General features: G+C 35.4%; 2 protein-coding genes and 1 pseudogene across 3 annotated transcripts; all 3 read left to right on the top strand.

Moving 5' to 3' along the window:
* The first annotated feature begins 13,931 nt into the window (after positions 1 to 13,931).
* LOC149539308 (putative pentatricopeptide repeat-containing protein At3g13770, mitochondrial pseudogene) lies at positions 13,932 to 15,879 on the top strand (annotated as a pseudogene). The gene has a single exon (XR_016356219.1). The product of XR_016356219.1 is annotated as a putative pentatricopeptide repeat-containing protein At3g13770, mitochondrial pseudogene (transcript).
* A 1,267-nt stretch (positions 15,880 to 17,146) lies between these two features.
* On the top strand, positions 17,147 to 23,429 carry LOC149539307 (uncharacterized). The gene is made up of 7 exons (XM_089800617.1): positions 17,147 to 17,274; positions 17,454 to 17,536; positions 17,754 to 17,905; positions 18,000 to 18,076; positions 18,416 to 18,473; positions 22,731 to 22,866; positions 23,091 to 23,429. The coding sequence occupies exons 3-6, from the start codon at positions 17,872 to 17,874 to the stop codon at positions 22,826 to 22,828; spliced, it is 267 nt and encodes an 88-aa protein (XP_089656743.1). The 5' UTR covers positions 17,147 to 17,274; positions 17,454 to 17,536; positions 17,754 to 17,871; the 3' UTR covers positions 22,829 to 22,866; positions 23,091 to 23,429.
* An 11,901-nt stretch (positions 23,430 to 35,330) lies between these two features.
* On the top strand, positions 35,331 to 40,149 carry LOC149539306 (uncharacterized). The gene is made up of 2 exons (XM_089800616.1): positions 35,331 to 39,353; positions 39,531 to 40,149. The coding sequence occupies exon 1, from the start codon at positions 37,201 to 37,203 to the stop codon at positions 38,371 to 38,373; it is 1,173 nt and encodes a 390-aa protein (XP_089656742.1). The 5' UTR covers positions 35,331 to 37,200; the 3' UTR covers positions 38,374 to 39,353; positions 39,531 to 40,149.
* The last annotated feature ends 31,940 nt before the right edge of the window (positions 40,150 to 72,089 follow it).

Here is a 72,089-nt window from a genome sequence, read left to right as displayed (position 1 = left end):
AACATGGTCAATTTAATATTCTGAATAACTTCATAGTCTTTTTCTTTTTTATCATTGCAACAAGATGCTAAATTTCACAACTATTGAATCCCTAGGTATGCAAAATTTATCTTTTAACTCTAATTTCAACTTTAACCATTACATTCTTACATTACAAGCATTTCTACCATTCAATTTCTATTAAAGCAATGCCAATAGCTTAAAACATGAATAGAATCATTAAATGCATCAATTAGGTCATAATATGCAGAGGTAATTGCAGATCATCAAAATGCAGATATCTAAATGACATAACCCTACAGTCTCAAAAGTGTATAAATACATAGGATTAAAATCACCGTAATGCAATTATCTCATTGGTACTATGACGGATCGGGTGAAGCCTCACATGTCCTATCACCTTGGGTGCAGTATGCAAGTGGAAGGAAAAAAAGTTTATAAGTTTTTTTTATTGTTATGAAGTTGATCCTTATTAGCACTCCATTCACTTTAGCTTTAAACATCAACCCCAACCCTTTTGCATTAACTATTTCCTCCTAGGTGCCAACTTATAGTTTGGGACTTGACAAAGTTTGATAGCTTAGTCAAGATCTTTTGACACAGGGTGACATCACCCTAGTACCCCACTCCATAAGATTTGTAGACCTTAGGCGTGCCATGAAAAGGAATTGAAGTTGTTTTAAGTCTATTTTCACCCCTACTTTACTAAGCTTAGGTCATCACCTTTTTGGAGATAGGCCTGTGCATGTTTCCTTAAGTCTTGGTCTGCGCAGCACTTTGGGGTTTATGAAATCTGCTTCCCCATGTACTTGGACGCTGAGCTAGCGCTTAGGAAAGCACATGGGTATGGGGGGGTCGATGTGACATGTGGGAGGGGGGATAGAGTAGGAGTTAAGGGTTAGTATAGGTGTTAGTATAGGTTAGTGTTAGGTTAGTGTAGGTGTTAGTAAATGTGTTATGTAGTTAGATGTTATTGAATTTAGATAGTTTTAGATTTAAGTTATAATGTTAGTTACATCTTTAGGTTAGTTGTTTAGTTATTTTAAAGTTTTTGTTTAAAAAGTTGTTATTAATTATGTTTGTTTAATAGTTATTTGTTTAAAAGTTATTGTTTTAAATTTTAATATATATATTTAGTAGATTGATTTAAGTTAGTAAGGTAGTACTAATGTAATCTAGTTTAGATTTTGATTTCTTCAACTTTCGTTATTTTATTAATGTCATTGTTATCTTAGGAAAGTTCTTAAAATTTTAAATGTATTTATTTTTTAGTATTAATTAGTTTTAATTTAAAAGTTAATTGGTTATTTAAATTAAGTTTAAATGTAGATTTTATTTGTTTAGATATTTCAACTAATTTTAAAAACTCAAATTTATTTAATTTGTTATTTAAATAATTTTCACATATTGTTGTAAGTTAATGTAATAACATAACTTTTGTCGATATCAACTTAATAACGAGAGTAACAATTTAACAATGTAGAGAACCTATACTTAAACTGTGATCACAACCTTATCGAACTTAGAGCATTTTAATTATAATTTTAAAAAAAATTGTGTGTTTTTGCCTCGTAGTTTGGGCATGACAAGAACATTTGGTGGTCTCCCTTATTTTCCATTCAGGGTACTCCCCTCGCCAAGACTCAAGGTGCCAGTGCTTTGTGTTTTTTCAAACATGACATCAGGACTCCTAAGGACCTCTTTTCAAGGATCACCATGAGTTTCAAGTCTTGGGAAGATATGCAAGTACAATACCACCTTATCCATTTAGATTGGTAAACTTTTGACCTTCTTCTCTCTTCCATCCTTGTGCACTTAGTTCATAAAGTGGGGATTCAATCTGTTTGACCTTGGTGGCATGATTGGAAGTGGTATCCTGCCACTCCATTTTCTAATTACAAGCCAAATTTGGGATACAGATGGCTTTCGCCCCATCTTTCAATGGTGGACACGCTCAACCAAAGGAGGCATTTGCAATCTTCTCTTTCTCAATGGAGAAAATGCTTTGATACCATTTGGAATGCTATAACTAAACCCAAGATTGCTCATTTTGCTTGGTACCTGGCCTTTCAAGGTCTTCCCCTGGGGCCTCAGCTCAAACACATTAGGGTTCCTGATCCCAGATGCCCCTTTTGTGGACAACCTGAGTCTTTCTTGCATATCTTCTAGTTTTGTAAGCATGCTCAAAATTATTAGCACTGGATTCATGATTTTTTCAAGCCATTCAGGCCTAAACCCTTTTCTTGGCACATGATCTTGTTGGGTGATTCCCCCAAAATTCCTTGAAAGTTTACCCAGATTTGGCATACCTTTAAGATGGAAATTTTGTTTTCTCTATGAAAATATAGGAATGTTGTTCTTTTCACACATAGTTTTTTGGATGTTAACATTGATATGTACATTAATGCATGCATTTGTAATAATGTAATTATGCAAATTCAGGTGCATGCTAAGAAAGTTTCCCTTGAGGTAGCTCACCTATAGGAGTTGATGAACCACTAAGGCAATGCTCCCTACACTATTGTTAGAGTTCCTCTTGATGCCTCGACAAATACCTCGACACCTCATGGCTGCTATCCTCAACGCCATTCCTCTGGCTGCTACTCGCACACCCTGCACTCCAGGCTTCCCACTATCACTCTCCCAGTGGTGGTGATGGTGGATGGAGGTGTTTCTCAGCTTCCCCACCTCATGGTGGCTCTGGTTGGTCCCCGACTCCTCCACCTGGTACTCGTTGGGCACATTCTGGGAAGTGGCCTTGCATGGACTTGGCAATTTCTCCTGCGCAACCAAATGTTAAAGATGCAGAGGTTGCAACTAATCCTCTAGTTACTACTACTATTGATGATGGCTGGACTATTCCCAGTCTACCCCCTAATCCCAGAGATGATTGGGGTTTTCATGATAAAGATGATCCACCACCCTCGGCTGGCACTGCTCTGGCAACTTGAGGTTGCTTTATATGTTTTTTTGATGAATAGTTTATGTTTTCGGCTATGGCCATGTTTTTAGTTCAACTTTGGCCATGTGAGCTCATTCGCGGGGTGATCTTGTATCCCTCGGCCCCTTTTTTATGAATTGTATTCTTAGTATATTTTTTAATAGAAAAGGACTATTCATTAAAAAAAAATGGCTCAGACAAAACTCAGAGACACATATATGCATAACTTCTCCTTTGTATTAATTTTTCTTGGAAATTGTACATTAATGATATGAAACTAAAAATATAACTCAAGACATGATAAAACCTGTCATTCAAGATTCATTATATTCTTAGATTTGCAAAACTGAATACATCACACAATTGACACAAAACTTGGACTGACTGTAATTAGCATAATACTAAAAATTCTACAAGACTCGAACCATCACTCCACATCTTGGAAATCCTTTATAGGACGGATTGAAACAAGCTTCAAATGGGAGGGCACATGTAAAAAACTAATTTGAAAATAAATATAAAGATATTTTTATATTGTTACATTACAAAACATTCTTTGTATTCAGACAAAATTGGGGAAATAGTTCTATAACTGGCAGGTGGCACTTTTTGTAGTTGTCTTTAACATGATTTTGTTTGTACTTTTAACAACCTATCACTTTCTTTTCCTTTCCTCTTTATTTGGTCTCTTCTACCTTTAATTGTGTCTACAATTGCTTAATCATTGTCCCTAGATGGTAGAGCCTTCATCTTTGCTATAACTTCCTAGATAGCTACATCAATGTCCACATCAAGCCAGGTGGCATCCTGGATTCCATTTAATTCTTCAAGGCATTTATTCCACTTGGCATCAATTATAGCCTTAACCTTTGTGGTTATCTTTCCCATCTTTGACTCCAGCTTATATAATACATCAATTAAACCATATACTACTACAACATTTGCTTCACCATTGTAGTAGGCCAAAAACCTAGAGTGATTTAGAATGTCATCAAAAGAGGATGACCATTCTATCCATTCCCTAACCCCTCCATCATTATCCAAAATGCTAGATATAAAATTGGGTGTTCTTATGGCTATCAATTTCATCTTATTTTGGATCAATTGCTTCTTGCCCACAAAGAAGTCATTCAAATCTTTTACCTTATTAATCATTTTTCTGACAAAAATTATCATTACCATTGGCAATTCCTTCTTATGTGTTAGCATAGGCACAAGATTATCAAAAAATTGAGTATAAGGGCCCCAAGTAGTGAACAAAGGAGATAACAAGGCAATTGCCTTAGAATACATATTTTGCCCCTTGAAGAACAATTTAGTTGCTATGCACATTCTATGAAACAACCTTCAACGAGTTTATCTTGTGGATCAACAAATTTTTGATGGTTCTAATTTCAATCTCTTTGCTAGACTTCAAATCTTTTTCATCAACAACCATAGCTTGGCTTGTGACATCCTTTATTTTATGTGCACATCCTTCTATCTATATGTCCTTGTCTTCAATTTTTGTAGCAAATCTGACAATATTTTTTATTGCTACTATCTCATTTTCTAATTTGAGATTTTTTTGCTCCAAGACATAAGTCTTCTTCATTTCTTCCTCATAGTGCCTCCTGGTTTGGATATACCTCTCACAGGCTCTTTCTAGTTGTGCCTCTAGGACATCAATCCTGTTCTTTCCCAACAACGTTGTTGAAGTTTACAATGCATAAATTTGGCTACTGGAGGTAGAATACACATTCTAATATATAGCATTCCCCTTAAGGGACTCTTTGATCTCCATTAGAGTGGGTTGTTGATGCTCTGGAGCTAGACTCCATATTGCCATGGTTTGGGCATCAATGTTATACCCAAAGCCTCTTAACTCTCCCTTTCGATTCTCATCTTGAAAAGATATTGTTCTTTCTTGTCTCCTCATCTAATCTGGCAAGAATGAAGAACTAATATCCCATCCTAAGAAGACAATCATTCCACTCCTCTATATCAGCTGCTTGGCTTCTTCCACATTGAGGGTTTTGCTAGAAGGATCATACTCTTATAGCTTTTTTAATAATTCGACAACTATCTCATTAGAGTCACTTGGTTTCATCTATAAGGATAATTCATTTTGTTTCAGCTTAAAAAAAAAACTTTTGAATTCTTCAAATTTGATGAAATTTTAATCATTCATGAATTCAGTGGCCTCAATGATTCTGTCATCAATCATTTGAGCCTGTAGCTCTTATTTTTTAGCTGTTTACCCATCCTTAGTGGCTTGAGCTATCAGATAATTTCTCCTTACATTATCAAGATATTTTCCTTTAGTAAGGCTTTATGTTGGGCCTTTTGTGGAATTTCCACCATTTTTTGCTTCTTGCTCCTTTGTTGAGCCCACTCTGAACTTTTAGCCTGATCATCTTCATCATCACTAACCTCTAATGTCTTTATTAGAAGACTCAGGATCAACCTTCCTTCTTATTTCTTCAGGTACTTTTGCTGATATTTCATCAAATTTTTGGACACACTTGTCTAGCCTAGACCAGTAGTCTTCTTCAGGATAGAATCCCTTAAAGGATGGATCTACCTTTTTCATTTCCTACTCAAAACTTAGGACATCTTTGTATCTAATCATCCTTTCTAAGCACACATTTTCATCCAATTGATCAGCAATGATATCCTCCTCCCATAAACATTTTGTTGGAGGTAAATTGTATCTCCTCATTTTCTTTAAAGCTTACTAACTACATTGCAGGGGTCATATGTTCTTGCTTTGGGAACTTAAAACTTCTTAGGAAAGGATTAGTTTCCTCTATGACATTGTTTCCTATAACCAAATCTCCCACCTTGGTAAATCTACACAAAAATGTTCCCTTCTTGAAAATTTTCCTAAGTATTCTCTTTTTAATAAGATTAATTGTTATAAAGCCTCTACAAACCCTAGCCTCTCTGGGACATATTTTGGCAGAATGTGAGGTGGCTGAGGGCATCCATAAATTTTGATGACAATATATTCCTCAAATAGAAAAACACTTCCCCAATCATGCCCTAATTGTTTCCCCACATCAAAACACATATTGGGCTTAAACACCTTTCTAACACTTCTAGGTACCCTCTCATTGACAACTCCTATCATTTTTAATACAAGGTGCACAAAGTCATTATAAAAAGAAACAATATTAGAGTATGGGTAGAATCTTTTCCATACCCTTGTCCATATTTGCACTGGTAGTCTCTCTCCCCATTCCTCTATACACTTGAAGAGGCTTTGATCAAAGATTTCTACATTTCTAAACAAGATCAAATGCATGATCAAGGAGTAATGACAAAACTTGAAATTCTCTAAATGTCCCTTCTGGGTAGCAACAATTTCATCATGAATCTTGTTGATGATATAAGTTACAAAATCATACCCAACATTTGTGTTTGGGTCTTGGATAATCAAAGCCATAACATAATGTCCACCAAGAGCATTCATGGTCCTATCTGCACCCAGGGTTTTGTTCAAACCAAATACAATGTTTTGGAAATATCTATGAAAGAACTCAAGAGGCATCAAAGCTTCCACCTCCTTTGGATTTTCCCCTTGTTATTTCTTGGACATAGGGATGTGCCTTGTCATTGCTCTACCCATGTAGAAGCTCTTCTAATTCTTAAAAATTTCATTTAATTTGTCCATGTCAAAAGGCAATGACATTGGACCTCCCAAATCAAAGGCTTCTATAAATGTTTCCTTATCCAGTGCCAAGAAGATGCTTCTATCTTTCCTATCAAATGACTTGTTGACTAGATTGTAGCATTTTATTAGCACCTTTACTAGGTTGACATCCACAAAGACCTTAGGCATAATCAACTTCCCCAAATTCTTGGTCCAATGGTTAGAAATTGGGACTTTATATGTTCTATTCTTGTAGAAGAACCAGAAGAATTCACTTCCATTCCTATCAGGAACCTCTGCATCTTTGAAAAATACATAAGGATCCTGAAAGCATGGTCATTCATAGACTATGCATTGGAAGACCCTGGTAGAATTTGCATCCATTCTTCTACAAATGAGCCAAGGCTCTTTGTTGTTGAGGTAGATCCTTCATTTTGTGCCTATGCAATAAGTTCACCTTCTTTTTGAGCCATTTCTTCAACATATTTCAACAACTCTAAGTGTGCTATGTTGGAAATTCACTAAAATTCACTCTGTAACAAGAACTTTGCTTTGAAAATTCAAACACTTATGCAACTGGTAATGAAAATTTTGTTCTTCTGAGAATTTATTTGTTTCTGCAAAAGGGAGCGTGACATTAATGGCATTAAACTGGCATGCTTGAAATCTTATCAGTCCTTAAGAAGTTGGTGACATCTTCACTTTTTTACTATTCGTACATCTAGCTCATACTTCCTTTTCTAGCTTAGACATGGTCATTTAAAATTGTTTTATGCTTTAAAACTGAAAGTTGTGATAATGCAATGACCATATATCGTTGCTTCACAGTTGTTTATCATTTCTCTTTACTTATGGCTATGATCATGTGAAATGGTCTATCTTTAATTGTTTTGCAACTTTGTCCCTTAAACCCTTAATTGTTATGTCAAGCTTGCGATGATGCACTTTCTTTTAATCACCACTTCACAACCTTATTTCCTTGTTGATCACTTTGGCTTGTGAAGCAACAATCTCTTCATTTTCACCTTTCTATTCATCACTACATTTTACTAATCGATGCAAAATGGTGATGACCGTAAAACTTGTTAGAATCTGAAAAGATTAATAACCCAGAAAACTAGTGCAAAGAGTAAATATCTAAACTATGAATGCAAATGATACAAAATCAAAATAGCATCATAGAGTTAGTCTCTAAGAGAGTAATGCAAATGCTGGAAGCAAAATAGCATTAAGAGGATGCAAATACAAGCCAGGTAGCATGCTTATATAGGCTAGGAAGAGGGAGGAGGTGACAACACCAACCAATGAGGAGCAACCATCTATCGGACTAAAGATAGCAAAGTATCTTCCCAAGATAGCTAATGGATGCTCACATGTAGGAAGGTGACACCTCACAACCATTCACCTAATAAGACATGCTTTATTAACCTAAGCGAGATTATTAAAAGTGTAGGAAAAACCTAGCAAAATAGAAAAAATAAAAAACTACACTTACACCCCCCCATAAGCGAAGCTTAGGTGGATGTAGAAATGGGTCCCGGCAACGAGGCCATGTTAGGTACCCAAGTACAATGCAAGAAGATGCAACCTTTGAAAGCGAGGAAAGAGAGAAAACCACAAGGGAAAAACCCTCCCCCAAAAAGAGGTAAGAACCTAGTGAAGAACTGAAGAAGTCTCCCACTAGGGAAATTGTCCCCTAAAATAGGAACAAGAAGTGATCATGAAGAAGCAGCATCACTGAAGCATGAAGAACCGCAAAACTCTGTCAAAATGTTGATCTGTAGAATCCCCATGGAAATAGAAGGCATGAACCATCAACCAAAGGAACCTCCATGGAAATAGAAGGCACGAACCATCAACCAAAGGAACCTCCATGGAAATAGAAGGCACGAACCATCAACCAAAGAAGCATAGAACAACAATATAACCTCCCCTTAAGGTAGGTAAGGTGACAGGCAGCTGAAAAGATGGGCCAAAAATCTCCTACAACACAGGAGCCAAACACATCGAGAGTGAGGTACAAACACAAATAAAGGCATGTGTCATCGACACTACATGAGGAATTAGAGAAAGAGGGCCTATAAGCGGCAAACAACTATCCCCCCATGGCACTTTATATAATAGTGCGAGTACAACGAATCACAATGATGAAAAGGATCCCGAATCGCAAGAGTGGCACTTTATCTCAGTGCGTTGCATAAAGATGCTTACAGTGAATATCAACAATGATAAAAAAAAATATAAGGCTGAAACAGCAGAAGGTAAAGCCCAACATGAAGCAACTGAAGCAACAAAATCGATCTCCGGAGCTGAAACAAACAGAATATCCACCAGAATGCTAAAATGCAAAAGACTGAATAAGATGTGTCTAGAACAAAATCTGGAACAACAACCAGCATCACTGGAAAGAGCATAGAAAGAGCTTTCCAACGATATAAAGAAGTCCAAAATTGGAGATCGGAAGCTCAAGATACGCCTCCCGGAGTGCAAAATAGAACATCCAGCTTTGACTGCCATAACAGGCAACCAAACTACATCAAAACTCAAAAAAACCTATACCAGCATCTCCGTCTCGGAACCAGCTTTTCAGTGCTTCTTTTAGATCAAAAAAATACCTCCGTATGCAAAAGTTATGGCCAAAAAACCACAAGTAGGTCCAAAACCAAATAGAAGGAGACTGTAAGCAAGGATGATGACACACCGTTGACGTCAGCATTTGAAGGGAAAAAATTTGACGGCCCGTCCACCATCATTGCAAAAAGAGCCACATGGCAGTGCCACATGGACACCATGTGGCAGACAGGCTGACGTGGCAGGGGCCACGTGGCACCCGTGCCACGTGTCAGGCGCGGACTGGCTGAAATGCCACGCGGTGGTGACTGTAGCTGGTGACTCAGCGGAGAGGCGGAGGTGGCTGCAGTCGGAGCGGAGGTGGCGGAACCAGGAATCGCCGCCGAAGGAGGTGGCCGCAGGGCAGCGCTGGAGTGGCCCGCGGGCGGCGCCGAGCCGCAGTGGCTCAGCGGCGGCGCTGCCGGTGGCAGCGGCCGCTGGGTGGTGCGGCAGTGGCCGCTGGGTGGCCACCTAGCTGAGCGCCCTAAAACTTTTTTTAAAAAAAAATTTCTCGCTCAGAAATCCGTACAATCCGTACGGAAATGACCTGGAAATTTTTTTGCCTCCCGGAGCTCTGTCTCCAAAATCGAAAAGTTTTATATGAATCCTGACTGCAAACGGCCTTCCAGATCCAATGGTGATGTCCGTTTGGGCCCAAAGTGCTCCGAAAATTCGCTGATCCCCTGATTTGAAGAAAAATTGCATTCAAATCTGTGACTGCCAACGGAGAGGGGTATGGCTGTAGCTTTGCATGCTTGATTCTGAAAAATATACAGCTTGCATGCAAAATCTAAAAGATACCCAGATGGTTTTTCGGGGCTGCGAACAAAACCCAGAAAGTGTTTTTTGTCAAAACTTTTCTGATTCTCAGGATCATCCAAAGATGCAAGAGAAGAGCATACTTCGTTTTTCAAAAAACTACAATAAAGTTTATTTGCCCCCCCCAAATCTCTCAAATAAGAAAACTAAAATCTACTCTTGCACATAGAAAAGCTCTGATACCATGTTAGAATCTGAAAAGATTAATAACCCAGAAAACTAGTGCAAAGAGTAAATATCTAAACTATGAATGCAAATGATACAAAATCAAAATAGCATCATAGAGTTAGTCTCTAAGAGAGTAATGCAAATGCTGGAAGCAAAATAGCATTAAGAGGATGCAAAAACAAGAGATGCAAATACAAGCCAGGTAGCATGCTTATATAGGCTAGGAAGAGGGAGGAGGTGACAACACCAACCAATGAGGAGCAACCATCTATCGGACTAAAGATAGCAAAGTATCTTCCCAAGATAGCTAATGGATGCTCACATGTAGGAAGGTGAAACCTCACAACCATTCACCTAATAAGACATGCTTTATTAACCTAAGCGAGATTATTAAAAGTGTAGGAAAAACCTAGAAAAATAGAAAAAATAAAAAACTACACTTACAAAACTAACCATCTCGCATCTTTGCGGTCCTTTAACTCTTTTCTTATTAACTTATCGCAACTTCTTCGTGGTCTATTGCTTAACATTTCTTTCACTTACAATGTTGTGATGACTCAGACATTGACCTTGTCACCCCTTCAGAACCATTAGACACAAGGCTCGTTTTAATTGTGTGATGTTGCAATCACTTTTTTGATTGGATGCTACCTTGTTTTGCGGCTTTGCGACCAAAGAACTTAATTGCCACTGGAACCTTGCGATGATGTGATAGCCTTTATCTTTAACTGTTCTAATCACTTTTCACACCTTCATGACTTAAAAAGTCTTATCTTCTTTGTCACCTACGATGTTGTGGTAATCACTTTGAAGTTTAACCGTTACCTTCCTCACAACCTTGCAACTTAAGATTTTAACCCATAATCAAACCTCACAATGGTGTGATGACCATATATCGTTGCTTCACATCCTTAACCATGGATTGAACTTAACTGCATGCGATGAAGTGACAACCCTAAATTCAACTGTTGTTGTTACCTTTTCCCACTTTGACATCGAGTCAAATTGAACCTCTTGCAATGATGCAGTGGCTTAAACTTTAACTACATGGTTTTTTGTCACTTCTTTGCAACTTAAAATGTCTTAACCACATTTCCACCTGTGATGTTGCAATAACCATTTGACTTGAACCCTTTCTTTGTTTCACAGTCTTGCAACCTTAAATTTTAACCACAACTTTAACCTTGCAAAGCCACGATCATGAGCATTTTGCTGCTTCGCCACCTTAATCAGAAGTTAGCTTATACTGCAAGCAATGTTGCGGCTGCCTAGACCTTAATTGTTGGGGTCATCTTCTGCACCTTTGCAACTTAAATTTTTTGAAGCTTGATACAAGTTGTGACCTTGTGATCAACAGGTTATTGCATCTTTGTAACCCAAACTTGAAAGTTAACCTTAACAATTGTGATATTGTGATGACTTTTATCTTGATTGCTTCATGTCTTTGCATCCTTCAAAATGGTTAGAGATCATAAAGGAGCAATGTTGCGACCAAAGCAACTTCGCAACATCACAACTTAAAACATGTTAGAGGAAAAACTTTAAAATATGAAAAATAACCAAGGGACCCAAGGATATGAAAATTTAAAGAAATAACCAAGGTTTTTCATGTATCCCTATTTATAAATGCATGTCAATTTATAATCAATTCAACAAAATATAAGACATGATTATTTTCTAGGGTTTTTTCATGAGGAATGACACATTTTTAGAAACCCTAAGCAACAAGACATACTCTCTTCTTGATTTTCACAGGATATCACAAATTTTTTTTGTTGGGTGAAAAATTAGGTCATCGAGTGCAATGTGAGAATGTTGGCTTTGTCTAGCCTAGCCAAATAGTTGGTAGGTTACGAATAATTGATAGGTCAAATAAATGTCAAGTTGTCATTGATGACAACATGACAACATATGTTCGAAAGAAATTGACATGATCGGTGACATGGTTAATCATGACGAGTAATGTAAGATAAAGTGATAGGTAACATTGACCATCAAAGAAAAAGTACTAATGGTGAAGTTTCTAGAAAGTAGAATGAAGAACACAACAATTGAAAGGCGAAAGCCAAACATGTATAGAAGAATTGAGAAGAAATCTCAATAGGGAAAACACTTTTTTGACTTATCTTGAGAATTATGTAGGTGAAGCCAATGATGACCAAAGGCAAGGATTGGAAATGTATCAAGGACATAAAGATATGTGAAGAAAGAAAGATACAAGAATGACAAGCAAGTAATTCAAATGAACGAATGAGATTAAGCGAAAAAGAAGTTAAGCAAAAGAAAGGAATACACGTGAAGGAAGGATGAGCAGTGAAGCATGTAGAGACATAGAGCGAATGATACATGTGCCAAAGAGCAAGAAAGGAATGAATATAGAGTGACGTGTGAAAACATACACATAGAGGTGATTGTAGAAGTAGAGATCAAGTAGAGGAAAGTTGAAGTGAGAGTAGAACAAAAAGGATCTGATAGGCAATTAGTGCCAAAGTCAGATCAATCAACTTATTGTTTCATAACCATTACAATGAGGGCAATCCCTTAATTGGGTGCACTTTAACATGTCTTGTTATTGTAAAATCCTTTAACAATGTGGACTCTCAGAAGGAGTTCTAAATCCTCTAAAGAGAAGTCCTAACAAATCTTATTGTACTCCTAATAGTGTACAAAGCACTCCTAACAAGATGAACCCATATAACAGGTATTTGTATGCTCTTACTGAGGAAACCTTTTAACTGTACTGAAAGGATTTGTAGGTACCATCCCCACCATGGTTTTTACCTTCTAACATGGATTTTTGTGAGACCAAAATACTATAGTTACGTGTTATGTGTTGTGGATGATTGGTGAGACTATTGTAACCTTTTATTTAATAAATAGTAATACACTTTCCACAGCCTCAATTGTGCTTTATTGATAAAAAAGAAAAAGAAAAACATAGTAGGGGATGATCCCACAACATAATGGTTGTTGTGAACTGTGTTTATACGATGGTCATGAGTTCAAAACTTTTAGGTCATTATCGATGATGGAGGAGTATCTTCAGTGGTTGGAGGAGACATACATGAAGGCATGCACACACATATGCTAAGTCAAGTCATTGCTACTGGAGTAGTCAATGCTAGCACATATGATGAAAAGTTGATGAAGGAGGTAGGGAGGACAAAGAGAAGAGGATATACGATATTAGGGAAAGTAGGAGATCATGAGTGATAAGGAGCTGAAGTCAGAGTGATTAGGAGGTAGGAGGGATTTGTAGGTAACAAGAGAGATAAGAGGAACAAGAAGGTTAAAGGAATACAAGTGACACAAAAAACAAAAATATAAGGATAGGAAGAGATAAGGGATAGAGTGATAAGTAGAATGAAGAGAAGATGGAGAGATAAAGAGAGGAGAAGATGACCAAGGAGTGATAAGTAGAATGAAGAGAAAATGGAGAGATAAGGAGAGAAGAAGAGGACCAAAGAAACAATAGGAAAAGAAAGGGAACAATTCAAAGAGGAGCACTTATATAACAAGACACAATCAGGGAAGGTTTAATGTCTCACCAACATAAAAAAATCCACTAAAATGATGAAACCCCATTAAAACCCTTATGATTTGTAGCTCCACTCAAAAGCATGCATAAACTCATATATATATAATTTAAGATAAAAATTTAATGAGTATAACCAGTAAAATAAATTATTTATATATATATTCGAACTCTCTCCTCAGATATTACCAATGTAAAATCTTTAAAGTAGTATAAGGCAAATACAAACAAAAAAAGAGTGTAAGCCACAATAATTACACTACTGCTGTGAATAACAACGCACAATTTCCATGCTGAATTGATACAATGCCGGCCATTGCGAGTGTTAATCTCAATATAAGGACACTCTGTAGAGAGGGTCGTTTGAAAGAAGCCATGCATATCTTGCTTACTGCACCAATTGCAACAGTTGATTCGTCTACCTATCTTCATCTTTTGCAGAGCTGCATTGGCAAGAATGCCCTTCCTCAGGGTAAACGAATCCATTCTCACATCAATAGCAGGGGATTGACATTTGCCACACACACGATTATACAAAATAAACTCATTGACATGTACATCAAGTGTGGAAGTTTGCTGGATGTTGACAAAGTTTTCGACCACTTAGCCGAACCAAACATCTTCTCATGGAATATGATAATTACAGCTCACAGAAGACATGGGTTTTTTCAAGAGGCATTCTCATTGTTTCGCCAAATGCAGAGAGCAGTCACCCAACCAGACCAGTTCACATTTACTGGCATCCTTCCTGCTTGTGCCAAAATGGGAGCTTTGGAACAGGGTATGGAGATTCATCGAAAAATAGTAGAAAGCAATTTTTTGTCAGACAGCGTTGTCGTGAATGCTCTGATGGACATGTATTCGAAATGCGGAAGGATACTGTATGCGCACAAATTGTTTGACAAAATGGCTGCGCGAAATGTAGTCTCATGGACTGCGATTATTGCTGGATATGCACAAAATGGATTTGTTGAGTTGGCGTTGGATGTTTTTAAGAAAATGCAATTAGCTGGTGTAAAACCAAACTTAGCAACATTTACAAGCGTCCTCCCAGCTTGTGCCAAACTTGGAGCCTTAGAACAGGGTATAAGTATCCATCAACAAATAAGTGAGCACAGGATTATCTCCGATATTGTACTTGCGAATGCCCTAATAAATATGTACGCAAAATGTGGAAGTGTATTGCAAGCGCGTGAGCTATTTGACAAAATGCCTCGTCCAGATGTGGTGTCATGGACCGGGATGATTGCAGGATATGCAATGCATGGCTATAGCAAGGATGCCGTCAAGCTCTTTGAACTAATGAAACGTTCTGGAACCAAACCAGACCATATAAGCTTTGTTTGTGTTTTATTGGCATGCATCCATGCAGGTTTAGTGGATATGGGTTGTAAATACTTTGATCAGATTAGTGACCCTTATTGCATTGTTCCTACAATAGACCATTATGCATGCATGATTGACATTCTTGGTCGTGCTGGCTGTCTTGAGGAATCCCTAAACTTCATCATCAAAATGCCAATGAAACCAGATGTGGCTGTGTGGATGTCTTTTCTTAGCACTTGTAGAGCACATAAGAATATAGGCCTGGGAGAATTTGCGACAATGTTTCTTTGTGATTTGGATCCTCAAAGTTCTGCACCTCGTGTTCTTTTGTCGAACATTTATGCCGAACTGAACAGGTGGGATGATGTTCGAAAGGTAAGGAAGTTAATGAAAGATAGAGAAATTAGTAAGAGACCTGGATGTAGTTGGATTGAAGTCCACCAAAAGGTACACGCCTTTCATGCAGGAGACAGGTCACACCCTCAGACAAGGGATATATATGCAAAGTTAGATAGTTTGTCTTGGAAAATGAAGGCAGACGGTTATATTCCAGATACAAGACCTGTATTGAATGATGTGGAAGAGGAGGATAAGGAATTCCTTGTCTGCCATCATAGTGAGAAGTTGGCAATTGCATTTGGGTTGTTAAACACGTCCCCTAGAACACCCATTAGAGTTGTCAAGAATCTTCGTGTATGTGCTGATTGCCACACTGCAATCAAGTATATCTCCAAGATTGTTGTGAGAGAAATATTTCTGCGGGATGCAAACCGTTTCCATCATTTCAAACTTGGACAATGTTCTTGTGGAGATTATTGGTGATTCTAAGAGAAGCTAATTCATAAATATATGTACCCACTACAATAAGGTCCTTGTGGGTCAGACTTGCAGCCTTAAGAAGGAATCCGGTTCAATTTCCATTTTCTACAAAATGTTGTGTTTCTGATTGTTTGAAGGACTAAACGATGTTTCTCTCTTGCTGAAATGATTACACATTCGCATGACAGTCTGATGAGGTATCTGTATTTGATAATGTCCTATTTATAATACATGGAGGGGTCATAATATAGAACTGTTATTAGGAATCTTGCACACCTCTGTACTGAAAATGGAGGAGGCTGAAGAATGGGTAAAATATGAAAGTAGTGTGCTTGAAGGGAACAGAACGCTGATCACCTAACAAAAAATGCAAGAGAAGGTCTTGTTACTCAACTAGATAAGGTGAGGTTAGCACCTTTTTGTCCAATAGATGTCAATAACTTTATGCTGCCGGTTTCTGCTAGTAAAGCCCCCATCCTGGTAGGGGTACTTTTGGGTAAGAGGACGGCCCTGCATACAGCTTGGGCTCTTCCTGGGTGCCTGGGTTTGCCATGGCTCCTCCTGTGAAGAACCCACAGCAATCCCAGACACCCAGTAAGTCTGAAGGGCTGTACCCAGGCATACTTCCATTCATTAAAAACCTCAATTTCTCTCTTCATAACTTTGTGACAGCATTTTGTACCATAAAATGCCAGCAAGCAAGCAATTACATACCATTTCAGTTGCGTTTGTGAGCTATACCTATGAACAAGGGGTTAGTAAACATTATATCAGTATTAATGAGATTGATTTCAGTTAATTTACATTATGCACAAGTAGCAGCTGTTTATTCATGTTTTGTGGAATTACTTTCCTTATGTTGTTAATGGTTAATCATTTTGCCAAATGTTTGAAAAATGAAATTGAACCAGCCTCTGCACTTGACACAGATAGTGGGAGTGGCTATCCAATTATTTGTGGTCAAATGAAATTTAACCAAATGTTGAAGTGAAAATGCAGTTGCATTTCACATTCCATGATATTGTAAGGCTGGCTCTGTGTTACGAAAGAAATCTTCCCTGAGATAAATTTGCAGCTTTTCAAAGACATCATTTTTCCTCAACATTTTGCCTAGCAATCAATTAGTTGTCCAAATCAGCATGCACAAAAGAATGGCATAGAATGACACAGAACAAAGATTCCATAGATATATGCATCTATCTTTTCCTACATATATATATATTTTACTATTAAAGGTTCGTAAAGATTTATATTTTGATGGTTAACATTTCCTTCCACAATGAATTATTTGCAGGTATCTTTGTAAGATATTCTTTCAAATCCTTCATTTTCTATTTTGCGCTCCTGTGTGGTTGTCCATCTCCATCTAGCATTTCCACACCATAGGGGAATTCAAACAATGTTTAATATACTTTTCCTCAAGTAAGCAATGTACTTCTTTTATTGTTTTGTTTGGTAATTAGGATCATCGTTTTCTTCTCTTATTCTTATTATCAATTGACATGCTTTCAAAGCTTGTAAAAGAGCTAATAAAATTGGTTGGGTCTTACACAAGGCCAATGAATATGGTACACAAAATTCTAACTTCCTTGGCTTTGTAGAGAGCACTTTCGTATAGAAGAATGTGTACAACCAAAGGAACACCAATACATTTTAACTGATGCCAAGGAGGTCGATAACCATGGTAAGTCGAATCATGGCATTCTCATTAGCTTTAATCATAGCATTGCCGTTTGGTCAATATAGAAAATTGAGATTCAATGGCATGTTGTATATATGGACAACTTAGCCTAGAACTGTTTCTTTGTTTTACAAATTTTAAAGGTGTTGCACTTTTGGTTGTATAGCTTAAAAGCACGTACCCAATGTCAATGTTTTGATTAGAATACCTTTCTGTCCAGCCTATGTGACTATAGAGAGCACCGCTATGAGTCTGATCATATTTATCTCTATTGCAACACTTCCAGATAGCAGCCTCTGTTGACCTTAAAGTTCAAATCTTGCTTATGATCATATAAAATGTCTGGACTAGCAAGTCACTCTCGCTCTCCAGGTTTGCAAATCTGTTGATTTTTTTTACTATGAGTATCTTTCCTATTATAAATTCTGCTTTTTAATTAATTTAACAATTATGAAGCATTGTGCAGGGAAAATTGTGAGTAATTTGGAAATTCAGAGGTCTCTTCTGACCTGGCGAATTGCTTTCAACATAGCAAGCTACATGGTTTATTGTTATTTATTTAATTATTTCATGCTTATCAAAAAACATTAATAGTTGTTGCATTGCAATTTTAGACTTTTAGCAACTATTGCTACACTATCTTCTTTGTACAATATTAGTATTTGACTCTTGTTCTTTTTGGTTGTTATATTTATATAATGCTCAAACAACATTGATATCCTACCAAAATGTATAATGGCTTCCTACCAGTGAATGGAAGTCAACCTTGACCTTCACTCTAAGTTGGAAAGATAATTGATTGTTGTTGTGCTACTTTTTAAATCTCAAAACAATTTGTTAAATTCTTTGCATGCTAACGTACATCTATTCCTGCTTATGCAGCTCACCTTCTACATTGGTAACATGTTGGGAAGACCTGCACACATTTACTATTCCATAGGTAGGCAATATGATTTGTCTTGCATTGTCCTCTTCATATGATTGGGATCATCTGCTTTTAAGAATCTATCAGATGCTTTGAATACTGATTTCATCTCTATTGTTTGCTCAGCTAGCTTTTTTGCATTGCAGAGGAGTTTAAAGAAACTGCACACATGTACTTTGGTCTAGGCTAGTTTCTCTTGCATTGTCCTTTTAATATTGATCTGTTTGAGGGATCATATTGTTCAGGAGGCTGGACCTATACTCTGTCCAATGCACACAAGAATGCCAACGTAGATCAACAAGCATAACGTCTTGATATATTGCTTTCACCATTGCTGTTATTTTTATTAAAAAAGGAACCTGCCAAGATGCATGACGGCAAATATTAGTTGCTAACTCTGTTTGTTAGCATTTTTTATTTTCACCATAATAAAAAATTTCAATTTGTTTGCCTCAATAAGTGGTCACAGGCAAAAAAATCTGTTTTTCTAGTATGCAATTTTCTTTTTCTCTTTTTCCTGGAAAATGATTAAATCCAGTTTTGTGAAATGTATGGTGAATTTTGTCGGGAAGAAAGCCAAATTCTGCATTGTTTAAAAGGACAGAAAATTCACTTCCAATGGTGGTAATTTTTTTCATGTTATCTCACATTCTTGTTTCTAAATAAAAATCACAGGTGACATTGAACATGGAGAACATGGTTTTAAGGGCCAGATGATTCCTAGAATGCCATGCAATAAGAGTCACGAATCAATCTAGAGGAAGATCTGTCTGCTTTACTTAAATGCTTTGACATTAATACACTCAGTTCCTTGCATTGGGGCATATCTTCAGACCATGAAGAAATTTTGATCATATATTGATTAATGATTATGATAAATTCTTTCAATATGCTTCATGATTTTCCAATTTATGCTTGCAAGATATAGTGTCAGGTATATAAATGATGTAGTTCAATGGGTTTAGATGTTGTACACATACTTTTACCTAGCCAGGCGATGTAGTTTCTCTTTCATTATCCTGTTCAATGTGATGTGACCAAAATTGTCCAGTAAGCTAGATACATAACATTTTAACCAAAACAATGTTAGAAATATTGCATTGCCTTTCTTGGTAAAAATAAATGTGTATTTTGAAAAGATTTAAGGGCCTGATACCTCCGCAATCCTTAATTGTTGATAGTTTGAGGCAGTGAGTTTCTTCATAAAACTGGATTTACAACTACTTTACAAAATGAGCAAAATTGCACATAGGTTAGCCAAAGTGAAAAGGGTCCCTAGATTAGCAGTGGACTGTCATGTGGTGGGCATAAGACTGAATAGATTGTGCATTTTTCACTCTCCAATAACAATCAGAAAGGCCATTGACATTCACTACCAATCTCAATCTCACAGCATTAAATAAAGAGGGCTAGTTGGAGGAGTAACTGCACTTTCTGCTTACTACATGGTGCCCCCTTGAAGACTTTTAAAAATAAGGTTATTAGCATACATGTCAAGTGCAGAAGTAGGCAGTCACACGGTTCAGAAAATGCAATGAACAGGCCTGCAACCCAATCAGTTCACATTTTCCAACATACTTTTTGCCTGTGCCAAAATGGGTGTTTTGGAACGGGGTATGAACTTCCATCAAAACATAAAGAATAGAGGCATTCTGTCAGATGGCATAGTTGCAACTGCCTTGGTACACATGTATGCAAAATGTATAAGCATGCAGAAGGCACCTGAACTGTTTTGCACTATTCTGTTTGAAAATTCTGCAGCTTTAAGGGATTTTCAAGAAATGTGACCTCATGGAATGTAATAATTTCAAGATACACACAAATAGACTTTCTTAGTAACGCTTTACCAAATTTCAAGAAAATGTGATTGGCTGGTGGAAAACCAGATGTTCCGACTTCCAACCTTTGCCAGCATCTTCACAGCCTCTGTGAAAAATGGTACCTTTTAAATAGGATATAAATGTCCATGAAAGAAAAACAGAAGGGAAATTTTGATTTTGTATTGTAGTTACAAGTGCCCTGACAGAAATGTATGCAAAATGTGGAGGTATACGCAAGACAAATGAACTGTTTGACAAATGCACCAAACCTAAGTTGCCGGTTCAGGTTCGGTTCCAAGTTCGAAGTTCGAGAACCAGTTCGCAAGTTCGTCAAAATTTTGGAAAGTGGTTTGGGTTCATTAGTAGAAAAACTTGTAAAATTATAAATAAATAAATAAATAAATATACACACACACATATTTATGAAGCATGAGTTAAATTAGAATGTAGCATAGTAGCATAAACACATTTAAACAACAAAAACATCATAAACAGTTAAACTTGTAATCATAGAGATCAGACCGTCATATAGTTCAATCAACTTCAACATCAAAGATTCAAAACATTTGACAAAATACCCTGTTTGGAAACATAAAATGACAATGAGAGGCCACCGGAAGCAATTCATAACAACTTTTAGGGTTGTGGACACCAAAAAGCATTTAATTTTTGCCCAAAAAAGCACTTTCCAACCGTCCGCGGGGCTTGGTTTGCTGCGGGTTTGAACTTTTCGGTGCTGGTTCGCCCAATCGAAACCACAGGGCAAAAATAGTACCCTGTTCGAACCAAGTCTGGTTCAAACTTTTCTGGGTGCGGAGGGAGGGTGAGGTACCTGTGCAACTTAGCACCAAACAAATGCTAGAATTGCAGGATATATTTAAAATGGGAATAGGTTGTGTACATCCATCAAAGCATAAATGAAAGTGGAATTTTGTAAGTAGTAGTTGTTGGAAGTGCGGTTTCCAAGCGCCACAGTTTTCACAAGAACTTATGCCCAAATATTCAATAAAGAGGAATATCTGCACAAAAATCCTCGCTGAATAATTTTGAATTTTGATAAATCTTCTTATTAGCTCATATTGTATGGATGATATTTGAAGTTTCTTGTAGGTTCCTATGGCATTCACTAAGGAGATTGAAGTATTCGAAGCTGTGAACTGCAGATACATTTAAGAGGCCTTGGAATGCATGTACATTGTTCTATTCAATATGTTCGGCAGAAATTTGAGTAGTTGCTTTCAATTCACCCACACACACACATGCATGCACGTACGAGTGTGTGTGTGTGTGTGTGCATGCGCACATGTGTGCACATACATATTTGGAAAACTTTAAACAATTATTTAATATATATGTGCATCAACATACTTATTAAGTACACAGGTAAAAACATATGCATCATATATATACAGTCTCAACATCATTGCCTATACAAAACATATTAATCATAACAGTGCAAGAACAACTACATTGTCTACGTGGGTAAAGCTGCATCCACACTACATAGCTCTTTTATTCTGTTTTTTATATTATTCATTTTCATCATGCAGATTTGCTTGAACGAGGATGAAAGAGATGTGTATGGATTCTTTTTAACACCTAGAAAGATTAGCATCTTTGTTTTGTATATATATACTACGTATCCTACGTTCTTGCCCTATAATTTCTGCAGATTATAATGTTTGTTACTTGGCAAATGAGCTAATGAGCATGTTTTTCAGTGTATGTACTGCTGAAAGTGTAATTCATTAATACACACACACACACAAAGCTTGTCAGCAGACATCACATACTACTCTTTTTTACATTGACCTTTTTCCAAAAGTTTGTACATTAGATGCATGCAATGTAAATATGTAATGGAACCTTACATTGAGACGCATTTGCTTCTTATTGTAGCAAATGCACCCTTCTTTTCTTTAGGTGTAGAAATATGAGGTACCTCTGTCTCGAATTGAACAGCTCAACGGATTTAAAATTGCAATCCTTCACAAAGGGATATAAAGTAGAAAACACTTTAGCATTCAAGCAGTTCTCAAAGCCATAGAGGATAAAACAATTGAAATAAATGATCTAAATCTAAACAACGAGACTAGTGCAAACTTAACATTCTTTGACTACTTTTTTTGTTTCGTTTTCCAAGGTTCATAGTATTAATTGAGTTCTAAAAGTGAATATGTTGATCTTGTAAAAAGTCTGTCTGTGTAGCAATTTTTTGATTATCTACCATTTGATGTTGTGGATGCATTTTACTTGTTAAAGGTATGGTGCTCGTCATGTGTGCTTGCATTTTGACAGTGCAACATCTTGCTAGCAAGATGCTTACATTAGTCATTGTCTAGATATAAGCAGATGTTGCCTTTAATTGTAAAAAATGCAAAATGTATACACAAATGTTTGCCTTGGTGAAAAGATATCTTTAATGGTTGCCTTCAAACATTTGACCAATTAGGAATGCAAGATCTTGGCGTAAATGCTGATTGCTTTGATGACGATGATGGGCTGCCCATGCTTATTGCAGCATTGCTGGACCGGTTGCAAGAACTGTAAAAGTGTACAAAATTTGGAAAAATCATTGCACAGATGCTGTAAGAACTTGTCTTTCTATCTACATTTAGATCACCTGACATTTGCTTACTCTGTTCTCTCAAAACTGCAAGTGTAGGACAAAGTAACATAATATTTTTGATTGGCTTTTCTATCTTGCAATCTTTGCAGTCCATCTGATAACATATTTTTATTGAGAAGTTTTGTTAAACAGTTCATATTATGTAATGTTAGAATTTGTACTGCCATTCTTGCTTATGTCAAGCTCGTAGCAAATCAAAGGAGGCAAGTTCGAAAGAAGCTGAGGAATCATACAAAGAACTAGTGAAGGAAATAGTGCTTTGGATGAGACTGAAGATGAGCTAACTGTTGAAGCAATTCAGAAGAGAAAACGAGACGAAGAGCACAATGCCTGTAATGAGGACATGTTCATTGGCATGCTTATCAGTCTTAAGTTGATTTGGAACTTGGTTTCCATCAGCCTTGTTTGAAACTGCTCTTCAAATGATCTGACTTGATTAGTACTTTAATAGTTGTATATTTTAGTTTGTGTTACATTTGGAACAAAGAAAAATAATCATGAATAAGCTAGATTGTTTACGAAGTCCATGTGCTGGTTTGTTGCCATTCTGTTTTCAGTTTGTGTTATTTATTTGAAATGACATTTGAATTGAAATATGCTTGCTCCTATCACCACCTCAACAATTTCAATATGTACTGCTAAAATTATTAGTGCTATTTGTAACACAAAATTTCTATTGCATAAATCTCTCTTTGGTGCATTTTCTCTATGCTGGCCGTTTTGGGCTGTGCCAGGGACTCCATCTGTAATGCAACCCTTTATTTAGTGAGCTTTGTAGAGTTGTGAGGCTTTTGTTTAGTTTAGTTTGAGGTAAAGTCTTAGTATCTTTAGAAGTAAAAAAGAACATAAACCACCCCAAGTATTGGGGTAATTATAAGGCAAACTGGACTAAGCTTCTAAAGGATTTTTAGACTTAGACTTTGGTGGTGCCTTTAGAGGAAACAAACATTTTACTGGCATTGGTGCAATTTTGCAATGATAAGGGATGTTTTGATAAAAGTGGGTCCTTTTTCTTGACTGAAAATGAGCAATTGTAGTTGGAGAACTTTCCTTGACTAAGTTGATTTTGAAGCACTTATTGGTCACACATTCAAAGGGCATGTGGTAAGTTATGTACCTTGACCTTGTTCTCCTTGAAAGATGGTTCTTTGCATGGTTAAAAATCTCGTTCTTTGCCACTTATTGGTGAGGCAAAAAAAAGTTTTCTCGGCAATTATCAGTAACTTCTTGGGAAAATATTAGGAATTTAAAAAATGACAAAAGATTAATTAAACATGTATTTTTTGCAAAATTCAATAACTAGATGCATCTAATGAGTTAGTAAATGAGTAAACAAACTAAACAATCTGATCTAGAATCTAGATATATTTAAATGCAATAAGTAACAAAATCTCATCCTCATGTGGAATGCCAATGTGGTTAGAGACTCTGAAATCTGAAGTAAACTACAAACAACAAATTGTCTTTGTAAAATGATAAGCAAATACAAATGTCAAGTACAATATGAAACTAGTCTACATCTTCCTCTTCCCCTTCCCAGTAGCTCTAGTAAAAATTATGGGAGGGGGAGAGGGTCTAGCAGCTCTAACCCTAGCAATCTTGTGATGTAGATGGTGTTGGTGTTGGGGTCGATGCTGGCACTGGCAATGACTCATCATCTGAATTCTTACTATCTCATCCTCACTGTCAATTTCCTCGCTCTCACTGCCCTCCTCTTGAATGTCATCTAGTCCCAATGCAAAACCCTCCTCCTCCATAGCTTGCCTCTCTAAATCATATATGTCATCCTCTGTGAACAATGGAGGTTGTTCTTGTGCTTACCAATCACCATAAGAATCGATGTCATCCAGATCAAGTGGTTCAATTGGTGACGACTCTACCTTTCTTATGCGTAATTTAAGGTTATATTGCACAAAGACAAGGTCATTTAGGCATTTTTGTCCAACTTGTTCCTCTTCTTTGTGTGAATGGCTTTAAATAAGCTCCAATTACGCTCAGAACTAGATGAGCTGCATGGCTGACATAAGATGTGAAAGGCAAGTTTTTTGCATAGTTGGGACATTTCCACCCTAATTTTGCCACCAAGCATCTGCAAGATTTATATTAAAGAGTTATAAAGCAAGGTGAGAACAATATTAAAGAGTTAGAAAGCAAGGTGAGAACAATTTTTTGTAGCTTAGTATTTATCTACTTATCATGCATGTAAAAGACTCCAAATTCCAAATATTGTACCTAGGGTTTGAGTGTTTTTACCTCTCTTTGCCATGTCTGAGGAGAACAACTTGCCCATTGCATTTTGATGCACTTCCAACTCAGCCACAATGAGGTCCCCCGCCTCAATGTCAAGTACCATCCTCTGCATCTATTCACTGAAGCCCTCCATGACCTCTCCATTGGGATTCCTGTACAATGGAGAGAAGTGAAGACGAGGGTTGAGAAAATAGCACGCCACATGAATGGGTTGGTGGAGCTGATTTCTCCACCTCCTATCAATAATTTCCCATACGGGCTCAAATTTTAGGTTGTTCCCCCTGTATTTATTTCTTACAGCTTCTTTGCCCCTATCCATGGCCTTATAAAAGGACCCCATTGGGGTTTGTTTCCCATCTACCAAGCGGAGAACTTTAACCAAGGGTTTCACCACCTACAATTGAAATGTAGAAAACGATCATCATTAATTAGAGAGTAGGGTTATAAATTAATAATGAAAGACTTAATTCTTGAATACAAAGAATTAAATCTTTAACTTTTGAAGTTTTCAAGTTACCTCCACAATTTTCGTAGCTAGATAAACCAGTGGCTATCAAAGACAATGCATGCAACACTTTGTCCATCAGGCTTCTTTGAATAACTTGACTCTAGCCATGGTGGACTCACAAACATTTGCCTCAAAGGATTCATAGAAAAAAGAACACTTTGTAACATTAAGAAAATCGTTGCAAAATCTTGTGACCGTGGGTCTAATCAAATCCTTCTCATGGGAGAAGTCTCTCATCAAGTGAAGAACCCAAGGGTGATTGTAGATATATTTTGTTATCTTTCTTACATCCTCTACAATTGGTCTCACCCAATCCAACTTCTCTATATCCTTTAGAAAAAAGGTCAATAACATGCATTGCACAAGGAGAACAAAAGAGTGTGTTATGCTTTTCTTGTAAGATCTTACCCGCTGCCACATATGCTACTGCATTGTTGGTTATTATTTGCACCACATTTTCAGCCCCAACCTCCATCACAACATTCTCTAGCATTAGAGCCAAAGTTTCAGCCGTCTTTACCTTGTTCAAGGCATCCAAGGATTTAAGAAAGATTATTTGATCCTTGTAAGAAACCAAATAATTGATGATGGTACGGTTTCTTCCATCTGTCCATCCATCTGAAAGTATAGTGCAGCCATACTATTTTCATTGTAATTTTTGTTCTTCAACCACATCTTTAACTCTAGAAACATCTTTGAGCAATTTACAAGCACAAAATAAAAAATGACATTACGTACACAACTTTGATTAAAAAAATTACATTAAACAAAAATAACTAAATTGTAATTGTAAAAGTATTAAAATTTGAAACGAGTAAGCTAACCTACCACTCAAGTTTGTAGGAGTAGGTACCTTGTAGCCCTTTCTCGCTATTGCACAACCAATCACAAAATTTAGAAAGTATGGACTTGTTGCAACATTGAAGGGGATGTTAAAAAACCAAAAGTTGACACAGTGAATGTCAACTTGCCGATGCACATCATTGTTCCATCTAGTACCTTTTAGTGATGGTTGTGCTCTAGGTGTTTCTATGCACAAAAAAACCAATAAGAGAAGATTTATGTGGTTTACTGGAACCAATAGAAGAGGAAGATGAGTGTATGGTAGGTGCGTGGATCCGTGGGCCATGAAGAGAGCCCACTATGCCCTCAACTGTTGCTTCTTCATCAAGATTGACTGGGATTAGAGAACCAAATATTACGGCAATTCATGTGATTCGATTTAGCCTGGGCGATTTTTGCTGACTCGGTGAATTAGATCTCCAATTTTTTTGCTTGAATCACCATGAATCACCAATTTAGGTGATTTCTTCAAAAACCACCAAAAATTGCCAGAATTTGCCCAAAAAATTCGTTGTGCGACAACCATACTAGTCAACTCAAAAACATAAAAACATAAAAAAATACAAGCTTGAGGTAGAGATTTGTTTGTTCATTTTGTTGACAGGTAGACATACACTTCATGGATCTTCATCTTACATACATTTAAGATTTGATGTCATTGGTTTTATGGATCTTCGTCTAACATACACTTAAGATTTTATGTCATTGGTTTTATGGATCTTCATCTTACTTACATTTATGATTTGACAATATTTCTAATTCTGTATATCTATGTCATATGATCCTATGTTTTCTATCTACTTCAGCTACAATTTACATTTTACATATGTGATGGATTTATCCTTTATGTTCTTTGTTTATGTATGATAGCTTCTATTTGATGATGTTATAGTATTTCTAAGTTATATTCAATAAAGGGTGCATGAAATAAGTTTTAAATCGTGAAGATCTCTAAACTTAAAGAGTTTTTTCACTTTGCCGATTCGTAGACAATTTCGATTTGATTCAAAATTTGAGTCAGCCTTGCCGATTCCGAATTTTGGTTCTTTGACTTGGATACTTGGTTCGATTCATAGACGATTCCGATCCAATTCACAATTTGAGTCGGCCTTACCGATTCTGAGTTTTAGTTGACTGGGATACTTGGTCACAACTCACTACCACATCATTTCATTATGATCATTGGTTTAGCACAATCCAAAGTCCAAACTAATAATTGTGATTAAAAAATAATAAATGATTCTTAATGGAGACATGGCTTGTGATTCGGAAATGGCTAATTTAGCCCTTTCCCTTCTCAACTTCTCAAATTTTTGTCTTCTTGGGCATTGAGCAAGGCAAGCATCTCTCTTTTTATTTCCTTAGTGGTCGCATCACAAATTGAAATCTTTGTGTCACGCTTTTTTATACCAGCAAGGTGGTACTTCAAATGAGATATTATGCCACCACAAATTTGTTTTTCACATTTTATTCACATTATGCTATTATACTCGATTCCTTCGAAGCCATATTTCCATGCCTCGCCTCTAGCCCCTTTAGGGCGCGTGCCTACAAATCCAGATGGACATGCACCAATGGTGCCACTGACAGATGCTGCAGCTTAGCCAATTGTAGAAGAATGTATATTTTCCATTTAATGTAAAATCAACCTAGACATACAAAACACAAATTTAAGCCACAAATTCAAAAATTTAATAAAAATATTAAGGAACAAACTAAATTAGATTAAAACTTCAAATAAGTTTTAATACAACCTGAAACTTGAAAGAAAAAATACCATATATGTGTTAGGTTATGGAGTCATTAAGAAAACCATGATTGTTTTTGGAAAAATTGCAAAAACATGATGTTAAATCTTAGTCATTGCACTCTATAATGTGTAAAGAACATTGCAAATGGTATTCTAGAGATTCAATAAAGTTATATGCATCTAAGGCAAGAGAAAACATTTCTCAAAAGAAAAAGAATTTAGAAAACTTGTGAATCCGGATTTTCTTGAGGAAAGCTTCAAATCCATTACAAATTCACTAGCAATCGATCTATAATGCTGCCAAACACTATTTCTCTCCACAACCCTTTTCCTCTCTTCCAAGCACTCTATAATGAAAAAAAGAAAAGAAATGACACACCTTGTTGGGTGTCTCGTTTTGATAGTCGCCACCCATGAGAAAATAGTAAGTTATCATGGTAAGCAGGCAATATCTCAGCGATATATCACTAGTTTCTCAGTGGGAAGTTTGAAACTTGTCGGCCAAGAATCTGGCACGAATATCTTGAATTTTATAGCTGCCCTCAAAATCTCGCAAGAAGTTGGTATATCTGCCACTTCGCTATTTTGAACTATGGTTCTTTGTGTTGTTTCATTTAGAGAATGGTGATCATCCATGGAGTTAGTGTTTTGTGGTCCCTCTTCTCACACCCTGAGTGTGTTTGTGGCATTAATCTCTACAATAAGTACATTTAACAAAGGTGTTGGTGGGAAGGGATGTCGGAACTCAATTAGGGATTAAATTTTTAGTTTCGGTAGTTTTTGTTCATGCTATTAGATGTTTTGACTAGTTTTTGTGAAGCATGGTTGATAGCTGTATTTAAGTCAATTTTGTTTGGCTCTAATATATTTTGGTAATTCTCCTAGGTGAGGGTCCCTTTAGATTCACTCATAAATTTATAGAGAGAAAATTGAACTACAAAAATTAAAAAAGATGTACATAAAATAAGTTGTTGCTGGAATTGTTAAGAGCAAAGTTTTCTCTGATTTGTTCTTTTCAACCCAGTAGATTAAATTATCTCTTATTCTCGTGTTGTTGGGTTTTATTTTTTGAATGATAAAACTGATGTCCTTGTTTAGTGGGTTTCCCATTTATTTTCTATTGAGCTGTGGAAATTGGCTCTTTCCACAATTCACAATTTCGTTTCCCACATAGCCACCCCTTTCTGGCCACATTTTCCTTATGTAATGAAGCGACTAGGTGAGTTGTGGGACCAGTCTTTCCATTTGCTGAACACATTTGTACCTTGTTGTGCGCACATGAGTCTACATTCATGGGGGGAGTCCAATCGTGTGATTATGTTTCCATTTGGGGATCGCACTTTTGCGTAGTTGTAAAAATTGCCTGAATCACCGGTTTGGCGATTTGGTTCAGACCAGGCAATTTTTTTTGAATCGTGAATTGTCTCATCCAATTTTTTGGCATGAATCGCTTGAATCACCGATTTAGGCAATTCATGCCAAAAATCGCCTGAATCGGTCCTAAAAATCGGCCGTGGTAGCAAATAAAGTTGGCTTGATTAAAAAAAAAAACACGGTTTTTTTCTTTTCTTTTTGGTCTTTCCTCTTTGTTTTAACCCTAAAGGGCCTTCTAAATGTTAAGTATGAGTAGAAGAGAGGAAAAGTGAGAGAGAAGAAGAGAAAAGAAAAACCATAGGTTTCCAACCGGCAAGAAGGAAGAGCACCAAAGAGATCAAAAGTCCAGCTGGGGAGGCCATTAATTGCATTGGGAGCATGAAGGAGTCAATATCAACACTCAAATTATTTGCAACAGGTAAATGCTGATTTTTTTTTTTTGCATGTTAGTGTATTATGCATTTTTTGTTAAATTTTTTTAGTTTTCATTTGCAAATCTTGACTGTTTTTTAGTTTTATTGAATTGCAAACTATGGTTTGTTGTTTTGTAGCTTTTGTTTATTAGTTTCAAACTTTGATATTTTACATGAATTTTCTTATTGCAGCAGCCCTTTGCTTTCATTTTCCGCAATGGGTAAAAAAGATGAATGTTGGAAATACACCGAAGAGTTTCCTGGAAGAAACAAATTTCAAACGAAATGTATGTTTTGTAAAGAAATAAATTCTATAGGTATCTATAGATTCAAATACCACATTGCTGCTATACCTGGACATGATGTTACAATTTGCACTAAACAAACTGCTGAGGCAAAATGCACTTGTTTAGTGGCATTAGAAAAATTTGAACGAGAGAAATTGAATAAGAAAATGCAACTTGAAGGGTTAAGGGCTATTGACTCCCATGCTCCTATAGCCGCATCTGCATCTACATCTGCATTAGCTTCCGCATCCATAAGTTGTGTTGGAGAGGGTTCTTCCAGACCTCCTTTTCATTTTAGTTCTAGTGCTCATGCGAGTGTTAGTGCTAGTCGGTCTTATACTGAGATTGAGTCCAACTCCAACCTATTGTGGCCTAGAGTGCGAAAAAATAGAATGGATAGTTACTTTGTGCCCTGCACTACTCCTGGCTCACAACCCACACTTGAGGGCATGGGTTTGAATAAGGAGATTCATGATGCTGCTAGAAAAGAGATTTGCAAATTTTGGTACTTTTGCAACATTCCATTTGTTGCAGCCAGGTAATTGGTTCTTTTTTCTTTGTTTTCTTTAAGGTTAAACTTAAAAGTAAAACTTTAATTATATATCTACTTGTTTTATGATTCATTGATTAATCATAGATTCGCTTTACAAGCTTACATAATTATTTGACATCTAAATTTCTAATCATTATCTATTTGTGATAGGGCTCCTTATTGGCAAAACATGATAGACGCGGTTGGTATTTCTGGTCTGGGGTTTAAAGCCCCAACTGAGGTTGAGTTGAGTGGATACTTCTTGGATGATATGGTAGAGGATATGAGGGTTGAGCTTGAGGAGAACCGAAAAGAGTGGATCGAAAAGGGTTGCACCATCATGATTGATAGTTGGATAGATAGGAGGAGTAGAACACTCAATTTTCTTGGATCTTGTGGAGGTTATTGATCATTCTACTTTCCTACATACATAATTGTGAATTGTGATTGAATATATTATATTTCAAATTTTGATTTGTTGATTGCTAATTTGTTGATGATTCATTATCAAATCCATTGATGCTTCTGCTCATATAAAAAATGCCAGATACTTATGTGATGTTATTGAGGAAGTCATAGCAAAGGTGGGGAAACATGTGGTGCACAGCAAGTTATGTTGCTACAGGTAAACTTTTAACTTTTCAAGTTTTGAAAATAAATTTATTTGAATTTTGAACTTTTTCTAATTCTAAGTTTCCTAAGTTCTAACATGTTTGAATTTTTAATTAACTTAAAATTGTTGTAGGTAAACTTTTGATGGAGAAGCACACTTCCATATTTTGGTCCCCTTGTGCGACACACTACATTGACCTCATGTTGGAGGAAATTGGCAAGCTTGAGTGGGTCAAGTCATGTGTCGAAAGGGTGAAAAATATATGCAAGTTTATTTATAATCATTCATTTGTCCTTAGCACAATGAGGAAGTACACAGGAGGCAAGGAATTAGCTCGTCCAGGGATCACGAGGTTTGCCTCGAATTTCATCACACTGCAGTCCTTGTTGTCATTAAGGGATGATTTGAGGAGCATGTTTGTTGGGTGGGAGTGGATTTCATCTTCCTGTGCTACAACCACTATAGGGGTAGATGTGGTGAATTGCATATTTGATGATGATGGATTTTGGAAACCTGCTAAAGAAATCTTTAAGATAAATTTATTGCAATTTAACATTTTGTATTTTATAGTTTACTATTTAGTATTTAATATTGAATATTTAATTGTTTTATGATTTAGTTTAAGTGAAATTATTTTATATGTAAGTTTTGACTCAAATTTTCGTTTTACTTTATATGCAGGTCACTGAGCCCCTTGTATCTCTCCTACGAACTGCTGACGGGGAGAAGCCCTCTATGGACTACATATATGAGGGCATGGATAGGGCCAAGGAGACCATTAGAGCCTAGTATGCAGGAGTGCAGGAGAAGTATGCCACTATTTGGGATATCATTGATAGGAGATGACAGAATCAACTCCACTGACACCCATCCATGCAGGAACTTTTTGAATCTGGCATTTCGTTTCCGTCCTGACTTCAAAGCGGATTAGGAGGTTTTGACCGGCTTATATACAATGATCCAGAGGTTGAGTAGTGACGAGGATAACGCAGTTGCAATCATTGAGCTGGACAAGTTCAATAATAAAGAAGGGCCACTTTTCTCTAGCAAGATGGCCATAGATGCTCGAACAACAATACAGCTAGGTAAAAATTAAATAATATATTCATGAATCTAAAGTTTATGACTTATAAGTTGTGCATTTTAAATTTTAATTGTTTATGTAATTTTAAAGTTGTAAATGAGACTAATTGTTTTTGTTTTCCCTTATTTCAAATAGATGGTGGCAAATGTTTGGGCCCACAACCCCAAAACTTCAAAAAATTGCCATCCATATTCTGAGTCAGCCAAGTAGCGCTTTTGGATGTGAGTGCAGTTGGTCTATGTTCGAGCACATCCACTCAAAGAGGAGAAATAGGTTGACTGTGCAAAGGTTGAATGATCTTGTCTTTGTTCATTACAACCTTCGTCTTAAGATCAGACATATTTTGGGTGCTAACTCCTCTTTGATCATTTTGGAGGACATTGATCTAGAATCAGAGTGGCTCACAAAGGTTGTCGATCCAGTCTTCACTGAGGAAGATCGTGAGTGGGTTGACTAGGTGGATTTAGAGGCTGAGGATGTGGCCATGGCAGAGGAGGCAGCTAGAGCACGTTCAAGCACTTGTAGACGCACACACGCACGCATAGACACAAGCCGTAGCGATGTTGTTTGTGAGCCCATCTTACATGCGGGGGATATGGCTCGGCGGTCCTTTAGGACCTGATGGAGCCAAAATTTCTTGCTTTCCTTTTTTACTCAAAAAGTGCAGTAGGTCTTAGAAGCAGATTTCAAAAGGGGTTCAAATATTAAAGTGGGGCTGAGCATTTTTGAAAACTGTCTGATTAGGCAAAAAGCCCTGCCAGGAGTTCTAGTTTTCAAATTTCTTGAGTATGTGCTGAGCATACTATTTATGCTTGGTTAGTGTAGACTTAAAAGATGGGTAACCTCGAAATATTAAACCGACATCAAATACCAATAGCAGTTCATTTCAAGATTGCATAGCTCTTGAATTGGGACCTTCAACTTGCATTAATGGTGAGATTTCAACAAGGAGAAAGTTTACTAAATAATATCAGAATAACTACTACTTAAATGTTCCCAACAAATGTAGCAAAATGAAATGAGTACTGCATCTGAGACCACATACAGACACCATAGAATTCATTCATTTCAAGCAAGACAATGCAAATTTGCTGGCTTCTTTTATAATGCCATAGATTGGAGAGTCACAGTTACTGAATCTTCTAGTAAGGCACAAGATGATTACGTAAGTTCGGGTCAAGCCATTTCAAGCAATAGTAACCAGAATATTGTAATGTCAAGACTTTCTTCATTATTGAGACCTGACTCTAAGGAAGCAAGAAGAAATCAAGATGTAGTTGTTGACAGTGGGAACTTTACAGAATAGAGAAAGTTTACTTTTAGAAGATAAAAGGCAGCAGGCTAGATCACAGGTTTGGGCAATGCAAAACTTGAAATAGCACTTAAGCATGCACAATAGTAACAAAGGAGCTGAGTATCAGATTTTAACGTTAAGTGTCCCTTTTTTGAAGATGTTGTCGTGTTCAACCATTATAGCATCTGTATGAATAATGCACAGTGCCGGTAGCAATCCGATGTTGATGATAGTAGTGTGCAATAACAATGGTAATATTTCTGAAAGCCTTCATTGGTAAAGATGGCACATGGAAGTCATGATATATGCAATCCTTTGAATTGAATTTGCTCCTCAACATCAATGGCGTCCATAGGATCTTTTGGGTAAGTATTTCCCATAATAATTTTACTTGTATACTTATAGCGTTTTGTACATGTTTTGGCAGGTCAGATGCGGGGGTCATCACGTGTAGGAGAGGAGAAAATTATTTGCTTATCCAGCCAAGTCGACTTAAGACAATGATGGGATGATAATGTCTTTGCTGCCTAATCCACCATTGCATCCAGAAATCCATGATTCGGTTTCTTCTTTGAATAGCCAGAGGTTAAGAATGAAATATAAAAAAACTTCTATGTTCGGGATACTGCGTGGGGACACCAAAGTATCATGAATTAATTATTTAAAGCCGCCTCCTTTGATTATTGATATTTGTTTTGGACACCAAAGTAGTTAAAATTAGGTATCATGAAGGGGTGTGTCCATTCCTTACATACCTTTTTATTTATTATAAATATGTAATACAAATGGAGGAGAGAGACAATATTCATTCTTATATTTTAAAATTTAACCTATCCTATGCTCTATGATGTATTATATTTTTCAATGGGCGGAGGAAGGAATTTGTGAGCTAAGCCCGTGGATTTGAGTTAGTGGGTGGATTTTGTGCGACCCAGATATGTTCGCAATAGATGGATCATCTGTGAGGAATGCCTTTATTGTGATTTTATTTCCGACATTATTATTTATTTTAAATTTTGGAGTTTTAAATTAATAATAAGTTGTGTCCTTTATAAATGTTTTTAATTATTTTCTATAAATATTTTAATATTCGGATAAGTGGATTGGGTTGTTATTGCACTTTAAATTAGATAAACATAAATATTTAATTATTTTCGTATTTATGTCTAATTTTTCTCTGCAGGAGTTAAAGTGCATGTTAGACTAGTTTAAATTGGGTTTATATAATTGATCCATCGCGTCTGAATTATTAAAATTGTTTATGTTAAAATATATTAAACTTTATAAAGTTGTACGTTTCAACTTATAATGTTGATTCTAATTGCCCATTTAATTAAGCACTGGTCTTTTACTCTTGATTCATAATCCATATGCTGGCAACTGTTTCATTTCTTTCCATTGAAGAATTAATATATTCATTTGTTACAATCATCTTTAATAATCACTTTTATTTAAAAAACATCCATACAATTATTTACTTTTATTCTTAATTCGTAATTTGTAATCTTAAAGCTTTCTATATTTATTTCTGTTTTGAAAGCTTTCGTCACATTTGTATTTTAATTGATCTACTTTATGCATCTTGGATATAAGGCTGTTGTCTAGGATCAGGTACACCCGCCTCGGTTTTGCAGAGCCAGAAGCGCAGGAGATTTAGATCATGTTGATCGATCTCGTCAAGTTGGCTTTAACTAGTTGGATATCCCAGCATCGAGCAAGCAAGGCTCGTAGGATTCCAATCTGCGGTTTTGGGAACCAACAGATTGGTGACTCTACTGGGGAGAGTTGCAAAATAAACCGTAAGAGTTTCTGATTGTAGGCTAGTAAGAGTTAGATTCTTTTTAATTTTTAAAACATTTTGATATATTTAAAATTCTAAATTGGAAAGTTTTTACAGTGCATTTAATTTCCTTGAAAATTTCAATCTCTCGTAATTATTTTATAAATGTTAAAAGTGCTTTATGAAGATTTGATCTTGTAGAAGCATTGTATGTTTTTCTTTAAGCTTTGTTTTGTAGATTCGATCTTTGGTGACGTATACTCTGCTGGAAGGAAGAACTGAGATTCTTGAAGATTATACATTTCCTTCATTTTGAGTTTGCGACTCTATTGTGTTTTGATTGGTATTTCAACAAAGGGAGTGCTTGATTCATTAGTGACTCTACTGAGGAAGAAGACTCAAAAGGAAGAGTTATATAGTTTTTTCAAATGCATCGATCATTTCAAAGAAAGCCTTTTATTCCAGATGGCATTAGGCCATTGGATTTCAGCAATTTTGATTATGAATCTAGCAAGTTATCTCCAAGGCTTTCAAAGTTAGTACCAAAGTTCCATGGACAATGGGATGAATCGGCAATTCAACATTTGGATATATTCTACATATTTATCAAAGATTATGAGATTTGTTCGGAATATCAGGTAATGAAATTGTTTGCCAAGAGTTTGAAGGACAACGCAAGATAGGCATATGAATCATTACCCACACAATGCATCTCATCTTGGAAAGAATTTGAAGGATGGTTCCTATTTGAATTTGATGATGCAAGCCATGAAGAAGAGATGTGTTATGAACAATATCGAGATCAGAGTTGCAACATGGAGAAGGATCCTGACATGTCTCTACTTGACGCCTTTTTCAATGTAGAAAGATGTGAGGGCGAGACCTCAGCACATTTATTTTTGAGGATGATGAATGCTTACCATGAGATTCCATCAAAAATCAAACCTACTTACAAGGAATTTTTGAACAAAATTGTTAAGTTGAAAATCTCGCCAAAGGACCTTGATGTGGAGCTGCTTCTTCAGGTATGAGATCAAGCCATTAAAGATGAAGCAAAAGATACTAAAGTAATACAAGAACATAATGACGTTTCAGATTCAAATGTAGAAGAAGTCGAAGAGGAACCTGATCATGATGAGATCGATAAGGAATTAGATTTTGAAGAAAGTGGAAATGATGAAGAGGATTCCCTTAGTTTGGACAAGATTTTGACCTTGTTGGACATAGAATATCAAAAGTATGTCGAAAAGGGGGGTCAAATTTTTCTTCCCATACACAAGGAGAAACAAATAGATGTGTCGTATGAAACATTTAATGAACAAGAAAATCTGATTTCTACAAAAGCATATCACTTTCATGAGGAGGAAACCAATGAACCTAAAGGATCATGCACTTCTCGAAAGGATAGCATATTTGTTGAAGATGTGTATTGTGGTCTAAGTACAGAAAGAAATTTATTTGGATACAATTTCAAAGAATTTTCAGATCCTATATATGATGGACTGGCAGAAGAGAATGAAGAATACAACCCTTATACATTTCTAGATTTTGAGGACAGTGTGAACATGCATGAAGAAGAAGAAAAGGCATCCAAGGACTTCAACATCATTTCAGATTTTTTATGCAGTGAAACAATAAAGAATCCTGACAGAGTATTTTATGGAGATGAGGTAGAACAGCATGTGCCATATGAGCAGGCTGAAATTTCATATGGAGGATCTCACGGAGATGTGCTCGAGCATTCTATGTTCAGTCCATTGTTTGAAGAAGATCTTTCACGCAATCAAGTATATCAGCATTATAATGAAGATAGCAGGCTTGATAACAGTTTTGAAGTGGGTAAAATTCATGATATGCATTTAGACGATGAGATATCTTCCAATCCATCTTATGAGCAAGAGATACAATTGTGCGAAAATAGTTCTGGAATTTTTTCAAGTGATGTATCCACTCAAAGTTTTGATCAAAGAAAACTTGTATTTCCTAAAAGTGCACTATTTTTAGAATCTTTTTGTGAAGAAAATCAGAATTTGGAGTATAAAGATCGAGCAAATTGTGTGCTAAAAGATGTCAAAGAAGAAAACGTTAATCTAGATATTGGTATAACAAATCAACTGCATGGGGATCCTCCAGTCAGTAAAGATCACAATACATTTAATGACTTCTCTAGGGCTAAACAAAAGTCAAATACCAAGGATTACATTCATAAAGAAGAGATAGTAAGTATCGCCCTTGAGGATGCTACATTTAATACAGGTAAGAAGTATGAGCAGTATACCGAGGTAAGTACTCTTGAAGACTCTGTGATAACATTTGTTAATAATATGTTTAAGGAATTGCTTTCAAATTTTCATCATTCCTTTTTTGAGAATTTTTCTTTTATGCATACTAATCAAATCAGTGAAGTAAGAGATCATATGTTTGGATTTAAAGATGATGAAATTTATTTCTTGTCAAATGACCCTTTTGGTAAAGCAAAGGCAAATTATAATCCTGAACAAGTGATGAATGAGATGCATATGCCATGTGATGATTATATGTTATTTTCTAACCGATCAGATTTTACTAGGGAACAACATGATGCATCTACTTCAGCGATGTTCAAAGTGTTACATGATCAGAATCAGGTGTTCGATAGAGGAAATAATCAGTATTCACTTTTTGGGGGGCCTAGGGGCCACCCAATTTCATGTGCATCATGCCAAGCATGGATGCACGGTCTACTCATTCAGAGATAGCTGGAATTTCATTATGTCCACAAGGAACATATGTCCTTAGCAAGAGCCATTGATGGAGCCAAAATTTCTTGCTTTCCTTTTTGACTCAAAAAGTGCAGAAGGTCTCAGAAGCACATTTCAAAAGGGGTTCAGATATTAAAGTGGGGTTGAGCATTTTTGAAAATTGTCTGATTAGGCAGGAAGCCCTGCCAGGGGTTCTAGTTTTCAAATTTCTTGATTATGTGCTGAGCATACTGTTTATGCTTGGTTAGTGTAGACTTAAAAGATGGGTAACCTTGAAATATTAAACCCATATCAAATACCAGTAGCAGTTCATTTCAAGACTGCATAGCTCCTGAATTGGGACCTTCATCTTGCATTAATGGTGAGATTTCGACAAGGAGAAAGTTTACTAAATAATATCAGAATAACTACTGCTTAAATGTTCCCAACAAATGTAGCAAAATGAAATGAGTACTGCATTTGAGACCACATCCAGACAACATAGAATTCATTCATTTCAAGCAAGACAATGCAAATTTTTTGGCTTCTTTTATAATGCCACAGATTGGAGAGTCACAGTTACTGAATCTTCTAGTAAGGCACAAGATGATTACATAAGTTCGGGTCAAGCCATTTCAAGCAATAGTAACCAGAATATTGTAATGTCAAGACTTTCTTCATTACTGAGACCTGACTCTAAGGAAGCAAGAAGAAATCAAGATGCAGTTGTTGACAGTGTGGAGCTTTACAGAACAGAGAAAGTTTACTTTTAGTAGATAAAAGGTGGCGGGCTAGATCACAGGTCTGGGCAATGCAAAACTTGAAATAGCGCTTAAGCACGCACAACAGTAACAAAGGAGCCGAGTATCAGATTTTAACATTAAGTGTCCCTTTTCTGAAGACATTGTTGTCGTGTTCAACCATTATAGCATCTGTATGGATAATGCACAGTGCCGGTAGCAATCTGATGTTGATGACAGTAGTGTGCAATAACAATGGTAATATTTCTAGAAGCCTTCATTGGTAAAGATGGCACATGGAAGTCACGATATATGCAATCCTTTTAATCGAATTTGCTCCTTAGCATCAATGACATCCACAGGATCTTTTGGGTTAAGTATTTCCCATAAAATTTTTACCTGTATACTTATAGCGTTTTGTACATGTTTTGGCAGGTCAGATGCTGGGGTCATCGTGCGCAGGAGAGGAGAAAATTATTTGCTTATCCAGCCAAGTCGACTTAAGACAATGATGGGATGATAATGTCGTTGCTGCCTAATCCACCATTGCATTCAGAAATCGATGATTTGGTTTCTTCTTTGAATAGCCAGAGGTTAAGAATAAAATATAAAAAAAACTTCTATGTTCGCGATACGGCGTGGAGGACACCAAAGTATCATGAATTAATTATTTAAAGCCACCTCTTTTGATTATCGATATTTGTTTTGGATTTACTACCAAAGTAGTTGTAATTAGGTATCGTGAAGGGGTGTGTCCATTCCTTACATACCTTTTTATTTATTATAAATATGTAATACAAATGGAGAAGGAGAGAGACAATATTCATTCTTATATTTTAAAATTTACCTATCCTATGCTCTATGATGTATTATATTTTTCAATGGGCGGAGAAATGAATTTTTGAACTAAGCCCGTGGATTTGAGTCAGTGGGTGGATTTTGTGCGACCCGGATATGTTTGCAATAGATGGATCATCTGTAAGGAATGTCTTTATTGTGATTTTATTTCCGACATTATTATTTATTTTAAATTTTGGAGTTTTAAATTTAATAAGTTGTGTCCTTTATAAATGTTTTTTATTATTTTTTATAAATATTTTAATATTCGGATAAGTGCACTGGGTTGTCATTACACTTTAAATTAGATAAACATAAATATTGTAAAATATTTAATTATTTTCGTATTTATGTCTAATTTGTCTCTGCAAGAGTTAAAGTGCATTTTAGACTAGTTTAAATTGCGTTTATATAATTGATTCATCGCGTCTAAATTATTAAAATTGTTTATAGTTAAAATATATTAAACTTTATAAAGTTGTACGTTTCAACTTATAATATTGACTCTAATTGCCCATTTAATTAAGCACTGGTCTTTTACTCTCGAGTCATAATCCATATGCTGACAATTGTATCATTTCTTTCCACTGAAGAATTAATATATTCATTTGTTACAATCATCTGTAATAATCACTTTTATTTAAAAAGCATTCATACAATTATTTACTTTTATTCTTAATTCGTAATTTGCAATCTTAAAGCTTTCTGTAATTCTTTCCGTTTTGAAAGCTTTCATCGCAGTCGTATTTTAACCGATCTGCTTTAAGCATCTTGGATATAAGGCTGTTGTTTAGGATCAAGTACACCCGCCTTGGTTTTACAGAGCCGGAAGCACAGGAGATTTAGATCACGTCGATCGATCTCATCATGTTGGCCTTAACTACTTGGATATCCCAGCATCGAGCAGGCAAGGCTCGTAGGATTCCAATCTGAGGTTTTGGGAACCAACAGGACCTACCTTAAACGCCTTTCTAGTAGGCAGTCTGGATACTTAGAGTTTGAGGCTAAGGCTGCGACCGAGCTTGAGGATGATGATGAGGCTTGAGCTGGAGCCTTGTTTTTTCATTTTGTTTACAGATATTGATACTGATAGACATATGTTTTACGGATCTTCATCTTAGATTCTTACATACATTCATGATTTAATGTCTTATGGATCTTCATCTTACATACATTCTATGATTTGAATCATTATGATCATATGATTTCTATTTACTTCAGCTACAGCCTACAACTTACATTTTACGTAGTTACGTATGTGATGGATTTATCATTTATGTTCCATGTCTATGTATGTTAACTTCTATTTGACAATGTTATAGTGTTTTTAAGTTATATTCAATAAAGGGTGCATGAAATAAGTTTTAAATTGTTAAAAATCTAAATTTAAAGGGTTTTTTTTAAATTTGCCGATTCATAGCCGATTCATGGCTGATTCACGATTCGATTCGGCCATGCTGATTCCGATCCGATTCCAATTCTCATTACTTTGCACTTTTGTATACCTTGCAATCATTGCAATCCATGAGTCTGTTTCCCTAAGGGGCACAACAGAGAGTTTCTATTTTTTCGCTTCATTCAATTCATCTACAAGTTGAGGAATATATGAGGAAAATGGATGCATCATTGTAATTTGTCCTTATGTGTCTCAAAATCCCAAATCCCACACTAGACAAATCAATGGAGATAGGTATTACAAATGCTACACTATATTGGGAGACGAGATGAAATTGATTTTCATAGAGGGAAATTGTTTGAACTTCTTGAATATGTAATTTACTAATTAATAAAGCCAGTCTAGAAAATCCAGAAAATTTTTGCTTTATGCTTTTGGATGGAATTAATGTAATTAACAAAGTCATTCTAGAATTTTTCAAAGCATAATGATGAAAGGAGGAGATTTAGCTAATGGAAAGGAAAGCTCAGTTGTTGACCGGTATCAACAGAAGCATTCCACATCTGTTTGAGAACCATAGATTTTGGAAGACTTGGAGAGCCTTATTTAAGGCATAAGGTGAATTTTTTTTTGAAAGCAGGATTAGCCAAAACTTTGAAATGATGAAAAAGTTGCTAGAAGAATTGCATATACATGTGATGAGTTGCAGGAGCGATTCAAATAGTTGCTAGGACTTGGATTATCCTTTTGTGCTCTTTGTAAGATACTCTAGGCACAACCTGGTATATTCAACCAAAATTTGTATTCACTTGAAAAGCAAGTTGATTTTCTTTGTAGTTCTTTAAGGAACTTACTCTAGGTTGTTGGATTATATCGAATGTACTTGTCTCAGAGCCTTGTTTGTATTCACTTGAAAAGCAAGTCGATTTTCTTTGCAGTTCTGTAAGGAACTTACTCTAGGTTGTTGAATTATATCGAGTGTACTTGTCTCAGAGCCTTGAGCATAGAACAGTGTTTAGATATAAACATCATCAATTGTTAAGGGTAAATATTAATAATGTTCTCAAGTTGGAGTTTAGTATCCCTTCCACCATTCAACCACCAGATAAATGCTCTGAAATTTTTTTTTAATGCTTTACTGTGAAGGGAGGAACTATTTGAGGCAATGCATGCTGACATATGAACATGCTTCATCTGTTCAAGGAAATATTCAGATTACTTTATTAGATGTAGTAGATGTAGTTGATAAAACCTGTCCAGAAAATTTTCAAAGCTTAATGATGGAAGGAGGAGACTAAGCTAATAGAAAGAAAAACTTAGTTCTCGACAGTTCTCATTTGCTGCCTTTGTTCAAGAATTACAAAATTAGGTGACCATTATTTTATTGTCCAAGCTGAACATTTTTTTTGAAAAAAGCTTAGCTAAAAATTGAAAAGATGACTTAAGTTTCCAAAAGAATTGAATCTAAATTCAATAAGCTGCCGGAGTGATTCAAATATTTTTCTGGGACTAGGATTAGCTTTTTATGCTCTTTGTAAAATACTTTGGTTGCACCCTAATATATTTAGCCAAAGTTTGCATTCACTTCAAAATAGAATTGACTTTTGTCGCAGTTCTGTAAGCAACCCATTTCAGGTCATTGAATTATTTCCATTGTACTTGACTAATAGTCTTGAGCATATAATTATGCCCAGTTACGAACTTTATTAGTGGCTGAGGACATAAAACAACTCCAAGTTGGAGCTTGTATGGGTTTCACCGTTGAGACATTAGAGAAAAAATCTGAGAAAAAATATGGAAGTCTTCACTTTAAAGGGAAGAACCATTTCAAGAACTGCAAGCTTACACATGAGCACGCTTCATCTGCTCTCAAAACATGAAAGTCTGAAAATTTTAAAAATATGAAGGTTGATTCAAATCTCCAAGGCATGAGCTATCTCTTGAGAGTAGGCTTAGCGAAAAACTCTGAACTGATAGGCAGGAGGTTGCAAACTAGGATTTTAGGTCTTTCTTTTATATGAACTTATTTATGTTTGATCTAGGAAAATTAGATGAGCAAGAAAATCATCTTGCGGATGAATGGTAGTTGTGATCATATTAATGAATGGTAGAATCTGTTAGTTCCTCTTGTGTCATGGTTATCAATGACCATGTCTATTGTTTTTTTGAGAATTGAACATACATCACCAGCTGACAGTTGCCCTGTTGACAGTTCACTACAGACTGGTGGGATTGGTAGCTTATATAAGAACAGTCCAAATGAAATCCACAACAAAAGAGCTTGAACTCCAAGATATTTAATAACCTAAATGATTTCATCAGATTTGCAGAATGACAACAACATTTGAGTAGATATCATTGAATTATAGACATCGTTGGGGAGGTTTTACAACAAACTTTGCAAATTATATGTATAGAAACCTAACCAAATCTGAATAGACAAGTAAAAATCCAACTTAATTACCACACCTATCATACAATTATTAGTCACACAACCTTCAAATTTGTCAAGGAATTTCCAAAATACTTCATTGTTGGTTTTTGTCTTCTTAATTTCTATTTTCATGAGATTTAGGAACAAAAATTATTCTTTCTTTTCTACTCTTTTTATATTCATTTCCTTTCCTTTCCTATGTGGTTATGTTTAGTTGCTAGACAGAGCCTTAGTGCTATAAGAATGCTGGTTGTAGTGAATTTCCTACCTATAGGAGTGCTTGAAATGTTGTCACAGATGGAGAGAGCAAATGTGTATCAGCCTTTTATATTTCCAAGTTGGATGATTAGCTGGGTTGTTGCTGTTTGTTGCAGCTACCGGCTAACATTCATACCTAGATATTTATTTCAGCATATGCTTGAATGCATTGTTTTAGAAGCAACAAAACTTTTTAATAAGCCAGTCCTCTTTTCTATTTTAGTTGCAGTCTACTGTATCATTAATTTAAACATTTGGTGGTCCTCATCCTCACTTAAACATTCAGCAATACGATGCCAGTAGGGTTGTTCCTATTAATATTTACAATTGTATCTTCTTGTGCCAATTTTTCTTTGTATTGTCTAACCTTGTATGGTTGCTTGTAGTCACTAGATGGAGGATTTTGAAGTAGTGCAAGCCATGGTATGGCAATTCTATACAGAGACTTTTACTGCACTAAAGAAATATATTTCATGCAAACTGGGAAGAGAATACCTTGTTATTTGTGATTTTATAGTATTACTTTTTTAATTGCATTTATTTTGCTTATGGCTGGGGATACACACATGTTTTGGAGATCTTTATTTTGTTCAAAACATGCACATGTTTTGAAGAACTTTAGGCTCGGTTTTACTAAGCCATTATTCGAGAATGTTATTCCAAATTTTACATTAGACTTTTTTTTATAGGAAATGAGAGCTCATAGAAAGAGGCAGCATATAGAAACAATAAAACAGTTAAATTATAGAAGGAAATAAATGTCTAACAAAAAATAAATGTGGGAAACCATCTTATATAGACTTGCACCTTTTGTTGCCATTGGCAGACCCCTTGCTCCTCTAGGTGCAAGTGCTAATTTGTGTGATAATGTAAGTACAAGACTCCATTGAAGGGGTCACTAACCAACATTATGTTTTTATAAAATTGGAATTTTTAAAGGCCAGTTGATTCAAGTGGACTATGAATGGTTCTTGTTGGGACATTATGACAACTTTTATCTCACATAGAAAAATAATCAAATAATTTAAATTATTCTAATAAGCTTATTAAATCCTAACTTTTAAGTAACTATTTTTACATCAATGACTCACTTTATATCTCCTTTGTGAAATTTTAAAATTTAAAAGAAAGGAAAAAACAAAAAATAAATAGAATATAAAAAGGACAACCCAAAGGGTTTCTCTAGTTGATAAAAGAGCAGTGAGAGGTTCATTGGAAACATGTTGACTTTATTCTTTTCTTTGTTTGAAAACTTTTTGGTTTTGGAGTTGGAATTAGTTCCAATTGAAACTATCAAGGATGCAAACTGTCTTGGGAAGATTAGTATTGGGGTGGAAGATTCCTTGTTGAAAAGTTACAAAATCAATTAGTTTTTTATTTGCACTTCAATGATTAATGATTCTTTGATCAAAATTTCTCTAAGTCTCTTTAAAAATTCATTTAGTTATTTTTATTAGTAAAAGTCAACTAAGAGGTATGCTCCCATTTTATTGAATTGTGGGTTAAACTTGACCTAAACTAGGACTTTCTATAGTGGACAAACACCTCCCTAGACAAGCAAGGTTTCCAAATACAATGACCCCCCTTATCCTATCATAATAAAGAATTACTATTAACTCCCCTTTAGTTTGTGACCAAAGGACTACATCAAAGAATCCTACTTTCTTTTTCTTCTTAACCTTCTTCCCATTTCCAACTTGTCATCCCTTCATTTTTGTTGCCTTGTTTTGCCACTCTATTGTGTCAATGAAAGAAGACATCGCCTCCCCAACCACGAGATGTAGACAACCATCCATCTCCTTACCATTGCTAATAAAAAGAGAACATAGAAATCACCAACATTCTTCAATAATTTTGAGCAATTTGAACCTTCAAGAGTTGAGAGGGATCTTCCTCATCATTTGAGCATCCCATATTGGGAGTAGACACTCTCTTGGAGCAACACTCAGAGATGATTGTGTCTCTGTCCCACCTAGGACAATAGTAACTCTAGGTACATTACTCTGTAGATTATTATTTGCTTCCTTTCCCTTCTCCACTTCTAGAACAACTTCATTTTCCATTTAATAGAATAGAGGGTTTTCCTCCTTCCATCGAGTACCCAGCCTTTGAGTATACTTGTTAGCAAATTGAAAAACTGGATGACCGGTCTGGAAACATGTCACATTTTAAGGGCATTCCTTTATAATTGAATGGTTGCAACATGTGTCCACTGGGGAAGTTACCTTCATGTCCATCTCCACTACAATACAAACATAAGTAGTATGCAATTTTTTAACAAGCCCTCATCAACCTCAAGAACTTGCCTAGGTATCCCCAATAGCCACAAAACAAGAATCAAGCCAATATTGCAAAGGAAGATTAGGAAGTCTAAACCATAAAGGACCTTATTGAAATATTTGGTAGCTAGGTTGAAATATGGGCTAACTCCACCGATACTCAAAGAAGACCACATTCTTGTCTTGCTTCTAGTAAAAACCCATCACAAAAACCCTTGAGCTCTTGGATATATATGATCATTATGCTCCAAAACTTAGAAATTCATTTGTTCAGTCCACACCAAAAAAAAGACCAAAACCCTTTGACATCTCAAAAAAATACTTTTTCATTTTTTGCAAGTTCATAATGAAAAAAATCATCCAAGGAGAGTGTGGGCCTACCTTATTTATGCATGATACATTCTATGTTCATATCCTCCTTATGATGCATCTCTCCCCAAAACCTCCATATTGTTACGTCACCCAACCTTCCCTCGAGTGGCACTAATGCTCATTATTCCTTTACCAGTGCTTAGAGGAGAATGGATGCTAGAGCTCCTACCCCCATTAAAGGGGTCATTCATTCCCCCTAACATCTATGGATGATTTCCTCTTTTGAGCTACAGAGGGGAAGATTGAGGTAGATTTGACTTTCGAATGGAAACATTTTTTTTTCTTGAAGCAAAACTACCTCTCCAAGCATTCCTCATCTACCATAGCTGATTGTGGGATCAATCTTCAGGGGATTGGTCACAAGTTATGCTCAAAAAACAATTATTTCTAAGATCGGCTATCAAGAATACAAATCTGATTCCCTATAGGCTTAACCAATCAACCTCCATGTGTGCCTTTCATCTAGTTTACATTACAATTCCTAGTCTCGTGAATAGATAGGATCCCCCACAAGCATTGTCATTCTTCCTTGCCATCACAAGAATCCTAGATAGGATTGACATTGCTCTCCCCTTTCCCTCTTGGCAACAATCATGTCTCAATCTCAAATGTTTCGTAAAAGTTTGGAAGACTTTCAATTTTATTTTGAAGATTATTAGTCCCTGCCTATATAGGTATGAACAAACGTTTTCAAGTTGCCTTTCTTAATTAGTCTCCAAAACAAAAATATATTGAATTTCTAAAGTTTAGAGTTATTTTATTTTTAAATTGATTTCTTTTTTTGATTGGCTGGTCTTAATTTTGCTAGGGGATTTGTTATTTTTCCAATGCAAAAACATCAATAATAAAACTTCTTAAAGTTTCTAGAAAATTCCAAGAATCTCTGGAACTGGTTGCATCCATGTTATAGAGATTCCACTTCTCGCATCTACCATACTACATCTTCTAGAGATTTCATTGCTATGTAGCTCAAAAGGGAGTTTGGAAGTAAAATTTGCTCCAATATTTGGAACTGGATACTTATTGTACACTCTCTTGTACTATAAATTAAGTGTTTTGTTAGCTTGCAATGTTTTTTGTGTTAAAAAATTCTTTAGGTTGATTCCTTGTAATGCCCCCCTCTAGTTTGTAGTAACTAAGAATAATTTATTTAATTCTTTTCTCAACCCACTTTTCTTTGCATTTAATAAATTAGTGATTAACATACATGCACACATGCATACACACACATGCACGTGCATGCATACGCACACACGCGTGTGCACACATCAATGAAGTGGGGAAAAAGAGAAGATAAAAGAACTAAAAAGAATAAGAGGAACCATTAGCTAGGACTGGCCATGTGGCTCTGGGAGCCAAGAAAGGGTTTGAGTGTTAATGATAGAGGTTTTTTGATGTTGTGGAACACTCAATCTTGCCAGGACGAAATTGGAGGAATTGAATGCAGAATTTGCAGGGAATACTGTGGAAGTATTCAACATAGGGCTATTTTCATAGTTGGGAGATGCTCTCAGAATGGCACAGGCCACATGACAGTTTGCAGGGGAATTCATTGGTTTGGCTTCTATGTGGACAGGGTCTCACCAAAGAATGTCTTACTATATTCAGTAATGGGATATGTACCCTAGATAGTTTTTAGATGATTGACAGGAGCATGAAGATAACAATCATAGCAGAACACTAAAATAGTAACACATGGATTCACTCGACAACCAACATACAAAACTAGTAGACAGGTCGAGCCGTACAGTCTCAATCAAAGTTGAGAAGAAATCATAGTTATGAGGTGACAGGAAAAAGGAAGGGAGTTGTCATCCGTGTCACCTTCACAAGTCTCATTCAAAATGAATAACGAGCAATCAAAGGGACTGGAATTAGTAGTAATATTGTGGATTTGGATAATTGTGACAAACATAATGAATGATAGAGGTGGGATCTTAGTGAGTTTAAACTTAGGCGATAAAGCACAATGAATGGTTATCGCAGGTCTATAGCAATATTGAAGGAGCTAAGGAGGAGTCATTTACAGTTAAATCGCACCAAAGGCTGTTAGTGTGGAGGTCATAATGAAAAGACCAATCATTGACTTGTCTATGTCCAGACTGTGATCAACAACTAATGATAAGGAAGCCTCTTGTGAGTTAGTGAATCTTCCAGTCGTGGGTCTCTGGCACCCAACACACCTAAGACTAGCAGTGGGAATAAGCATTACCCTAGGGAGTCTTGGCAATACATCCAACAAGCAAAATCTAGCCTATCTATCATCGTTTTGTTTGCATCAGGCACCTAGGCCAGCCCTGTGATGAGCGCTAGATAATAACAATCGTTGGATTGCGGATCTTCTCTCTATCCAAGTTATTCCAACTATACTATCCCATATATTTGTGAAGGCGGGATTCTGACTGTATGTTCCTTATTGTTTGAATTTTTTGTTACTTGTACATTTGCAGTTCTGTGTTTTCATGTTTATGCACCACAGTCAATTTTTACATGTCTATCTGTTGAAACAAAGAATGAGTTTTATTATAAGCTGGTATTAAGTGAATCTATTGAAAGATCTTGGTAACTTTAAGCTAATTGACAAATAGGGGTAGGTTAGTACAGTGGTAACAAAGCTTTGTTAAGCTCTACGAAAAATTGAATGTTATGCAACCATTACAACATTACATTGATAGGAACATATCAAACACCAGTTTGAACCAATAACTAAAAACTGGCAATTTAATTTCTAGATTGAAACATTGGACAGGGATGCTACACACAAGAGGGATTGAGAATACTTTAGGAGAATTAGCAAGGAGCCAACAAGAAATGCTGAACTTAATGACATGATCTCAACAACAAATGACTCAGGCACTCACACAACTAGTACAACAACATGTAAATAATGAGAATCAAAGACTTGAAAATAATGGAAACCACAACAACACCACGAACCAAGAAAACAAAGGAAATAGGGATCAATGTTCAACTTTGAATGGCAGGGACAAGAAGGAAATAATGGTTCAACATTTCACTCTAGGCAATTAATGCTTACTTTCAACCAAGGTAATACCATATCAATAGGGAGTGAGAAAATAGATCAAGACTTTCATAGACAAGTATGGGTAATTGGCAAGCAGTAGGAGAAAATTTCCAAGATAAAATGTCATTTCTAGATTACATTGCCTTTAGGGAAAGGAATATACCACAAAGGAGATATAATGAAAGGTATTAGAATTTGGATTTGTAGCGAAGAGTGAGCCTTTGTGTCCATACACCATTTCAGCGGGACACAAAATGTCGACGAGATCATGGGTTTAGAAGTCAGAAGTTGGATACATTTTTCCAGCTCAAATCAATGATGGAGGATGAAGCCATAAAATATGCAACCTTGCATTTGGACGGAAGTGCTCAGGATCGGTGATATCGTGGATTTATTACCTTGGGTCACAATCACATTGTATCCTATGCTCAATTTACTCAGAAACTTATTGATTGCTTTGACAAGAAAGATCCCAAGCTTGACTTCAAAGAGTTGGAACAATTAAAGTAGTGGGGAACTGTGGAGATATTCATTTTAGACTTCTTAAAAAAACATTTGGTGACAAATATCTTAGAGAGAAGAAGGGTGGTGCTTTTCATAGATGAATTGATGGAGCCATTAAGGGGTTGGGTTAAGGCCTCAAAGCCAATTAATTTGAATGATGCCATAAAAAAAAAAGGGAAATAGAATCTTCAATTTAAGGAAGTAAATATTTTCCAAGGAACCTTCATCACAAGAGGAAGAAGGACAAATTACACTCTAATAATGATGTTGATTAGTCCAAGAAATTGCAGACCAAATTGGAAGATGATCAACTAATGAGCTTAAAAAGAACAAACCATGTTTCCAATGAAGAGAACTTTGGGACCCAATTCATAAATGTCCATTGAAGGAAAAAGTTAAGCAGTTACAATATTTTACAACCCCTAAATCAAGTTCTAAAAAACTAGGACAGCAAATTGAATCAAGCTCTAGTGAAGAAGATTCTACATCAGATGAAGCAAAAGAAGATCATAAGAGGAAGATTTGCATAACACAATTAACAAGCTTGCAAAAAATTGGGTCATTTAGAGTTAGAGGGGATTTGTGTAGTGTAGTGCCTACCCCTAGTTTTCTTTATGTCATATTTTTTGAATTCCTTTAGGTTGAATTTCATACTTATGTGAATTGATTAGTGGTACTTGGTTACCTGAGTAGTTGATACTATTTGCATGTTTAGATCATGTATTGGATGAGCTACTTGAGATATTTTATGTGTTATTATGATTCATGGTTAGTGCTCTGCTGATATTTAAATGATTTTATATAAATGATTTTATATAATGATTATAGTTAGGTTTATGATGATGTTTCATATGGATTATGGATACTCACCCCATACTTGCATGTGTATGGTGTGCATGTCTGTTTTACTTTTTTGTTTGTCATGTCTAATGTGGTTGAGGGAGGGAGTCATAGTCACTTGCTAGTTAGGATTTATATGATGTACCACTCCCTACCATTGCCAGTTTAGTTAATATATATACATACATGCTCATCTTTGATGCATGTTGCAGGTACTAGACATCGACTTCCTCGAATTATCACCTAATGAATGTGCCCTATCACATTATCTCAATGGTAAAAGAGGGGAGATATTTTTCAAGTCCAAATCCTAATTGTGAGCCTATTTTTGTCTTGTGGTGAAGGACAAGTATATGTTTTCTCTACCCTTCCAAATTCATCAAGGTGACGTGTATTCAAGAAATTAAGCCTTAAGTTTGATTTTCATGCTTTGTCTTTCTATCACGTTTTATTTTGAGTATGTGGTGTACTTTGTGGCTTCAAGTGTAATTAGTCAGCTAAGAGAATCAATTAAATACATAAATTTAATAGAAAATTCTAGGTAGGAAATCCTATTATAATATATTTAATTAATTTAAAGAAAAGATTTAATTAAAAGTCTCATGTTGGAAATTAATAGCAATTAAAATTGCTAAAGTTAATTTGGCATAGTTATAATTATTTAATTTAACATTATCATAAATTTAGAAGTTATTTTTAAATAATGAGATTTAAATATTATGTTTAGTTAAAATAATAATATTATTCTCTAAAAGTATCTTGCTAAATTAAAACAAGTGGGAATTATAAAATAAAGTATTAGTTTATTAAAAGACACTAAGTGTGCATGAAATATTTAATTAAAATAAAATAATAAGAAAATTAATAAAGTTAGAGGTCATTAGGAAAAGAAAACCCCTAAATAGGGTTAGAGGCATTTAATAAGGAATTTTAACTCATTTTATACACAGGTTTGGAGAATCAACTTGAGAATTGAAGGATAAGAATTTCTCTATGGACTTCTAGAGATGAGATTTTCGTGAGCACAAAAAATTACCAGATTGTTAGTGTTAGATTGAGGTAGGTTTTGTAGAAATTCCATTGTAGGAAACCTTTTGAAAATTTTGTTTTCTTCATGCCTGCAAGAATGATAATTTATTGTGGTAGATCTATGAGAATTTACATTGAAATTATTGCCATAAATCTAGTTGAAGAATTGGAAATGCTTGCTTGGAATTAGTTGTTCTTTGTTATTGAACATCTATGAAAAGCAAATTTGTTCAAACCCTCATTAGAGAAATTTGAATTTGGGAATTAAATTCCATGACCAGGGTTTGAGAAAAGTCAATCTAGTTAAAAATTGTTCCTCCATCAAATCTATTACTAAAAAATATAAAAATATGAATTACCACAATAAATTTTCACATTGGTAATCATAGGTCATTGGATTGGACACAATGATTTATTTTTTTGGTTTAGAAAAAAATCAAAAAAATTAGTTGGAGGGGTGGGGGCTTCCACCCCTATCCTCTTTCTCCCTTCCTTTTTCCAACAGCCCAAGGGTTGTGCACTACGAAGATATCGCTTGACGTTGCCTCGGGCATTGTTGACGTTGCCTTGGGCAACGCAATGATTGCCTTGGCAGCACAACATGTGCCACACAGACAACAACACTACCCCATAATTGGGGATTGTTATTAAAACAAAAAATAAATAAATTATTTTTTATTATTTAAAATTTTTGTTATTTAATTTAATTTTATATTAAATTTTTATATAATAAAATCTAAACTTTTAATATGGTTTAAAATGAAATTAATTATATTTAGTTTTTAACTAACATATTATGTTGATTAAAGTTAGTTTTTAGTTAAACTAATTTAGTTTAATAAAATTTAAATTATATATATATATATATATATATATATATATATATATATATATATATATATATATATATATATAACGTATATATTAAATATGTTTTGTTTCAAGAGGGGCATTCTAACTATATTTGTAAATTCATACTTATTATTGTTTGAGGAAAATAATAATAATTTTATTATATCAAAAGAAAACGTTTCTTTTATTAAAGCCAAGATCAAGAATTTCTTTTAAGACTAGAATTGAGAATTCTTCTTAACTATCGAAATAAATCTTATGCTATGATCAAACTAAAATTAGAAAATTATGTCATCTAGGGAAAACTTTAGAAGATGTAAACTCCAAGCTTGACTCCAAGAAAACTTAAGGAAAATTATATTGAAAATATGTGGCTGAAACTTACACTTTCTTTAATGTGTTTTTTGATGTTAAGTTTTACTTGATGTTGGGTTTTGGGGAAACCTTGTAGTTGGCCAAATATGAATGTTTACCAGAGGTGGGGAGTTGAGTTTTTTTTTCTCATATCTTATGTCATGAGTTATTATTTTCCCATTGAGATTTGACAATTGGACACCGATGTTGGATGTACCTTGTTGCAAATGTTCTATTATTCTTTCCTGATAATTATGTTCTATGTTCATACCTAGATATTTTGTACTTCAGTTGCTTGAGATCCTAGGGGATGATATATCTTATCATGAAGTATATTCTTTTAGCATTTCATACCCTCCAACATGTGCAACAGATGAGTAGATATCTTATGTACTTGTATATTCTTTCATGTGATTTTGTACTTATGGTTATTCTATGACATGGACTTTGTTTATTTATCAAACTTAAACTTATTAAAACTTACATGTGCGATTCACCATTATGGAACTGTTGAGATATGTAACTATATTATTTTTCTGATGTATGCATATGATGTATATGTGAGTTATTGCTTCCACATTATTATCTCTTGTTTGTTTTAATCTTAAAAAATGTTTAGCAAAACTTAACAACATTATAGGTTAATTTCTCTTAGGTTCCATAGTGTGGCATTACATGTCGTAAGTGAATAATTACATTAATAGACACTGGTACAACCAATAGTTTTATATAGGAAGAAATAGTAGCACAAGTTTGAGGATTGAAGAATGTGGACTTAGAGTAATGGTTGTTGATGGATTCACAATCACACACACATGTAATATATCAAACTTATGCATTCAGCTAGGTGGGTATGAATTGAAGGATGATTTCTATGTTGTTAATACTAGAGACAGTGATGTGGTGCTTGGTATTCAATGGATACATTCACTTGGTGAGTTTAAAATGTATTTGCAAACAATGTAAACAAAATTTGAAGTTGAAGGGAAAAAGTTCCTTCTTAGAGGTATGAGAAGTGGTAGTCCTTGTTGGTCCTCAAATGGTTTTGAAATTTGAGTGTCAACACACTTAATCACTTTCTACATTGAAGCCGAGTATACTATGTATGCCGAGCCACAATATGTGCCAAGTTAGATTTTCAATAGGTACCAAGTCATAGTTGATGTCAAACAAGTCAAAATGCTTCATATGCTGAGTGAGCCAAAATCATATATGTGTCGAGCGAGACAAAGTGTAATAGGTGTCGAGCAATCTAGGATAGTAATGTGTCGAACACCAATAGTCCAGTATGTACCGAGTAACACAGAATCAACATATGAGTTTGTGCCCTCACAAACTCAATTGTAAACCATTTTTGGAGCCGACATAGAAGGATTTTGAAAGAGAAAAAGGATAAGAATGAATCTTTTACATTCCCTATGCAATCAACATGCAACCAATCAGAAAAATGGAGAAGGCATGCAACCAATGAGGAAAATATGAGGAATAAGTGGGAACTTAAGATTCAATATGGATCATAGATCCATAACTAACACTAAGTCTTCACAATCTTTAAAAGGAGGTCGAAAACTTCATTAGAAATGCAGTAGAGAACAATGTATTGGGAGATTATCTCGAAATTCAGTGTGAAGGGAGTAAGACTTAGAGGAACATAGCAACAATTATACATCTAGTTGATCATAATAGTATAAGAGACAAGGGACACGATCTAATATCAGATCTCAGAGGATCAAGATCTGAAAGAGCAGATCAAGGGCCTAAATTTAGCAATTAGAGATTGCATACTATTAGGTTTATTGTTCTAATACTTTATTGTATTAGAAGTTGAAAATCCTATATTGACAGGTTAGCTTAACAACTAGGTAGAAGAGCATTTGGAGAAGGTGATTAAAATCCTATTGTATTAGGTGGGTTTAACAGCCTATTGTAAATCCTTTAACAGGGTGACACTTCATGTAAAGTGTTTGTAAATCCTCTAACCAGGTCACTATTGACATAGTGTAAAGCCTTTAACAGGGCAGATCATTAGAAGTGGTCAAACATTTATTGTTGCAGTAATTTTTGTGGGTATCATCCCCACCCCAGTTTTACCTTCTTATTTCTGGAGGGTTTCTAGGTTACCAAATCTGGTGTTATGTGTTATTACATGTGTTTACTTTATGTTCATTTATATGTTTACATGCATGCAGTTTACTTTTTAGTTATAAGCTTAAAGGATTGAAAAATGTTAAAAGTGTGGTACTTATGATTCACCACCACCCCCCCCCCCCCCCTTCATAAGAACTCTTCCCATTTTGAACATTTCAACAATTGGTATCAAAGCCTAGTTTCTCACAAAGAGAAGCCTAATAGCTTAGAGAAAAGATCTGAAGATGAAAGTCTTCAAACTTGGGAAGATCATAGGCAATCAGGTGATTGATGTGCATCTCACTCTACACAAAGTGGAAGAAGCCAAAGAAGAATTGAGAAAGTCCTTAAAAAGAAGGAAGGAGATAGCCATAGCTGAAAATGACACACATTACAAGGATATTGATACCACACAAGTGTTTTCCAATGGAGATTCCAAGGAATTTGATGCAAAAATAGCATAACTAATGGAGAAAAATAGAACACAAGCTGGAGAAACTAGATTACTCAAGCTTGAACAAGAATCACAAGCCATAATGTTTTGTGAAGTGACTGAACAAAAGAAGAGAGCCATTGAAGACAAGGCCATGATAGAAGATGATAAGAGAAATCTTACCAATAGACTAGAGGAGAAGACAATTGATTTTGAAAGGATCTCAAACATGCAGCTAGACACCTTAAGCTAGATGATAAATGCTCATCATGAGCTAAACATGAAAGACATTGAGATCTCCACCTTGAAGATGCAGAACAAACAATTGTAGAATGAATTGAGAAGAGAAAAGGAGGTAGTAGAAAGCTTCAACAAACCCAATGAGGCAATTAAGTACTTTGAGAAACTACTAAAATCACAAAGGTCTAGTAATGATACTTCAAGACTTGGTTACAATAGCACTGAACAAGGAGAATCATCCAAGATTGCAGAAGAAAGGAGTAACAAAGGTAAGAACACTAAACCTACTTGTCATTTTTGTGGTAAAAAGGGACATACCTCTAATGTGTGTAGGAGCAAGAATAGTCATCAGCATGATAAGCCTACCAATGCAAGCTTTTGTCACAAGTGCAAAAAGCAAGGACATCAAGCACATGAGTGTAGAACCAAGACTATGAGGACACCAAGATTTGAAAGTCACTGCTACAACTGCAAAAAATATGGACATAGAGCATTTGAATGTATATCAAAGCCTATGTGGACACCTAATCAGCCCACAAGAGGAAACAACCATGGTCATTACTATAATTTGGATTACAATACTAGATATAGCTGTCATTATTATCAGGAGTATGGACACATTCCCGAAAATTGCATAAGGACACATTTTAGAGGGAGTAGCCAAACTTCATGTTTTAGTTGCTTGAAGCCTAGTCATATCAGTAGGAATTGCCCAACAAAGTTAAAAGCAACCAAGACAGAAGACAACAAAGGAAAAGAGAAGGTTGATGTTGAAAAAATAAGAGGACAAATGAACAAGACTTGGAAGAAGAAAGATGAGTGCAACACATCAGATGAAGGGATCACTTCACCCAAAAGGTCAAGTGATCACACTTCATCCAACTAAGAAAAACAAAGTTAAATCATACATCAGTTCCAAAGAAAAAAGGAGTACTACAAGGAAGAAATTTGCATGAGCAAAGATGCCAGGTCAAAATCTAAAGTTTTTGCCAATACTGTCGAACTGTCTTCTGATGTCGAGTAAAGCTCCAATAGATGTCGAATTTTTTATAGTGATCGAGCTGATAGTTGAAGCCAAGTGAAGTAGAATTCTAGTTGAGGCCGAGTAAATGAATTACAATAGTTTTCGAGTTTACAACAGTATGCACGAAACATTTAATGCTAGGTCTTTGATAGGTATAAGGTTGAATTTCTTTCATTTTCATGCCATTCAAACACAGAGAAAAGACGAGAAGAGAAAAGAAGTTATCAAGCAACAATGTAGCAGCCATTTGCATGGATTCCAACATCAATTCAGCACGAACTCATCAATTTAAGGGTATTTATCAAGTGCCAAGCTATGTAGAAGTTAAAATTTTAATACATATAAAACCCTATTTCGGTAAAATGGCCTCTAGTTCAAGAAACCCTAAAGCAAAGGAGGGTCATGAGATTCAGTTAGTTAGCAATGAAGTAAAATAGCCTAAATTTAGGCCAATCCCCAAAGTTGCCTACAAAAATGACCCAATTGGTGCATTATCCATCATTCCACCTAAAGTAGTCATGGTGCAAGATGTGAGAAAATGTTGCAACTGCAAAATTGGTGCTATAGGTGATTTTGAAATATTCCAAGCTTATGACAAACTGTGTGAGAACAAGATTCTAAAAAAGGAATTTGAGATAGTTGAGAAAAAGGGTTTGACCAATGCCCTAGTCTACCCTATAGGATTCAAAACTAAATGAATTCACATTGTTTTGAGTCAAATCCATGATGGATGTCTATGACTAGAGATAGGACCCATTAAGATTACCAAGAGAATAGTTTATAGGGTTACAAGATTCCCAACCCTAGATCGACCAAAGACCTTGAGAAGCGATAGAAAGGAGGTCATTGAGAAAAATACAGGAGCCAAATGGAACAATAGGGGAATGACCATTGATACTATAATTGATCCCCTTCTAGATTTTGTTGTGAGAATAATATCTCACAATTTTATCAATCCAGTAGATTAAATAGTGTGCCATGTTTAGCAATTGATGTAGCTTACAAACCAGTGAAGAAAGATCACACCTATGATCTAGCAGAACTGATGCTTTAGCAAATTAATGAAAACCTAGGAGCAATAAGGAGATCAAAGGGTGCACAATGCAAATTTGGTTAAGTTCTTGTGTGCATATTCTTTTATGTGATGGAAGAATTTACTTCTATAGGAAAGGTAAATTGGAACCCCAACAAAATTGCAATTACACAAGTCAATGAGTTCATTGATCAGATGGGAGATAACTTTGATGCTCAAATGACAAGTTATTTTGAAGATTTTAAGAGGTCTATGAAGTAGAGAATGAGAATATTAGTTTCATTAGTAAAGAAATATGTCAATGACATATGCTTCTTGGTTGACATTGATTACACCTACATTTAGGCAACAATACCAAGAGTAAGATGGTTAAGGCCATTGGGATATGAGCTTGGTGTAGATGAAGCCTCAACAACAATCACAACATTGCTTGTAGAAGAAATAGATAAGGCGAATCCTCACTTTGGGACATATGATGTTGTCAAGTCGAAAGTTGAGACTGAATTGAAAACAACTTCTGTTATCAAGAAGAAAGATAAAATGGTAAAAAAGATAAAAAAAACATTTGGAGCAAGCATTGAAAGAGAAGCAGGTGAGAAGAAGAACAAAAAGTAGAAGGAGATAGTACAGAAGAAGAAGAGCAAGGGCAGGGCCCAGTAGAGCTGACACAAGGCTTAGGAGAAGACAAGGAGGAAGGTGCCGAGGGAGAAGAAGCCGAGGAAGCACCTACATCTGCCAAGAAAAAGAAGAGAAAGGCAAAGACTCTACCTATAGCTCAACCCAAGCCTAAGAAGGTCACTAAGCCAGCTCCAACAACCAGGGCCACTACAAGAGCAACCACACAAAAGGCTATAGAGGCATCAAAAGAGAAGAAGAAAGCCATTGAACAACCTACTAAAGAGACCAAGAAGAGAAGAAGGTATGTGGTATAACTAGATATAGATGATGAAGAGAGAATAGAATCAGAGGACATCAACCAATTTAAAGTGGTAAGCGATCCTCCTAAATCTTCAATTGATAAGCTTTGTAATAAGTTTAAAAATGTAGATTTGAATGATTTAAAGTCTCTTAATTTCAATAAGCTTAGTAGGGAAGAGTAGAATAAAGTAGAGGAATCTTTGTATGCCATGATGATAGAATTTAAAAACACACCTCTAGAGCTTGACAATACTATGCCCAAGGAACTATATGAGACAATTGAAAATAAGTGGCATTATTGTCTAATGATGGAAATGGAGATTAGAGAATCTACCCTAGCTCAAGTAAAGCCTAACATGACAAAGGCTCAAATGACAAAGGCAAACAAGAAACATAATGGAAAGTTTGCACCAATGTATAGAGCCTTTTGCATCCTTCAAAACAAGATTGAGGATGTTGTAAATAAATCCACACAATTGTGGAAAACAATATATAAGATAACTGATGATAAGGTAGAGGAAGAAAATAAGGTAGAAACTAGTGCCAAAGAGAAGGTAGAGGAAAAAAAAGCAGAAGAGCAGAAAGGAGAGGTAGAAGCAAAGGAAACAAAGAAGAAGGAAGAAGAAAAGAAAAGGAGGAAAAGAAAGATGAGGAAGAAAAATGAGAGGAAGAGAATAAAGAGAAAGAAGAGGAGGATTTAGCTAAAGGAGAAGACATGAGAACAACTGAACAACAAGAGTAGCAAGATCAACAGAGTGTGCAAGACACACAAATGCCACCTCTTGGTCTACCTCATACAACCATCACACCTACAGAAACAATAATCATTAAGGATGTTCCTGACAACTCTACTCAGAACATCAATCCCCTTACTGCAAAGGATCTCTCCAAGATCCTTCACCAATCTACTTTGTAGGCATAGTTATGCACAAGCCCTGTATTGGTGAGTGTTGATGAGTTACAAAAGGAAGTAGCTATACCACAAAAAGTAAAGGTGAAAACACAAGAACCACCTTTCACCTATAAAGCTACTAGCACTAAGATTTTGATGCTTCCACCACCACCTCCACCAAGAGCAACAAATGATACTATTCAAATGTCGAGTGCAGAGGAAAGGAAGTCAGATGAAAAAGACGATACCTCAAAAGAAAAGGAGTAGGCTACCATTTAGACATTGGTAGAATTACCAAAGACTGGCACTCTTACAAAGACCATTCAGAAGCCTAGAACTGAAGCCACTCCCTTTTAATTCTCAACTCCAGGCTTGAGTTCAACTAGAGTGGAAATGGTACTTCATTATGGAGCCCTTGAACTAGATGAAGATATTGTGATTCCTTCCTATGGTTCCAAGACTATAAAAATGACACAAATGATTGAAATGCAAAATACATTAGATAGAAGGATGAGGCAGGAAATACTGAGGAAAGAATTCAAACATAAGAAAGCACTTCATGACATCAAGGACATCTTCATGGATGCCTTCAGCTTGCAGTCACCAGATGAAGCAAAGCCAATAATACAACAACTACTAGATATAGTTGACCAGGTGACAAATGAAGACCAGGATACCAATGTTAAACTCATGGAATGGTCATAGATAAAATTTCAAGGAAAAGTGAATGAGAAGATATCAAATGGAATAGCACTTGAATAGGTAGAGTTGGCCAAGAAAATAGATAAGGTCAAAGTTGTCCTTAAAAACATTTTTTCATTATAGAGTATGTTTTGTGATTTTTCCAATTTCACACAAGAAACAAACCAGAGAATAATGAGCTTGGAAAGAAACTTGAAAATCTCTAGTATGCAATTAGCTAGAGATCTAGCTCAAAGTGAGAAGCATTTTGCACAATCACTTCACACTCAAAGGGGGTTAGCTGTACTTACAGTAGAGCAAGCCAATATTAAGTCTAAATTGATGCAAATCCAATCCTCTATAATTTCTCATTTAGAAGTCCTCCACAAGGAGCAAGTGTATGCTGAAACAATTTTAAAGAAAGATCCAAATCTTTCTACACTTGATGGACTTGTACACCTTGCTGCAGAGATCTCCATCCAGCACAAGTCCCTTGACATTGCTTTGGAAAATTGGGATGCAACTTTGAAAATAATAATGGAGATAAATAGTGATCTTTTGGCTAAGTATTGTATTTCTCCTTAGAACCCTTTGACATTAGTGTCAAAAAAGGGGGAGAAATAATAATAAGGAAAAGGGGGAGATATATGTTTTAAGGAAGATATAATAGTTTGAAACAACTAAGGGGCAGAATACCTATAAATTTTGATAGCCAAGAGGGGGAGATACAAAAATTTTGGCAATTATATGGATGAAACAACACACAAGTACATAATATAGGAACAATGCAAAAGACAAAGAGTATCAGGCACATTCAACACAAAATTTTGGTTTCAAGAATGTCAAGGCACAATCAGCCCAGGGGGAGTTAAGGTATTTTGAACAAATTTTGAAATTTTGTGGATAAGGTACTCATAAGGATAGATTAGTGATGTTTAGTTAAGTGTTTTTGACACTCATGTCAAAGGGTAAGATTGTTGGTCCTTAGATGGTTTGGACATTTGAGTGTCAACACACTTAATCACTTTCTACATTGAAGCTGAGTACACTATGTATGTTGAGCCACAATATGTGCTGAATTAGATTTTCAATAGGTGCCAAGTCATAGATGATGCCAAGCAAGTCGAAATGCTTCATATGCCAAGTGAGCCAGAATCATATATGTGTCGAGCGAGACAAAGTGTAATAGGTGCCGAGCAATCTAGGATAGTATATGTGCTGAACACCAGTGGTTCAATATGTGCCAAGTAACACAGAATCAACATATGAGTTTGTGCCCTCACAAACTCAGATGTAAACCATTTTTGGAGCTGAAATAGAATGATTTTGAAAGAGAAAAAGTATAAGAATGAATCTTTTACATTCCCTATGCAATCAACATACATCTAATAAAAAAAATGGAGAAGGCATGCAACCAATGAGGAAAATACAAGGAATAAGTAGGAACTTAAGATTTAATATGGATTGTGGATCCATACCTAACCTTAAGTCATCATAATCTTTAAAAGGAGGTTGAAAAATTCATTAGAAATGCAGTAGATAATAGTGTATGGGGAGATTATAGTGAAATTCAGTGTGAAGGGAGTAAGACTTAGAGGAACAGAGCAACAATTATACATCTAGTTGATCAGAACAATATAAGAGACAAGGGACATGATCTAATATTAGATCTCAGAGGATCAAGATCAAAAAGAGCAGATCAAGTGCTTGAATTTAGCAATTAGAGTTTGCATACTATCAAGTTTATTGTTCTAATACTTTCTTGCCATTGTATTAGAAGTTGAAAATCCTATATTGATAGGTTAGCTTAATAGCTAGGTAGAAGAACCTTTGGAGAAGGTGATTAAAATCCTATTGTATTAGGTGGGTTTAACAACCTATTGTAAATCCTTTAATAGGGTGACACTTCATGTAAAGTGTTTGTAATTCCTCTAACCAAGTCACTATTGACATAGTGTAAAGCCTTTAACATGGCAGATCATTAGAAGTGGTCAAACATTTATTGTTGTCGTAAGTTTTGTGGGTAACATCCCCACCCCAGTTTTACCTTCTTATTCCTAGAGGGTTTCTAGGTTACCAAATCTGGTGTTATGTGTTATTGCATGTGTTTACTTTATGTTCATTTATATGTTTACATGCATGCAGTTTACTTTTTAGTTATAAGCTTAAAGTATTGAAAAAGGTTAAAAGTGTGGTACTTTTGATTCACCCCCCCACCCCACCCCCTCAGAAGTACTCTTCCCATTTTGAACATTCCAATAGTCCTAAGATAGTTTCCTTAAAAATAATAGAAAGACTAATGAGGCATGATCAATTGGAGGTGGTAGAAGTGTGTGTTATCACACCAACTAATTTGGGACATCAAAGTAAGACTTATTAGCCTAAAATTAAGGTGTTGTTGGATAGGTACAACAAGATCTTTAGTGATATTCCCCATGTTATTCTATTGGATAGATTATTGAACACATAATATAATTGGAGGAAGGTTCTAAACAAGTCATAACCACTCCCTTAAACACTCAAAGAGGCATAAAGATGAAATATAAAAGGTCATCAAAGAGCTATTGGAGATGGGTCACATAAGGCCAAGAAAGAGACTATATGCTTCTCCCATGATTTTGGTGAAAAAGAAAGATGGAACCATAAATGTGTATTGATTATAGAGCCCTAAACAAGAGGAAAATTAAGAATTGGTATCCCATTCCTCATGTTGATGATTTGATTGATGAGCTACATGGAGATTGCTTCTTTTCAAAAATAGACTTGAGATTCGGGTACCATCAAATCAAAATAAGAGAAAAGGATGTGAAGAAGAAAACATTTAGGTATCATTATGGGCACTTCTATTTTCTAGTCACACCCTTTGGGCTAACTAATGCACCAACAACTTTCGAATCATGCATGAACCAAATTTTCATCAAGAAACTCTAATAGTTTGTTCTAATTTTTTCTATCACATTTTGATAAATAGTAGAACATGGAAGGAACACTTGAAACATGTAGAGGAATTGCTTATTATTTTGGAGAAGAATCTTTATTTTCTAAGGAATCTAAGTGTGAATTTGGGTTAACAGAAATGTTATATTTGGTCGCATCATTAGTTCTAAGGGAGTTAATGTTTACCCTAAAAAAATTAAGGCAATCATGGATCATCCTCCTCTCACCAATCTATCACAACTAAAGGTTTCTTTTTTTCTATGTCTTTTATAGAAGATTTCTTAAGGGATTTTTACAAGTGACTACTCCATTAATTGGTTTGATTAAGAAGGGAGCCTTTGCATGGTCAAGTGAGGCACATAAATGTTTTGATCAATTCAAGAATCTTGTGAGTTCATGTCATGTACGAGTAATACCCGATTTTACTAAACCATTTAAGCTAGAATGTGATGCATCAGATGAAGGAATAGGTGATGGCCTAATGCACGATAAAAATCCCATTTCTTTTGAAAGTAGGAAGTTGAGAAGATCTTAAATGAGTTATTCAATTTATGATAAAGGGATGTTAGCCATAAAGCACATCCTTGCCAAGTATAGGATATCCATACTTAATTGGGAGTAAGTTCACTATTAAAACTAATCACAATAGCCTCAAATACTTCATAAAATGATAAAACTTAAGTGAGATACAATAAAAGTGAGTGAGTAAATTGCAAGCATATGACTTTTTCTGTGTGAAAGGAAAAATAAATGTTGTGGTTGATGCTTTGTCTATAAGGCCTCATTTATGTTCTTTGGTGGAGATAATGACTAATTAAAAGGACATTACAATTGAATATGCTCAAAATGACTAGGCTTCAAACTTACTAGAAGTTAAAATTCATGATGACAAGTACAAGGTGCAAAATGAGTTGATACTTCATAAGGATAGAGTTTTCTTATTTCCTAATCCCTATTTCAAATTAGAGGTTTTGAATACATTCCATAATGCTCCTATGATGACTATCCTAGTTTCTTTAAAACATATATGCAAGTTATATAAATATTCAATTGGATATGACTAAAGCTTGAAGTTCAGAGGTTTATACAAGAATTCCCAATATGCCAATAGATTAAACATGAAAATATGTATCGAGCTAGTTTGTTACAACCCTTACCCATACCAAATAAAGAATGGGAAAGGATTTTCATGGATTTCATAACAGGCCTACCAACTACTCAAAGCAAAAAATGCTTCTATTTTGTGGTTGATTGATTGATTAAATTTGCACATTTCTTTTCCATATGAGCTACATATACAATAGTACAAGTAGCATAACTTTTCTTTAAAGTAATTTTTGGACTCCAAGGGGTTGTCTCGAAACATAGTTAGTGAGAGAGATCACTCCTTGCACTAGTTGTCATCCTTGAACAGATGGTGAAATTGAAATTATCAACAAATGAATCGAAGGATACTTAGAAATTTTGTTTGAGGATACTAGAGGGAATGGGTAAAATGGTTTTACATGATGAGTACTATTATAACTCTACCTATCATATGCTCATCTAGATGTCACCATAAATGACACTAAATGGATACAAATCACCAAGTATTTTAGATTTGGTTTTGACAGATAGTGGGGTACCTAGAGTTGTAGATTTATTATGGAAGAGCACGAACACCATGAAATCATTGAAATAAAATATCCAACAATCTCAAAACCAAAAAAAAAATGCATATTAGCATTGGGTGGAGAAGCAATTTGAAGTAAATGACTTGGTGTATTAAGATTGCAACCTTACAGACAATCTTCCCTCAAGAGAAGTGAAGCTTAACTGACATACATAAACTGAGATTTTATGGACCCTAGTGAGTGGTGAGATGGATTGGAGAGGTAGTGTATGAACTAGAACTACCTACAAACAACAAGGTACATAATGGTTTCCATGTGTTTAAGCTCAAGAAAGTGTTAGGACATAATGTAACTCCTTCAACAATACTACCAACATTGGATGAAGAAGGGAAGCTGATCTTAATTCCTAAGGCAATCATTGACACTAGGGAAAGGGTTCTCAGGAAGTGGGTGATTAAAGAGTGCTTAATGAAATGAAGGGACTTTCCAGTAGAAGATGCAACTTGAGAGAATGAACATATCTGATCCTACTCAGCCTTGAAATTTCTTTAAATCAAGCAATTTTTGAGGAGGGAGGGTTGTAATACCCCCCCTCTAATCAGTAGTTTATAAATGATCCAAAGTGAATGTTTTAGTTTATACATATATATCAACAAAGTGGGAAAAAAGAGAAGACGAAAAAACAAAAAAGGATAAGATGAACCATCAGCTAGGTCTAGCCACATGTCTATCATCATTCTATATGTAGTAGGTACTTGGGCCAACCCTTGTGGTGAGCATTCAATTGTTGGACCGAGGATCTACTCTTTGTTCAAATTATTCTAGTTGTACTATCCCTTACATTCCCAAAGGCATGAATTTGACTGTATGTTCCTTATGGTTTGAATTTGTTGTTACTTGTACAATTGCAATTCTATGATTTCATATTTATGTAGTACAATCTAAAAAAAAATTTGAGTTATGCTATAAGTTGAATATGTTGAAAGAGCTTGGTGATATTAAGCTTACTAATATATAGGGTAGCTTGGGGCCACCCTTAAATATCACACATTAATGAAAAAATTAAGCTTGGAAAAATAAGTCAACTTTGATTATTTAACACTTTTAGCATAGGAATGAAGTCTTAGTGTGTGATTTTTAAACTGTCCAAAAGATTAGTACATTCTTTTGATAATTTATATTTTTCCTTGGAAAATTTTGATTTAGTTGAATTTCTCAAACATATAATTCACCATTTTTACAATGTTATAGATTTCTATTGAGTCCAAGGAAGGCCTTAGATAGATAATAATGCCTAGCTTTTTTTAAAATGTTAAGATTGAGAATCTAGTGCATTTATTTTTAATGTCCACAAATTTCTAGGGTTTTTTGGTTTTAGTAGGTTGTTCATAAGGATTGTATTTCTATTTTGAATGTGTGTTGGCTTACATGAGGCATTCGTATAATAAGGGTTAATTTTAAAGTTATCTAGATCTCTTGCGACTCACTTTTATTAGTAGGAGTGCAAATCATTTGAGCTATGCAATTAGCCTTTGGGGGTTACTTGAACCATGTGACAATGTTTTTTTTTTAATCAATATCTTGTGTACTACTAGATTGAAAGATGAAAAGACAAATAAATGTTATTTTTCAGTAAAAAAGATCACATAGGTGTTTAGATTGCATAGATGTTTAGCGTTACTAGAGATACAAAAAGTTATTTGTGTTTTACCAAATTCTTAATGTAAATAATAATAATCAAAAAAATATTATTTTTTAGTAAAAAAGATTGCATAGGTGTTTAGCATTACTGGAGATAAACAAAGTTATTAGTGTTTTACCAAATTCTTAATTTTCTTCCCTAGATATCTCTACTACCTCTTATCAATAAATGAAGTAATGTGTTCAAGTGTATATCTTTGATTTTTAATTTTTTCCCTTAGTGTTAGCTAGGCCATTTTTCCTTGGATCTAGCTATCCTCCAGATAAATCATCTCGCCATACAGGAAAAGTACAAAAAAATGCATGATACATATATCCTTTTTGAATGGCATGGTTATCTCATGGAAGTCCATCCCATGGACCAATTGATGGTCCTTTTGTGCCCTTCCTTGGGTGTCATTTGGTATCCTATGGGTGTGTCTAACAGATGTTTCATTGAACTAACAATTGATTTGTGTGTTTTTATTAATTATGTAATCATATAGATGCTTATTAATTATGTAATCATATAGATGCCAAGTAATGGAGTTCTGATGGAATTTTCATCATGGACTGTTTTTGTATAAATTCATACTAGAAAAGCAACCTCATTTAATGTGGTTTCATGGGCCTATTAATGTTGCACCAAGTTAGATAACTATTTACGTACCTCCGACTAGCCATTACTGTTACTTCACCATAGAGTTATACATTTGAAACGATTTAACCATAGTCATTCACCAAAAAATTTAAACATTTATCTGATCTCTTTCATACATTCACGTTGTAAGACATAATCGATAAAACAAGTTTTTCTTCCTTCAACATATCCTTTATTTCACACAATTGCCACATGTTATGACTTAATGTTCCTTTGATGTAGAAATAAAATTACTATTTGTCTTTACACTTTACTTATTGTAGCAAAGTGTGATGACAACACCATTAACCATTTTCACAACATCGCTATATCAGGAATTGATTACATCCTAGCACTTCCAAAGACTCAAAACCACTCATTGCAACATCATTATCTACATTCTTTACTATCACTTTCACATGTGAAGTAGCGAAACCTTTAGACTGACCTTTTTGCAACTTCTCTACGGTTAAAGACTTAATGTCTTCATCTTTTGCGATGGTGTAATGACTCAAACCTTCACCTTGTTGCCTCTTCTCAACCCTTACCATGTAAAGCTGTGATTATAAGCTTTTGCCACTTCACTAACTTGACCTCATGTCAAACTTAATCTCTTGCAAAGCTACGATGGCTTAAACTTTAGCTGTCCTGACTCTTTATCACTCCTTCACAACTTAAAATATCTTAATTTCTTTGCCACCCATGATATTACAATAACCATTTGAAGTTAACTATTACCTTGATAACAACCTCACAAATTAAACCTTTAACTCATCATTTAACCCTGTGAAGCCCTGATTATGAGTCATCATTGGTCTACCTCACAATAGGTGTGTGATAATCATGCCTAAGGCCTTACTTAGGAATATAAGGATTACTTCCCCCACCATGAGGTGCATTTAATTTTTCAACCTAGGGACATATACATGAAATAGTTAGCATGATTTGTGCACTAGGTTTCTCAAGGAGCCATTATGCTTATGCTACACGAAAGTAAAACACAAAGAAAGAACCTAAACTAGTGCTATAGGAAAGTAACACACTTAACTCTTTACTAAAATGAATGCTGGAAATACAACTAAATGCTACCTTATATTTCAACTCAGACCATCCACTATAACTACTCCTACAAATGTTGTAGGAACACTCACAAAGTATGATGTTGCAAGAGTAACTTATAACCTCTACTTAAAATACTAGAAATGCTGGAAGTAAATCTACACTACTCTAATTTAATCTAGCTCCCAATTGGGCCCCCTTGGTTGGCTTCTACTAATCTACTAACACAAAATATAAACCAAGAATTACTTCATTATGTTCCAAAACTCCTTACATAAGATCAATACATAAAACTGTAAAACAACTCACTATAGGAGTCAACAATGTTTTTCCATAAAATTTTCTCTCTAACTAAAACTATCAATCCAATCCCTATAAATAGAGGATCAACACTTATTCTAAAATAGAAAAGAAAACAAATTGACTATAAATCCGCTAGAGAAGAAGAAGGAAATATAACAACTCACAGTACAAGCAATAAATTTTGGATAACCAATTCAATCACAATAGTAAACACAAAGGGAATATAGCAACACTTCATCTTTGCATTATTGCAATAATAGCTCCTCCTTTGTAGCAGTCATGTCTACTAGTACCGTTATGGTTTCTCCACAATGAATGGGCTTTAATGCTCCTCCTTAGATACTATCGACCATCCTCCAGCTTCTTACCTAACAAGTTAGTTATGATACAGAAATATTTGCAAATAAGCATAATAAAATTAAATCCAAATATTAGAACACACATTCTGATGGTTATATGAAATACTGAATTATATGTATAATATCGGCAAAATATGACATAACTATCTACCCATGGGTTAATGGTTCTATATGGACTTTATCATAAGTTCATCTAAGCATAAGTTCACAAATTTCTTGGCAGTATTAAAATAGAGTATTAAAGTTAACACAAAATAGAGGCAATAATTGGCCCCATCATTTGCCCTCTAGTAAGTTTAATGCTTGTTCTCAAGCATTGTGTCTTCTGCCATGGATCGAAAGTCTCCAACTCTAGTCCTCCCTTGCCTGTTACTTCTAAAGGTGTAGTAGAATCCTCTTGTTCTTTTCTAGACTTTCCTTCTATGATCCTCCTACAACCTATCAAGTCATTTAGAGTTGATTTCATATAGGGACCAAAGGAGTATATGTGGTTGCATTGTTAATCGACACCAAAGTTTTGGTCTAGTCTACCTTCTCATCTGTATGTATTTTGGAGCTCAATGAAGGGCTACCTCTAGGTTGATAGGACTATGTGGTTCTAATCTTTTGACTCCCTCAGGTAATCTACCCCATCTACTTTTAACACGAGCCATGACTCTTTGAAAGAAAAAGTAAGGCATGTTATCATATTCTACATATAGCTTTGTTTTGGCCTTAAATATTTTCTTTCTTACCTCCTTGTGAACATCTCCAAAGGTTCCTAAACCAATCCCTAAGGATTTCTTTTGGTTTATTGCTCTCTGCTCTTAATGGCAGGGGTTTTTTTCTCTCCTCATCTCCGTAATTGTTCAATTGTCTATCATAATTGGCCTCATTTTGCATCTAGGATATTAGGGCCCTCATAATTGGCCTCATTGTCTATCATAATTTATGCTAGAAAAATTCTACCCATGACACGAGAGAGGAATCCCTAAGAGATCTCTCTATGAGCAATTTGATTAGGGCACGGTGAGTAATAAAGTTGTCCTTTCCTTTCTGGGTTTCCTTAGCACTAATGCATAACATATTGTACAAGAATTTGGGGACATTCACTGGAAAATTATGCCGTATATAACTGAGTAACTTAAAATGATGTGCATGCAAATATGAAAATCTTCCTTCATAAGTAAAATACCTGGTAATGTGTATGGCCAACTCATTGTATAGTGGTGAAAGAGACATTCTTTTGCATCCTTGCTTAGTAATATCCAATGGAGGGTCACTTGGTATGAAAAATTGGGCCCTAGTTGATCTAGCATCATGTGCATTGGGGTAATGTTCACCTACTACTGACAAACCAGTTACTTCTACTATCTACTCCTTTATGGCAACAACTATCAATCCCCATACTGTTGCTTCACCTTCCTCAAATGTACGCATAAATTCAGTAGCTACTTCATCAAACTTTTTTAGTTTCAAGAAATATCCTAGCCAACCACATGCATTAAATCTTCTTATTGCTTCTACATCAAAAAGTAAAATACTATGTTCCACTAGTTCTTGTTGCTAAAAATGTCCTCCCATTTGTGCTTCCTAATTTCAACCTCTTCTATATTTGCAACATTTACCTTCTCCCCTTGTGAATTTCAAACTCTTCTTTTTGTCCCTTTTTTAAAGAAAACCATAGAACCTTTTCACATTCTTTTTTGTGAATTTCCATCATGAACAATACATCATGAGAAATAATAATGTGGTTTTAATGGAAATAAATCATAGATATAAAATAATCTCACATCATTTAATTTGGGTCACATCTTATTCTAACAATAAGGAATTATTCTGGAATAAGGGTACGACACTTGACACTTGCATACTATGATAGTTAGGTTTTAATCAAACAAAGAGAGAGTATAGATTTGAGGATATTTAATGAATAAATAGAAATTTCATTAGGAATTAATAATCTTCCCTACCCCCAATGAAACATGGACAAGTGTCCTCACTTGTCATACTTGGCATGAGGTTCAGAACTAGCATAACACTGCAACAATATATTTAATGCATAAATAGATATAACCAACGAAATCTATGGGCTAAAAATGAATAAAATTTGAAAATATTATAACTACTAATTGTCATTTCACATGCCAAATAAATGTGGCGAGAGTCAAAGGTCAGCAGTGACAACATATGTCAGCGAACTCACGGTGTTATTGAAAGCATTGTAAAAGTGATGACGTGGAAGATGGGAGGGTGGTAGAGAAAGAAATGAGATGATTAGAAAAAGAAGAAATGAGAAAGCGAAAGGAGAATTTGAACTTTATGTAGACATAAATATTTTATTATGGGCATGGTTGAAGGAATTCTTGTTGAAGAGCTACAGGCAGAAGATTAGCACCTTCTGCTGCAGGAAGTGTTACCTATTGTGCATTTGAAACTGGCTATTGAAATTGCTATAGGATGTCTTCTTTTGTTTGGGGATATTTATAAAAATTTAGCTGATGTCCATTGACTTATAACTTGAAGTGTACTGGATCAGTTGTGGTTAATTGGATGGCTCCATTGGCAAAGAAATGACTTATTTTATAGGGACCCAAGCATTGTGTCTATAGCTTGCTTGGTATGTCTTTAAATCTAGAATCATAAACCAATGCTCAGTCACCAATTTGAAATTTCTTACTCTTAATGTGGGAGTCATGCCATTTTTTTTCTTTTCTTTTGTATGATTTTTGTGCATTCCAAGGTAGACTTGCACATTTCATCCAAAGAATTAATATGCAATAAGTGCTCTGTCTATGCTGCAGGAAAATCAATGTTTAACTCTAGTGCTATTCTTAAAATTTTGTGTTCAAACTCAATGGGTAGCATTGTTTTTTTTCCAAATAACAATTCAAAT

This window comes from Cupressus sempervirens, chromosome 9 (assembly GCF_028749045.1).
Source record: "Cupressus sempervirens isolate cs-2001-9-10 chromosome 9, ASM2874904v1, whole genome shotgun sequence".
In the NCBI taxonomy this organism is placed as follows: Eukaryota; Viridiplantae; Streptophyta; class Pinopsida; order Cupressales; family Cupressaceae; genus Cupressus; species Cupressus sempervirens.
The sequence above is the reverse complement of the archived record's forward strand: the minus strand, read 5'-3'. Positions and strand labels throughout refer to the sequence as shown.

Bases quoted from the DNA above. Each gene is read 5' to 3' on its own strand.
- LOC149539306 (XM_089800616.1), top strand. From the start codon at position 37,201: ATGCATGAAGAAGAAGAAAAGGCATCCAAGGACTTCAACATCATTTCA.
- LOC149539307 (XM_089800617.1), top strand. From the start codon at position 17,872: ATGTCTGGACTAGCAAGTCACTCTCGCTCTCCAG. The intron at 17,906-17,999 runs GTTTGCAAATCT...AGCATTGTGCAG, and splicing joins AAGTCACTCTCGCTCTCCAG to GGAAAATTGTGAGTAATTTG. The intron at 18,077-18,415 runs GTTTATTGTTAT...CTGCTTATGCAG, and splicing joins TCAACATAGCAAGCTACATG to CTCACCTTCTACATTGGTAA.